We start from the raw sequence: 51,898 nt of genomic DNA on the forward strand, positions 1-51,898 counted from the left end.
GTGGAACCTAATATACTGCCCTATACGTGACACACTGTATCAGAATGAGCAATGTGACTGGTGTCACATACGGACGCAACAGATGAGCCCAACTGGAAACCAGAGATCATCTTTTTAAGTTCCTTTTAAAGCTATATCAAACTAACATCCATTATGTCATAGGTAATGCTTTCACTGCCAATGGGGGTCATGGACTTAACAGCTGTTCTGGAGCGTTGCCAGAATAGGCTATGTTATTGTTAAGGCTTTCTCGCTTAGAATAGAACTGTATATACATCATCCAATAAGAAACTTCATATTACAAGCAACTTAGAAAAATCCCAATAGTGTAAATACAGTAAGTGTGCGGCTTACACTTCATGGAAATGCTTTATGCATTTAATAGCCCTCTGTGTCTGTCCTGTTACATGCTAAGGCTGATAACCGGTTCATGCAGCTTTAGGCTACTTTCACACTTCCGTCTTTTCAGATCCGTCACAATCCGTCTATTTTTGAGAATGCAGGATCCTGCAAAAAAATTTGCAGGATCCTGTATTTTCCCATAGACTTGTATTGGCGACAGATTGTGACAGATGGCCATCCGTTTCATCCGTCGTGCACTGGATCAGTCGTAAAATAGTGGTCCGTCGTGCAGAGAAAACGTTCATTGTAATGTTTTTTGCGCACGTCGGAAAATCATTCAGCGAGGCATCCTGCGCTGCCCGTCGTTGGCTACAATGGAAGCCTATGGACGCAGGATCCGTTGCTGACCGTCACACACAGGAATCAAGTGACGGATCCAGTTTTTCCCTTCTGAGCATGCCTGGAAGGATTTTCAAGTCTGGGAAAATCTCTCTCTATCTCTCTCTCTCTCTCCCCAGAAAACGGAAGTGTGAAAGTAGCCTAACATGAACACCCAATTCTTACACTATGCCTGGTCTGAACAACGAAACCAATTGTTACCATCCACCTCTCGTGTCTCCCTTTTTCCTCATAGATTGTAAGCTTGCGAGCAGGGCCCTCACTCCTCTTGGTATCTATTTTGTCTATTTTGAACTGTGATTTCTGTTATGCTGTAATGTCTCTTGTCTGTACAAATCCCCTCTATAATTTATAAAGTGCTGCAGAATATGTTGTCGCTATTGAAATAAAATTATTATTATTATTATTATTAAGTGCTCAACCTGATGTTGCAGGCTCTTATCTTTATGGATGGAAGCACTCCGATTAGTAAAATGTAACTCTCACAGAGAAATATGTCTTCCAGAAATGAGTAATTACAGAAACTCAAACTAAGATTTTCATTAGATCAAGATTACACCCACATACCTCCCCTTGGTGAGCTCATATGGGGGCGGCTTGTGTGATGTGCTAGGTCTTTTAGCAGATTATGAGATCTCCGACTTTCAGGATATCTTCACCCCTTAAGGACCCAGGCTGGAGATATCGTTGTCATGTTTCCTATCATGAGTTTACCTTTCTACAGATAGGAAATATGGCAAGAATAGTATCATCTATCTGTCTGTTATTTAGTTGAAGGTGTTAGAATGGCTTTACCGTGATGTTATGAATTAATGTGTCATGGTTGTCTCTTCACTACAACGCCGAAAATGTATCTTCCCTAAATATCATATCGATGCAAACCCCAATATTCATCACTGACCTATGGCTCCCAAAAGTCTGAGATCAATGCTTTGAATAGTGGAAGCTCTTGCTTAGGAAGTGCACTTCTCTGCCTATGAATATGTGAATCCTAACCTTGGTGTCTTGTTCTCGGGGCAGATCTCATGTTGTAATTACCTGGTGACTGCAGAAGGTCCTGCTTCACGGGCAGATACAGTATCAGGTCTCTATTACTTCCCCAGTTATAATCAGTTTCTCTCTTCCCCAGTTATAATTAATCCCATCTGTTCAGTGTGAGGGTGATATGTCTACTCTACGCTTATGTATTTTTTTTTCCTCTATGACATACAGAATTGTAATGTATCCATAAAAATTTGATGACAAGCTGATGACATGCAATTTTTTTCTTGCACTGTACTGATATCGAAGTGAAATCTCAGCATGCTGCGATTATTTTCTCATGTCCATAACAGCTGTGAAAAAAATATGTAGATCTGTACTGCTTTATTGAATCCAATTGGTCCAAGTGCAGTCCGATTTTTTTTATTTTTTTTATTGGCTTGCATTCGTCCGATTTATACGCTAGTGTAAGTGAGCCCTTACTCAAATCAGTTGATGCAAAAATGAATACACCCCACATAAAAAAACGTCTTCCTCTAGGAGCCTGGATGCTGGATGGAGAGTGAGGCACAATTTGTTTCTTTAGAATTTTTTTGTGCATAGGCTTTAGGAGAGGCATCCTACGTGGAAGACACAATTCCACAGCCATATAGGTTCAGAAAACTGTTGTACTTAACTAATTTTGTGTTGCTGAAAACTAATATGATGCTTAAATTTGCGGATTGGCACTAATTTTCGAGATCGAGAGGAGGGTGTAATTACTTATGACACATTTTTTATGCAGGTTTGCAGAAAAATTGCGCCTTTATTATTTCATCATCATTATTGTACTGCTAGTAGCTCGTCTATTACATCATCTATTTAGTCTATTGAGCCTTCAGTATTCTATCATCTTAAGGTGACCAATCAAAAAACGCCAACTAAGCTCTGATGACGTAATCCTCATTACAGCGGCATCAGCTACTTTTATAAATGCTCTCGGTGTAAGGTATACAGTTTATACAGTTTTAGGATTTCTTCGCGTTGTTTCTTAGCATAGTGACATGTTCCTATTTGTTGCTTTCTTCAGATATGCCTTGTTGTTGCATTAACCCCTTTACCCCCAAGGGTGGTTTGCACGTTAATGACCGGGCCAATTTTTACAATTCTGACCACTGTCCCTTTATGAGGTTATAACTCTGGAACGCTTCAACGGATCCCAGTGATTCTGACATTGTTTTCTCGTGACATATTGTACTTCATGACAATGGTAAAAATTCTTTGATAGTACCTGCGTTTATTTGTGAAAAAAATGGAAATTTGGCGAAAATTATGAAAATTTTGCAATTTTCCAAATTTGAATTTTTATGCAATTAAATCACAGAGATATGTCACACAAAATACTTAATAAGTAACATTTCCCACATGTCTACTTTACATCAGCACAATTTTGGAACCAAAATTTTTTTTTGTTAAGGAGTTATAAGATTTAAAAGTTGACCAGCAATTTCTCATTTCTACAACACCATTTTTTTTTAGGGACCACATCTCATTTGAAGTCATTTTGAGGGGTCTATATGATAGAAAATACCCAAGTGTGACACCATTCTAAAAACTACACCCCTCAAGGTGCTCAAAACCATATTCAAGAAGTTTATTAACCCTTCTGGTGCTTCACAGGAATTTTTGAATGTTTAAATAAAAATGAACATTTAACTTTTTTTCACAAAAAATTTAATTCAGCTCCAATTTGTTTTATTTTACCAAGGGTAACAGGAGAAAATGGACCCCAAACATTGTTGTACAATTTGTCCTGGGTACGCCAATACCCCACATGTGGGGGTAAACCACTGTTTGGGCGCATGGCAGAGCTCGGAAGCGAAGGAGCGCCATTTGACTTTTCAATGCAAAATTGACTGGAATTGAGATGGGACGCCATGTTTCGTTTGGAGAGCCCCTGATGTGCCTAAACATTGAAACCCCCCACAAGTGACACCATTTTGGAAAGTAGACCCCCTAAGTAACTTATCTAGAGGTGTGGTGAGCACTTTGACCCACCAAGTGCTTCACAGAAGTTTATAATGTAGAACCGTAAAAATAAAAAATCATATTTTTTCACAAAAATTATCTTTTCGCCCCCAATTTTTTATTTTCCCAAGGGTAAGAGAAGAAATTCGACCACAATAGTTGTTGTACAATTTGTCCTGAGTACGCTGATAGCCCATATGTGGGGGTAAACCACTGTTTGGGCGGATGGGAGAGCTCGGAAGGGAAGGAGCGCCGTTTGACTTTTCAATGCAAAATTGACAGGAATTGAGATGGGACGCCATGTTGCGTTTGAAGAGCCACTGATGTGCCTAAACATTGAAACCCCCCACAAGTGACACCATTTTGGAAAGTAGACCCCCTAAGGAACTTATCTAGAGGTGTGGTGAGCACTTTGACCCACCAAGTGCTTCACAGAAGTTTATAATGCAGAGCCGTAAAAATAAAACAAAATTTTTTTCCCACGAAAATTATTTTTTTAGCCCCCAGTTTTGTATTTTCCCGAGGGTAACAGGAGAAATTGGACCCCAAAATGTGTTGCCCAATTTGTCCTGATAAAGCACAAATGTGGATGAAAATGCAGTCACCAACATATTAGGACAAACCCACTAAGGGTATCTCTATATCTATAGTCAAGCGGGACAACAAAAAGGACCATACTGGACAAACTGCACAATTGTAACCAAAAACAACGAGAAGAAAAAAGCAGCAAACAGTCCAAAGTAATGAAAATATATAGAAACTTTTTATTAAATGACACCAGATAAAAACATGACAGAGGGATAAAATAGTCCCCGCACTACACAAAGCATGTAAGCATTGGGCAGGTGATAGGTATCCACATAATATAGGTATACACAAAGACTACCCTAAGAGCACAGCTCATATGCAATAGAAGCCATGCAGGAGTGGCCCATTGTTACTGAATAACCAGAAAGACCATATGGTACAAATAATTATGGCCACATCCATGCATAACAAAGTATATACATACCGGGTAGAAGTGGAAAATCTTATGTATGAGCAGACACCGCACACCTGTCCCCCCCGACGCGCGTTTCGGCTTCTGCCTTTCTCAAGGGGTATGCTAGTGACAGGCTGGGTGGAGTATAAAAAGGAGGGGGCACATAATGATTGGGCAAAGTCTAAATTACCGACCAATAGTGGCGAAGAGTACCTGATGACAGTGTGGTACCTAATGGATCCGCTCCCACAGCACCTGGACGCCACGCCGCAGCAGCCACATGGGGCCCCATGTACTACCACAGCGATGGCGCCATGATGGCAGGGCAGAGCCAATACTTCCGGATCGCCAGAGCATCGCACGTCATCCGCGCATGCGCATATCGCCTCAGTCGGCCATCTTCAAGAAGTCCGGAGAAACATGCACTAGTGGCCGCATAGAAGAAAAACAAAGCGTCCGCGCCAATTTGTCCTGAGTGCGATGATACACCATATGTGGGGGGAACCACTGTTTGGGCACATGGGAGGGCTCGGAAGGGAAGGAGTGCCATTTGAATGCAGACTTAGATGGAATGGTCTGCAGGTGTCACATTGCGTTTGCAGAGCCCCTAATGTACCTAAACTGTAGAAACCCCCCACAAGTGACACCATTTTGGAAAGTAGACCCCCTTAGGAACTTATCTAGATGTGTGCTGAGTGCTTTGACCCACCAAGGGCTTCACAGAAGTTTATAATGGAGAGCCGTAAAAATAAAACAAAAATTTTTTCCCACAAAAATTATTTTTTAGCCCCCAGTTTTGTATTTTCCCGAGGGTAACATGAGAATTTCGACCCCAAAATTTGTTGTCCAATTAGTCCTGAGTGCGCTGATACCCCATATGTGGGGGGGAACCACTGTTTGGGCGCATGGGAGGGCTCGGAAGGGAAGGAGCTCCATTTGGAATGAGGACTTAGATGGAATGGTCTGCAGGTGTCACATTGCATTTGCAGAGCCCCTAATGTACCTAAACAGTAGAAACCTCCCACAATTGACACCATTTTGGAAACTAGACCCCCTAAGGAACTCATCTAGATGTGTTGTGATAGCTTTGAACCCCCAAGTGTTTCACTACAGTTTGTAACGCAGAGCCGTGAAAATTAAAAAAAAAAATCTTTCCCCCCAAAATTATTTTTTAGCCCTCAGTTTTGTATTTTCCCGAGGGTAAAAAGAGAAATTCGACCCCAAAAGTTGTTGTCCAATTTGTCCTGAGTACGCTGATACCCCGTATGTTGGGGGGAACCACCGTTTGAGCGCATGGCAGAGCTCGGAAGGGAAGGAGCGCCATTTGGAATGCAGACTTCGATGGAATGGTCTGCAGGCGTCACATTGCGTTTGCAGAACCCCTAATGTACCTAAACAGTAGAAACCCCCCACAAGTGACCCCATATTGGAAACTAGACCCCCCAGGGAACTAATCTAGATGTGTTGTGAGAACTTTGAACCCCCAAGTGTTTCACTACAGTTTATAACGCAGAGCCGTGAAAATAAAAAATCTTTTTTTTTCCACAAAAATTATTTTTTAGCCCCCAGTTTTGAATTTTCCCAAGTGTAACAGGAGAAATTGGACCCCAAAAGTTGTTGTCCTATTTGTCCTGAGTACGCTGATACCCCATATGTTGGGGTAAACCCCTGTTTGGGCACACGGGAGAGCTCGGAAGGGAAGAAGCACTGTTTTACTTTTTCAACGCAGAATTGGCTGGAATTGAGATCGGACGCCATGTCGCGTTTGGAGAGCCCCTGATGTGCCTAAACAGTGGAAACCCCACAATTATAACTGAAACCCTAATCCAAACACACCCCTAACCCTAATCCCAACAGTAAGCCTAACCACACCTCTAACCCTGACACACCCCTAACCCTAATCCCAACCCTATTCCCAACTGTAAATGTAATCTAAACCCTAACTGTAACTTTAGCCCCAAGCCGAACCCTAACTTTAGCCCCAACCCAAACTGTAGCCCTAACCCTAGCCCTAACCCTAACCCTAGCCCTAACCCTAGCCCTAACCCTAGCCCTAACCCTAGCCCTAACCCTAGCCCTAACCCTAACCCTAGCCCTAACCCTAACCCTAGCCCTAACCCTAACCCTAGCCCTAGCCCTAACCCTAGCCCTAACCCTAATGGGAAAATGGAAATAAATATATTTTTTTAATTTTTCCCTATCTAAGGGGGTGATGAAGGGGGGTTTGATTTACTTTTATAGTGGGTTTTTTAGTGGATTTTTATGATTGGCAGCCGTCACACACTGAAAGACGCTTTTTATTGCAAAAAATATTTTTTGCGTTACCACATTTTGAGAGCTATAATTTTTCCATATTTTGGTCCACAGAGTCATGTGAGGTCTTGTTTTTTGCGGGACGAGTTGACGTTTTTATTGGTAACATTTTCGGGCACGTGACATTTTTTGATCGCTTTTTATTCCGATTTTTGTGAGGTAGAATGACCAAACACCAGCTATTCATGAATTTCTTTTGGGGGAGGCGTTTATACGGTTCCGCGTTTGGTAAAATTGATAAAGCAGTTTTATTCTTCGGGTCAGTACAATTACAGCGACACCTCATTTATATCATTTTTTTTTGTGTTTTGGCGCTTTTATACGATAAAAACTATTTTATAGAAAAAATAATTATTTTTGCATCGCTTTATTCTCAGGACTATAACTTTTTTATTTTTTTGCTGATGATGCTGTGTCATGGCTCGTTTTTTGCGGGACAAGATGACGTTTTCAGCGGTACCATGGTTATTTATATCTGTCTTTTTGATCGCGTGTTATTCCACTTTTTGTTCGGCGGTATGATAATAAAGCGTTGTTTTTTGCCTCGTTTTTTTTTTTTTTCTTACGGTGTTTACTGAAGGGGTTAACTAGTGGGCCAGTTTTATAGGTCGGGCCGTTACGGACGCGGCGATACTAAATATGTATACTTTTATTGTTTTTTTTTTAAATTTAGATAAAGAAATGTATTTATGGGAATAATATATATATATATATTTTTTTCATTATTCTGGAATATTTTTTTTTATTTTTTTTTACACATTTGAAAAATTTTTTTTTTACTTTTTTACTTTGTCTCGGGGGGGACATCACAGATCGATGATCTGACAGTTTGCACAGCACTCTGTCAGATCACCGATCTGATAGGAGTGCAGGCTGCTTCACAGTGCCTGCTCTGATCAGGCTCTGTGAAGCCACCTCCCTCCCTGCAGGACCCGGATCCGCGACCATCTTGGATCCGGGGCTCGAGCAGGCAGGGAGGGAGGTAAGACCCTCGCAGCAACGCGATCACATCGCGTTGCTGCGGGGGGCTCAGGGAAGCCCGCAGGGAGCCCCCTCCCTGCGCGGTGCTTCCCTGCACCGCCGGCACATCGCAATCATCTTTGATCGCGGTGTGCCAGGGGTTAATGTGCCGGGGGCGGTCCGTGACCGCTCCTGGCACATAGTGCCGGATGTCAGCTGCGATAGGCAGCTGACACCCGGCCGCGATCGGCGGCGCTCCCCCCGTGAGCGCCGCCGATCGCGCTGGACGTACTATCCCGTCCATGGTCATGGGGGCCCACCCCACCTCGACGGGATAGTACGTCCCAGGGCAGAAAGGGGTTAACAAAGTGGATAGTTTTTGCTGCATATGCGAAGAAGTCACTTTTGCGTCACAAAGGCAAAACTTTACTACCATGATAAGGATAGCCTACAATCTGTATTTTCACTGCAGAATAGGAGATCAGGACAAGAGTTGGGCTTCCCACATATGCTGCAGTAGATGTGCTTCACATCTTACCCATACAGAAGAACTGCAGAAGCACCAGAGACATTTTCAGTTGACTCAAGTGAGGAAGAATAGGGCGCTTGGTGTCATGAAGCATCTTCCTCTCACGACCCATACTTTCTGTCAACAGCCTTAAGTGAACCATAATAATAGTAATAACCACACTTTATAACACAAAGTGAACTGAAAGATCTTGTTAGAGATTTGGATCTTCCTAATTCAGAGCTCTTAGGTTCCAGGCTACAGTCGTGGACTATCGGGTGATGTTCGGATTTCTTTGCTCAGCAACCATGATAAAGATCTTCTCAAATATGTCTTCATGAAGGGAGATCTTGTGACATGCAACTACATCAACAGTTTAATGAAAGCTCTGAAGATAAGTCATTATCCAGAGGAATTAAGGCTCTTCATCGATTCATCCAAAACAAGCCTAAAAGTCATCTTGCTGCTACATAACGGCAATGCGTCACCTTCAATTCCAGTTGGCTATACAGTCCACATGAAGGAAATCTATGACAAAATTAAATATGACCAACATTTGTGGCCAGTCTGTGGTGACTTAGATGTGGTTGTCCTCTTACTCAGTCTCGAGGGTGGATACACAAAGTACTGCTGCTTTCTATGTGAGTTGGATAGTCATACAAGACAATGGTTGTCACTGCCAGCTTGCTGTGAGCACCGCCCAGGCGAGTAATTCTGCTACATACAGGCGATCTGATCATCATCTGTATGTAGCAGAGCCAATCAGATTATGGCAGCTTCTAGTCTCCCATGGAGACTATTTAAGCATGCCAAAAGTGAAAAAAAAATTATTTAAAAAATGTAAATAAATAAACAAAATATGTAAAAGTTCAAATCACCCCCCTTTCGCCTCATTCAAAATAAAACAACAGAAAAAAAATCAAACATATACATATTTGGTGTCGCCGCGTTCAGAATTGCCTGATCTGTCAATAAAAAAAAAAAAGGATTAACCTGATCACTAAATGGCATAGCGAGAAAGAAAGTCAAAACGCCAGAATTACGTTTTTTTTGGTTGCTGCAACATTGCATTAAAATGCAATAACGGGCGATCAAAAGATCGTATCCGAACAAAAATTGTGTCAATAAAACGTCGCTACGGGTATCTGAATAAGGCGCCATTTATTTTTTTTTTTTTAACAAACTTTGGATTTTTTTTTTCACCATTTATATAAAAGAAAGAACCTATACATGTTTTGCATCAGCGAACTCGTAATGATCTAAAGAACCATAATGGCAGGTCAGTTTTAGCATTTATTGAACATGGTTAAAAAAAACCCCAAAAACTGTGGGATTGCAGTTTTTTTGCAATTTCACCGCACTTGTCATTTATTTCCCCATTTTCCAGTACATGATATGTTAAAACCAATGGTGTTGTTCAAAAGTACAACTCGTCATGCAAAAACCAAGCCCTCTCATTGCCATATTGACCAGAAAAATAAAACGGTTATGGATCTGGGAACAAGGGGAGCAAAAAACGAAAACGCAAAAACGAAAATACCTCCAGGGTTAAAGATTTTTTTTTTTTTTTACATCCGCATTCAGACTTTTTTTCCACCAAACTGCGGAGCAGCGAGCAACGAGCACAGTGAGAGATTTCACCAAGATATTGCGGCTATAGAGAAAAAATATAAAGGAAAATGGAATCCATTATTGCTCGCAGACTACTGTTGGACAATTGTAGTAGATGATGGCATTCATGGAATAGGTGCAGAAATTCTGCAGCGTCAAAAACGCAACTAAAGCTCATCATGGGAACGTAGTCTGAAAACACTGAAAGAATTACCGTAACTAGCTGCGTTTGTAAGAAAACACATCACTGCTGAAAACACGTAAGGAAAAAACACATCTTGTGAATGAGAATTAAAACATCTCATTCTTTTGCTGCTACGGCAAAATGCTGTGTTTTTTGCATAAAAAATGCTACGTGTGAGCTATACCCTAATAGCGCAGATATTTTGGACTTTGAAGACAAAGCGATTTTATGCCATCATAGAAATCACTTTACTGACATTATTATCACTGTCTCCACTGGGGCTCACAATCTAAATTCTCTATCAAAATATTTGGAGTGTGGGAAGAAAATGGAGTGCACAGAAGAAACCCACACAAGCACGGGCAGATCATGCAAACTGCTTGAACCCAATGCCACAATACTATAGTGGCAACACTGAGCTAAAATGTTAGTCATTTCAAAAAGTGTTTTAGTAGTGGATTGGACAACCCCTATAATTTATTGTCTAAGGAACAATGCAGGATGACAATGGGTGATCAAGTAATGGCAATGACTATGTATTAACTGTGCCTCTCTTTCTTGTGTCTCGGTCAATTTTCTTCTCCTATGTAACTCACCTTTAAGGCTACTTTCACACTAGCGTTAACTGCAATCCGTCACAATGCGTCGTTTTGCAGAAAAAACGCATCCTGCAAAAGTGTTTGCAGGATGCGTTTTTTCTCCATTGACTAACATTACGCGACGCATTGCGATGGATTGCCACACGTCGCAACCGTCGCGCGACGGTTGCGCCGTTTTTCGGCCGACCGTCGGCCGCAAAAAACGTTCCATGTAACATTTTTTGCAGCCGACGGACCGTCTTTTCCGAACGCGCATGCGCGGCCGGAACTCCTCCCCCACCTCCCCGCACCTCACAATGGGGCAGCGGATGCGCTGAAAAGCAGCATCCGCTGCACCCGTTGTGCGGCGGAGGCAACGCTAGCGTCGGTAACCTCGGCCCGACGCACTGCGACGGGCCGGGCCCGACGCTAGTGTGAAAGAAGCCTAAGGAATGTTTGACCAAAAACAAGAGTATCTTTTTATAGTTGCAGAGCTTTTAATTGGAGATTTTATTTGTATGTACAGAACAAGCCATTAATCCAATGTTAAATCCAATAAAAAGAATGTTATCCTGTAATAAATGTGTGCGCAGGGCAAGACGTCCTCTAAATGATAATGACAGTTATTTTCTGGTTAGGAGAAAGGCAGTCATTTTCTGGTCGCCAGCTGTTTGCTCGGGAGGAGAATGCAATCATTGTTCAGTAAAAGACACCATATTGTGCCGTCCAATATATATGCATGTGCTTTCAAGAGGATATTATTAGGCCTTTTAGTCTGTTTCCGTAACACCCACAGACCTTAATGGCCATCTTTTCATTGTCTTCTATAGGAAATGCAACCAACATGTATCAGCCAAAGCGTGGCATGGGTTCATTGTTCTCACAAGACTGCCACACACATGCATAACAAGTAATTATGGCAGGATCCACTCATATCAAGGATTTATGGCATCTCTTCTCCTGCTTCTTAATGTTTTAAATGGTTTACATCTTATTGGTCATCACATATTCTTATTACATGGTGCGTATGCATTTAATACAAATGTCATTGTCTGCACCTTATGATATTGCTTTGGAAGATGGGTTCAAAAACGGCTTTAAACCTGCACCCATAGCTTTTTAACAATGATGTTTAGTAAACTTGGATTGTCTCACACACTCCATCAAAAAGATAGACAGTAAAAACAACGTATTGACGGCACACACCAACCAGTAGAAATCGCAAAAATATATTTAATCCAAAAATGTATTGTTGCTGCTGTAAAAAAGTATGAAACAACATCAGGGCTTGACTGACCATCTGGCAATTCTGGCAAACGCTGGTTGGGGCCTCTTGGATTTGCATTACTTATAATGGGATCAAGGGCTTTAGGACACGAATATTGTTAAAAATTGTGGCAGAGCAGGGATGCAATGACATCTCTTCAACACGCCACCTGCACTGGGCTGCAAATGTCCAGGAGAAGTCAGAGGACATCGTGTTTGTGGTGGTAGAAGGGTGAGTTTCATTTTATTTTATTGCCAGGGCACAGCCATAACTCCATCACAAGATGTTGAAAAAATACCATGTGCCTGCTGGCTCCAGGCATCCTCCCTAGCTGTCAGATCCATGATGTGATTCTACTCAGTACAATAGCTACAATAATAGTATAATACAGATGTGCCAACACTCGAGAAGTGGGGGTCACAAAAACCACCCCAAAAAAAGTACACTAGTAAACTTTTGTTGGGCTAACTTGTATTATTTCTGTTTGTGTTGGTTTTTTTAAGTGTTTTTAAATCTTTACATGTGGCTTAAGACATGTTATTAATAAACTTTGTTATATTTTCGTGATCCCTGCGTAGTTGCATGTTTCTTTTCTTTTTGTTTAACTGTTTCTCTTGATAATGACCTGGCATTGTTGGACCATCCTTGCTGCAGGCTTACTCCTCTGGCCACCAGCCACTCCATGGACGCAATCCATGGGGCCCAATAGTAAATCCAGATACCTGCAGAGTGGTTATAGTGTGTAGGCCTGGGGTCGTCTGGGATCTGCTAGATGGAGTAGCTGGAGTTAAGTCTGGCCAAGGTAGCCTTTTTGGGCTGCTGACTTTTGACAATGCAATTACAATTTTGACAATTACTTTGTGGAGCACTGAAGGAGGCATTATTTCTGTCTAAGGCATTATGAATGGCTGTGGCAGTGAAGAGTTTGTATAGAGGTAAACTGGGGAGGATGATGGAAAAGCGATGAGTCAAAGATGAATCATGAATGAAAAAAGTATTGATAGTCTGAGGAGAGAGGAAATAGAAAAGAATTTATCTACAACGAGAGAGACGTCATGGGTGACTCATGGCATTTATCCGTACTGTAGACACATATATGGATATCTACCAATATATGATCACTGTATGGGGGCAATATTGGTCTTCAAACACTGGTTTTGCTATTGATTAGTATGGGGGTATTATTTGATCATTATGTGGTCATGGTGTGGCGGTATTTGTCCTTTGTATTGCGGTATTCTTTTTAATATTTGTCTTGTTATCCTGGATTTTGTTCAATAACAGTATGGGGATTACACTTGTATAGTGGCATTATTTGGTCACTGTAGTAATTCGGTGACTTGCTGATCATATTCTGTAAATGTGATATACACCCCGGTCAGCTCAAACTCACAATGATTTGCAATTGGGCCTGTGTGCTTCAACATGCCAGAGTTGAATTTCATTTCCAATCTGACATCATTAACAGACTTGTGACAGAGGTATTCTGGAGGGATGGGTAGTGGGTGGCAGGCGATTATGTGCCTCCTCTTTACATTTACCTGGACTTCTAACCACAGTTCTGTTTTAATTCCTGCACCAGGACCTGTGTTTCGGTTTCCAGACTAAAGGGGGGACAAGGCCAGCTGGGCAAGTGACGGGTCCTGAGCAAGCGGGGGGCCTACCCACCGTTGGGGACACCGGTATGCTAAGGGGCACGTGAGTCAAGGGGCCAAGTGACAGCACAGGCGCTGCCACTGGGCCCCACAAGTGTGCTTTAAACTGTTTGACATACTCACCTCTCTATTCCTCCTCTCTATTCCTCCGCAGCTCTGGTCTCTTCTGCATCTTCTGACTCTTTGACGTCTCTGGGCAGAGGACGCAATGACATCATTACAGCGCGTCCTCTGCACTGAGCTATGCAGAGGGTCAGAAGTCGCTGAGGAGACCAGAGCTGCAGCCAGCAAGGAACGAGGAGAGGTGAGCATGTGATTGTTTATTTTTTATGCATGGGGCATTATATGGGGCCTAATATGTATGGCGCATTATGGTGCCCATTCTATATGGAGCCCATTCTGTATGGAGCATTAAATGGGGCTCATTCTGTATGGAGCATTATATGGGGCCCATTCTGTATGGAGCATTATATGGGGCCCATTCTGTATGGAGCATTATATGAGGCCCATTCTGTATGGAGCATTATATGGGGCCCATTCTATACGGAACATTAAATGGGGCCCATTCTGTATGGAGCATTTTAGGAAACCCATTCTGTATGGAGCATTTTAGGAGACCCATTCTGTATGGAGCATTTTAGGAGACCCATTCTGTATAGAGCATCATTTTGGGTCCATTCTGTTAGGAGCATTATATGGGGTCCATTCTGTATGGAGCATTATATGGGGTTTATTCTGTATGGAGCATTATATGGGTCCCATTCTGTGTGGCGCATTATATGAGACCCATTATGTATGGAGCACTATATGGGGCCCATTCTGTATGGAGCATTATATGAGACCCATTCTGTATGGAGCATTATATGAGACCCATTCTGTATGAAGCATTATATGAGACCCATTCTGTATGAAGCATTATATTGGGTCCATTCTGTATGGAGCATTATATGGAGCCCATTCTGTATGGGGCATTGTATGGGGCTATTCTGTATGGAGCATTATATGGGGACCATTATTCTGTATGAAGCATTATATTGGGTCCATTCTGTATGGAGCATTATATGGAGCCCATTCTGTATGGGGCATTGTATGGGGCTATTCTGTATGGAGCATTATATGGGGACCATTATTCTGTATGGAGCATTATATGGGGCCCACTATTCTGTATGGAGCAATATATGGGTCTTATTATGCTCTATGTAGCAATATATGGGGCTCATTATACTGTATGGAGCAATATATGGTGCTCATTATTCTGTATGGAGTAATATATGGGGTACATTATACTGTATGGAGCATTATATGGGGTTCATTATACTGTATGGAGCAATATATGGGGCTCATTATACTGTATGGAGCACTATGTGGTGCCCATAATACTGTAAGAAGTAAGAGAAATCTTTGGTATTGTACTATAGCTATATTTCTTTGCAATATCTGTGCATCATGAATTGTGATATGCGCTTATAGGGAACAATGAGACTCTTTCGCCAGGGGCCCACGAAAACCTGGAGCCGCCCTGGATAGAAGTGCACTAATTTACTTTTTTGGACAGAACATGATCTCCCGCCACTAACCTGGCCTCAAGAGGAGTGCTGATTTATGTCTGGCATTGGGGTAAGCTGAATGCCTCAGTCTACACAACAACAATATGATTTTACACCTATTAAATGAAATATACCTTATATGCACATAAAGTCTTTAATATGTTTTCAAATACTGTGAAAGGTCCTGTGAAACAACAAACAGCAGAGATATAATAATTGTACCTTTAGTTTATTCTGCTATTGTTGGCATATTTTGTTTTCTATTGTGTGTATTCCTTACTTGACTGCTTTGAATAAAATGAATTGCAGGACCTGTAAGGTTCAAGAAACACATATACCAGGAGGAGCTTTCTTAGATTAACTCATCTACTCAGTGCCTAAAGGAAATCTCTCACCAGGTTTTTGACACCTAATCAGAGAGCAGCATAAGACAAGGACAGAGTGATCTGTCACTTAAGGTACCGTCACACTGAACGATATCGTTAGCGATCTGTGACGTTGCAGCGTCCTGGCTAGCGATATCGTTGAGTTTGACAGGTAGCAGCGATCTGGATCCTGCTGTGCCATCGTTGGTCGGCGCAGAAAGTCCAGAACTTTATTTCGTCGCTGGATCTCCCGCAGACATCGCTGAATCGGCGTGTGTGACGCCGATTCAGCGATATCTTCACTGGTAACCAGGGTAAACATCGGGTTACTAAGTGCAGGGCCGCGCTTAGTAACCCAATGTTTACCCTGGTTACCAGCGTAAACGTAAAAAAACAAACAAACACTACATACTTACATTCCGGTGTCTGTGGCGTCCCCCCCCGGCGTTCTGCTTCCCTGCACTCCTCCTGCATCCTGTGTCAGCGCCGGCCAGCCGTAAAGCAATTACAGCGGTGACGTCATCGCTCTGCTTTTATGGCCAGCACTTACACAGTGCAGGGAAGCAGAAAGCCGGGGGGGGGGGGGGCGTGGGGGGGGAGGGTAAGGACGCGACAGGAATGTAAGTATGTAGTGTTTGGTTTTTTTACATTTACACTGGTAGCCAGGGTAAACATCGGGTTACTAAGCGCGGCCCTGCGCTTAGTAACCCGATGTTTACCCTGGTTACCCGGGGACTTCGGATCGTTGGTCGCTGCAGAGACTGCTCTCCAGCGACCAAACAGCGACGCTGCAGCGATCGGCATCGTTGTCGGTATCGCTGCAGCGTCGCTAAGTGTGACGGTACCTTTACTGCTTAGCCTAGTTTTAATAGGCTCACTGTTTTATCAGCAGGTGATTATCACTAAAGGACTAGTAATCCTGTTGCCATATAGTACTCCATATTCATGAGCACTGTATAACCCCGCCCACACCACTGATTGGCTGCTTTCTGTGTACACTGTGAATAGGCAGAAAGCTGCCAATCAGTGATGTGGGTGGCATTATAGTTATACAGATCAGATTCAGAGAACACAGAGTAAAACATTGCTGGAACCATTGTGCTGCTCTCAAATAGAGTAGCAAAACTGTAAAAAAAAAATACATGGACTTCACATCCAAAAATCATACAAGTGTACCTAGGGCTAGATTCCCTTTAAGCAATTTCCCTCACCTAATTTTATATATAAATTATTTTACATATATATACTGTATGTATATATATATATATATATATATATATTTTTTTTTTATTATTATTATTTTTTTTTTTTTTGTTATTTGATTTTTTTCCACCTTCTATGTTATATTTTAGTGTTAAAGGCAAATAAGACAAAGACAAATAACATCAACCTTTACGATTTTTTTTTTTTTTAATCTGTGGTCCTAGAATAAATCACATAAAATATTAAAACAAAACCTGAAATCTATACCAGTACAAATGCATATGTTTTCCTCCTTCTAATACTTCCAACCCCATAAAAAAATCCCCTACCCTCCCTTTCCCTTGTTAGAAAAAAAAAATACTGCAATAAGCACCAGTTCATTGTGGGCTGTTGGCGAGCGTTAATGAGGATGTAACAATATCTAGACAGGTTCGGTGACGAGGGTACAATATATGTGCCCACCTTACTGTAATAATTAGGACGCATTTGCTGCAACTTGTGCAAATATGGCAGTTTTACGTTGGTCATTTCATTACCCTTCACAGTCAAACCATTAATTGTCCTGCAAATGATCATTTCTTCTTTGGCCAAATAACGAGTCCGACAAGAGTCTCCTATCACTGGTGATGAAGTGTTGGTTCTAGGAGGTTGCACAATGTTCTTTCTCTTGGCTCCCTGGTGCTCTCTTCATAAAACCTTCTTCCGTTAGGAGCGTGTTCATCTCGTTCTGCCGGTGCTCCTTATCACGGTACGAGTCCCCGTGCCTCTGGCTTCTGCGGCTACAACCCTTCCCGATGAGGAAGAAAACTTCAGCTACATTTAGGATAATGCAGATACCTGAAGCCGAGAGCATGAAGACAGTAAAGATTGTTTTCTCTGTGGGACGAGATACAAAACAGTCCACGGTGTTAGGGCAGGGGTATGCGGTACATTTGACAAGTCGTATCATGGCATAACCAGGGTAGATGAGGTAGAATATGTACATGAAGGCCGCTTCAAAGACGATTCTGAAGACCACACTCAGTGTATATGTCCACCACAGGGTCCCGGAGATTTTGACCTTCTGCTTTTTCACTTCTTCCAGTTCTTTAGGATCGTTGTGGCCAGACAGACGTAAAATCTTCTTCTCCTGGTGCTGCACGTAAGCCACATGCATAGCCACAAGAAGGGCAGGCGTGGAAACGATAATGAGCTGAAGGGCCCACAGCCGAATGTGAGAGATAGGGAAGAAGTGATCGTAGCAAACACTGTTACATCCAGGCTGTTCTGTATTACAGGTAAATGAGGACTTTTCGTCTCCCCAGACACTCTCGGCGGCTACGACAAGCACCATTATACGGAAGATGAAAACCACAGAGAGCCATATGCGCCCAATCCCGGTGGAATGGCGGCTCACACCACTCAAAATGGCATATAATCCTGCCCAGTTCATTGCGTATTAGCTCTGAGGATAAAACAGATAAGAGCATGAATATATTTGGAAACCGCCATCCAAGGTTTTTGTGTCAGAGAACATAATCAATGTGGACTATGCCAATACATGTAGTACTAGGGAATACATTGGTTTTACATTGTGTTTTGCTGATGCCTACAAGACTCCATCGGGGGTTCCATCTCAATCCCAAAAAAACACATTTCAAAAAGTAACTCCTGACAAAGCCATTGACTGCAATGATACAAACGGAATACAAAGCTTGCCCCTTTGGACTCCGTTAGGTCTACTTGCCAGCACACCTCACTATTGTGTCCTGTATACTTTGTACTCAGTTTGCCTTGGTGTATTCAATGAATTTCTTTTAGGGATCCTGTCTGAATCCCATTTTGGGGGGATTATGACAGACTCCCTGATGAAGTCTTGAACATGAAGTTTTACTAAATGCAGTGTGAAACCTCAATGAGAATTTGCATGACGGTTTTGGACCTAGCAAACGAACACATTAAATGAGATTTATCAAATCTGTGCAAATGAAAATTGGGACATAGAAATCACCTTCAAGGTCTTATTATACAGTGGTTATTAAAGGGGTTGTCCATTACTAGGACAGCCCCTTCAACTAAATGTTCAGCTCCGATAAAATAATAAAACCTATACTCATCTCCCATACCGGCGTCATTCCCACAGTTGGCACTCGCGGTCCCAAAGCTGTGTTGCGGTGGAATGACACATGATGCCCGGCGCCCAATCAGCACTGGTGTCACTGTCTCCTCCTTCGGACAAAATGAACATGAATAGGCAGTCCGGGCTGCAGCTGATCCCTGACTTCCTTTTCATGCTCAGTTTGTCCGAAGGCAGAGACAGTGACACCAGTGCTGATTGGGCGCTGAACATCACGTGTCACATTCACAACTCCTCATCACAGCCCCGGGGAGAGCGAGTGCCAACACCGCTGGGACAGAGCCGGCACGGGAGGGGAGTATAGGCTTTATTATTTTATCAGGGCTGAACATTTGGTTTAAGAAGGGTCTGTTCTAGTAGTGGAGAACCTATTTAAGGCAAAGGCTACATGGCGACATGTGTCGCACGACACTGAAAGTGCATTGACACATTACATCATTGGATGGAATAATTTCTGATGGTGTTGCATTGCGACCTGCTACCTCCAGAGACTGTGATACAAAGTCGCATAATGAAAAAAAACGGAACAGCATCAAATACTACCTTAAAAAATGTGCAAAGCTTCCCAAACCACTGTTCAAGGTGGTTCTAAATATAAAGATGAAAAAAGGAAAACAGCACTTCTCAAAAGAAAAAAAGTGGACTTCAATGCCCAAACGGCGTTGCAACGTTTCGGATGTAATATCCTTTCTGAAGCTTGAGAAAGGATATTACATCCGAAACATTGAAACGCCGTTTGGTCATTAAAGTCCACTTTTTTTCATTTGAGTAGTGCTGTTTTCCTTTTTTCATCTATATATATATATATATATATATATATATATATATATATACAGTTAGGTCCATATATATTTGGACAGAGACAACATTTTTCTAATTTTGGTTATAGACATTACCACAATGAATTTTAAACAAAACAATTCAGATGCAGTTGAAGTTCAGACTTTCAGCTTTCATTTGAGTGTATCTACATTAAAATTGGATGAAGGGTTTAGGAGTTTCACCTCCTTAACATGTGCCACCCCTGTTTTTAAAGGGACCAAAAGTAATTGGACAGATTCAATCATTTTAAATAAAATGTTCATTTTTAGTACTTGATTGAAAACCCTTTGTTGGCAATGACTGCCTGAAGTCTTGAACTCATGGACATCACCAGACGCTGTGTTTCCTCCTTTTTGATGCTCTGCCCGGCCTACACTACAGTGGTTTTCAGTTGCTGTTTGTTTGTGGGCCTTTCTGTCTGAAGTTTAGTCTTTAACAAGTGAAATGCTGCTTAATTGGGTTGAGATCAGGTGACTGACTTGGCCATTCAAAAATATTCCACTTCTTTGCTTTAATAAACTCCTGGGTTGCTTTGGCTTTATGTTTTGGGTCATTGTCCATCTGTAGTATGAAACGACGACCAATCAGTTTGGCTGCATTTGGCTGGATCTGAGCACATAGTATGTCTCTGAATACCTCAGAATTCATTCTGCTGCTTCTGTCCTGTGTCACATCATCAATAAACACTAGTGCCCCAGTGCCACTGGCAGCCATGCATGCCCAAGCCATCACACTGCCTCCGCCGTGTGTTACAGATGATGTTGTATGCTTTGGATCATGAGCTGTACCACACCTTCGCCATACTTTTCTCTTTCCATCATTCTGATAGAAGTTGATCTTGGTTTCATCTGTCCAAAGAATGTTCTTCCAGAACTGTGCTGGCTTTTTTAGATGTTTTTTAGCAAAGTCCAGTCTAGCCTTTCTATTCTTGATGCTTATGAGTGGCTTGGACCGTGCAGTGAACCCTCTGTATTTACTTTCATGCAGTTTTCTCTTTATGGTAGATTTGGATATTGATACACCGACCTCCTGGAGAGTGTTGGTCACTTGGTTGGCTGTTGTGAAGGGGTTTCTCTTCACCATGGAGATTATTCTGCCATCATCCACCACTGTTGTCTTCCGTGGGCGCCCAGGTCTTTTTGCATTGATGAGTTCACCAGTGCTTTCTTTCTGTCTCAGGATGTACCAAATTGTAGATTTTGCCACTCCTAATATTGTAGCAATTTCTTGGATGGGTTTTTTCTGTTTTTGCAGCTTGAGGATGGCATGTTTCACCTATACTGAGAGCTCCTTTGACCTCATGTTTACTTCACAACAAAACCTTCTAAATGCAAGCACCACACCTCAAAACAACTCCAGGCCTTTTATCTGCTTAATTGAGAATGACATAACAAAGGGATTGCCCACACCTGTCCATGAAATAGCCTTGGAGTCAATTGTCCAATTACTTTTGGTCCCTTTAAAAACAGGGTGGCACATGTTAAGGAGCTGAAACTCCTAAACCCTGCATCCAATTGTAATGTGGATACCCTTAAATGAAAGCTGAAAGTCTGAACTTCAACTGCATCTGAATTGTTTTGTTTAAAATTCATTGTGGTAATGTCTATAACCAAAATTAGAAAAATGTTGTCTCTGTCCAAATATATATGGACCTAACTGTATATATATATATATATATATATATATATTTTTTTTTTTTTCTTATTTGATTTTTTTCCACCTTCTATGTTATATTTTAGTGTAAAAGGCAAAGACAAATAACACCAAACTTTATGATTTTTTTTTATTTTAATCTGTGGTCCTAGAATAAATCACATAAAATATTAAAACAAAACCTGAAATCTATACCAGTACAAATGCATATGTTTTCCTCCTTCTAATACTTCCAACCCCATAAAAAAAATCCCCTACCCTCCCTTTCCCTTGTTAGAAAAAAAAAAATACTGCAATAAGCACCAGTTCATTGTGGGCTGTTGGCGAGCGTTAATGAGGATGTAACAATATCTAGACAGGTTCGGTGACAAGGGTACAATATATGTGCCCACCTTACTGTAATAATTAGGACGCATTTGCTGCAACTTGTGCAAATATTGCAGTTTTACGTTGGTCATTTCATTACCCTTCACAGTCAAACCATTAATTGTCCTGCAAATGATCATTTCTTCTTTGGCCAAGTAACGAGTCCGACAAGAGTCTCCTATCACTGGTGATGAAGTGTTGGTTCTAGGAGGTTGCACAATGTTCTTTCTCTTGGCTCCCTGGTGCTCTCTTCATAAAACCCTCTTCCGTTAGGAGCGTGTTCATCTCGTTCTGCCGGTGCTCCTTATCACGGTATGAGTCCCCGTGCCTCTGGCTTCTGCGGCTACAACCCTTCCCGATGAGGAAGAAAACTTCAGCTACATTTAGGATAATGCAGATACCTGAAGCCGAGAGCATGAAGACAGTAAAGATTGTTTTCTCTGTGGGACGAGATACAAAACAGTCCACGGTGTTAGGGCAGGGGTATGCGGTACATTTGACAAGTCGTATCATGGCATAACCAGGGTAGATGAGGTAGAATATGTACATGAAGGCCGCTTCAAAGACGATTCTGAAGAGCACACTCAGTGTATATGTCCACCACAGGGTCCCGGAGATTTTGACCTTCTGCTTTTTCACTTCTTCCAGTTCTTTAGGATCGTTGTGGCCAGACAGACGTAAAATCTTCTTCTCCTGGTGCTGCACGTGAGCCACATGCATAGCCACAAGAAGGGCAGGCGTGGAAACGATAATGAGCTGAAGGGCCCACAGCCGAATGTGAGAGATAGGGAAGAAGTGATCGTAGCAAACACTGTTACATCCAGGCTGTTGTGTATTGCAGGTAAATGAGGACTTTTCGTCTCCCCAGACACTCTCGGCGGCTACGACAAGCACCATTATACGGAAGATGAAAACCACAGAGAGCCATATGCGCCCAATCCCGGTGGAATGGCGGTTCACACCACTCAAAATGGCATAGAATCCTGCCCAGTTCATTGCGTATTAGCTCTGAGGATAAAACAGATAAGAGCATGAATATATTTGGAAACCGCCATCCAAGATTTTTGTGTCAGAGAACATAATCAATGTGGACTATGCCAATACATGTAGTACTGTTAGGGAATACGTTGGTTTTACATTGTGTTTTGCTGATTCCTACAAGACTCCATCAGGGGTTCCATCTCAATCCCTAAAAACCACATTTCAAGAAGTAACTCCTGACAAAGCCATTGACTGCAATGATACAAACGGAATACAAAGTTTGCCCCTTTGGACTCCGTTAGGTCTACTTGCCAGCGCACCTCGCTATTGTGTCCTGTATACTTAGTACTCAGTTTGCCTTGGTGTATTCAATGAATTTCTTTTAGGGATCCTGTCTAAATCCCAATTTGGGGGGATTATGACAGACCCCCTGATGAAGTCTTTAACATGAAGTTCTACTCAATGCAGTGTGAAACCTCAATGAGAATTTGCATGACGGTTTTGGATCCAGCAAACGCACACATTAAACGAGATTTATCAAATCTGTGCAAATGAAAATTGGGACATAGAAATCACCTTCCAGCTCTCATTATACAGTGGTTATTAAAGGGGTTGTCCATTACTAGGACAGCCCCTTCTTAAACTTAAAGGGCCACTGTCACCCCCCTTCAGCCGTTATAAACTAAAATAGCCACCTTGTGCAGCAGTAATGCTGCATTCTAACAAGGTGGCTCTTTTAGTTTTTGTTTCTGTTATTGCCCCAATAAATGTATTTATAATTCTGCTGAAATACCTGTTTTTGTACCTGGAGGCGGGACTGAAGCCTCCTCTTAGAAGCGCCCAACTGCCGTCACTCATCTGTTGGGTTGATTTTCGCCGCCCCCTCAGCGCTATTATTGTGTGAAATCCGGCGCCTGCGCTCTGCTCTTCTGCCTTGCGCAGGCGCATAGATCATTATCCGTCCGAGCGCTGGTGCCGGGTTCCATTCTGCGCCTGTGCGGTCAGTGCGGCCAGCCTGTTACTGAATCCCCGCCCCGCACTGTGTTATGCAGTATGCACAGTGTGGGGCTGGGATTCCTGGGCATACGCACTGCGCTTGTCAGACGCTCCACAGGTCCCCCGCCAGAATTATAAATACATTTATTGTGGGAATAACAGAAACAAAAACTAAAAGAGCCTTACTGCTGCACAAGGTGGCTCTTTTAGTTTATAACGGCTGGAGGGGGGTGACAGTGGCCCTTTAATGTTCAATAATAAAGCCTATACTCATCTCCCATACCAGCGTCATTCCCACAATGTTGGCACTCGCGGTCCCAGAGCTGTATTGCGGTGGAATGACACATGATGCCCGATGCCCAATCAGCACTGGTGTCACTGTCTCCGCCTTTAACCCCTTAGCGACCGCCGATACGCCTTTTAACGGCGGCCGCTAAGGGTACTTAAACCACAGCGCCGTTAATTAACGGCGCTGTGGAAAAAGTCCATAGCGCCCCCCAGAGGCCGATTTTCTCCGGGGTCTCGGCTGCCGGGGGTAGCCGAGACCCCAGAGAACATGATTCGGGGGTTTCTTAACCCACCCCGCATTTGCGATCGCCGGTAATTAACCGTTTACCGGCGATCGCAAAAAAAAAAGCGATCTCTTTTTAATTTCTCTGTCCTCCGATGTGATCGCACATCGGAGGACAGAGAAAAGGGGTCCCAGGTGGCCCCCCAATACTCACCTAGCTCCCCCGATGCTCCTCGTGTCTCCCGGTGGGCGCCGCCATCTTCAAAATGGCGGGCGCATGCGCAGTGCGCCCGCCGGCCGGCACCGGGAGAATCTTTGGGGTCTCGGCTGCCGGTGGTAGCCGAGACCCCAAAGAGCATGATCGGGGTCGGTATTACCGACCCCTGTTTTGCGATCGCCGGTAATTAACTGTTTACCGGCGACCGCAAAAAAAAAAAAAAGTAAAGTGTAATTCTCTGTCCTCTGATGTGATCGCACATCAGAGGACAGAGAAATAGGGGGATTCGGGGACCCTAGCATACTCACCTAGGTCCCTGGATCCTCTTGCTGCTCCTCCTGGCCGCCGGCAGCAGAACATGGCGGACGCATGCCCAGTGCGCCCGCCATCTGTCTCCATCTGCCGGCCGGCAGGAGAACAGCAGTTGGGGCTAAAATTAGGGTTAGGGGTAGGGTTAGGGTTAGGGGTAGGGTTAGGGGTAGGGTTAGGGGTAGGGTTAGGGTTAGGGTTAGGGGTAGGGTTAGGTTAGGGGTAGGGGTAGGGGTAGGGGTAGGGTTAGGGGTAGGGTTAGGGGTAGGGTTAGGGTTAGGGGTAGGGTTAGGGGTAGGGTTAGGGTTAGGTTAGGGGTAGGGGTAGGGTTAGGTTAGGGGTAGGGTTAGGGGTAGGGGTAGGGTTAGGTTAGGGGTAGGGTTAGGTTAGGGGTAGGGCTAGGGTTAGGGCTAGGGTTGGGGCTAAATTTAGGGTTAGGGTTGGGGCTAAATTTAGGGTTAGGGTTGGGGCTAAATTTAGGGTTAGGGTTGGGGCTAAATTTAGGGTTAGGGTTGGGGCTAAACTTAGGGTTAGGCTTCTTTCACACTTACGTCGGTACGGGGCCGTCGCAATGCGTCGGCCCGACATACCGACGCACGTTGTGAAAATTGTGCACAACGTGGGCAGCAGCTGTAGTTTTTCAACGCATCCGCTGCCCAATCTATGTCCTGGGGAGGAGGGGGCGGAGTTACGGCCACGCATGCGCGGTCAGAAATGGCGGATGCGACGTACAAAAAAACGTTTCATTGAACTTTTTTTGTGCCGACGCTCCGCCAAAACACAACTGATCCAGTGCACGACGGACGCGACGTGTGGCCATCCGTCACGATCCGTCGGCAATACAAGTCTATGGGCAAAAAACGCATCCTGCGGGCACATTTGCAGGATCCGTTTCTTGTCCAAAACGACGGATTGCGACGGAATGCCAAACGACGCAAGTGTGAAAGTAGCCCTAGGGCTAGGGTTAGGGTTGGGGCTAAAGTTAGGGCTAGGGTTGGGGCTAAAGTTAGGGTTAGAGCTGGGATTAGGGTTAGGGTTTGGATTAGGGTTCGTATTAGGGTTAGGGTTTGGATTAGGGTTGGCATTAGGGTTACGCTTGGGATTAGGGTTAGGTTTGGGATTAGGGTTAAGGTTAGGGTTGTGATTAGGGGTGTATTGGGATTAGGGTTAGGTTTGAGGTTAGGGTTGAGATTAGGATTAGGGGTGTGTTGGATTTAGGGTTTTGATTAGGGTTATGGTTAGGGTTGACATTAGGGTTGTTTTGGGGTAAGGGTTGTGATTATGGTTAGGGTTAGTGATTAGGATTATGGATGAGGTTGGGATTAGGGTTAGGGGTGTGTTGGGGTTAGGGTTGGAGCTAGAATTGGGGGGTTTCCACTGTTTAGGTACATCAGGGGGTCTCCAAATACGACAGCCAATTTTGCGCTCAAAAAGTCAAATGGTGCTCCCTCCCTTCTGAGCTCTTCCGTGCGCCCAAACAGTGGGTTACCCCCACATATGGGGCATCAGCATACTCGGGATAAATTGGACAACAACTTCTGGGGTCCAATTTCTCTTGTTACCCTTGTGAAAATAAAAACTTGGGGGCTACAAAATCTTTTTTGTGAAAAAAATAATATTTTTTATTTTCACGACTCTGCATTCTAAACTTCTGTGAAGCACTTGGGCATTCAAAGTTCTCACCACACATCTAGATAAGTTCCTTGGGGGGTCTAGTTTCCAAAATGGGGTCACTTGTGGGGGGTTACTACAGTTTAGGTACATCAGGGGCTCTGCAATCGCAACATAATGCCCACAGACCATTCTATCAAAGTCTGCATTCCAAAAAGGCGCTCCTTCCCTTCCGAGCTCTGCCGTGCGCCCAAACAGTGGTTTACCCCCACATATGGCGCATCAGCGTACTCGGGATAAATTGGACAACAACTATTGCAGTCCAATTTCTCCTGTTACCCTTGTGAAAATAAAAACTTGGGGGCTACAATATCTTTTTTGTGGAAAAAAATAATATTTTTTATTTTCACGACTCTGCATTCTAAACTTCTGTGAAGCACTTGGGCATTCAAAGTTCTCACCACACATCTAGATAAGTTCCTTGGGGGGTCTAGTTTCCAAAATGGGGTCACTTGTGGAGGGTTTCTACTGGTTAGGTACATCAGGGGCTCTGCAAACGCAACATAATACCCGCAGACCATTCTATCAAAGTCTGCATTCCAAAACGGCGCTCCTTCCTTCCGAGCTCTGCCGTGCGCCCAAACAGTGGTTTACCCCCACATATGGGGTACCAGCATACTCAGGACAAATTGGACAACAACTTTTGGGGTCCAATTTCTCTTGTTACCCTTGTGAAAATAAAAATTTGGTGGCTAAAAAATCTTTTTTGTGGAAAAAAAAAATATTTTTTATTTTCACGGCTCTGCATTATAAACTTCTGTGAAGCACTTGGGCATTCAAGGTTCTCACCACACATCTAGATAAGTTCCATGGGGGGTCTAGTTTCCAAAATGGGGTCACTTGTGGGGGATTTCTACTGTTTAGGCACATCAGGGGCTCTCCAAACGCGACATGGCGTCCGATCTCAATTCCAGCCAATTCTACATTGAAAAAGTAAAACGGCACTCTTTCTCTTCCAAGCTCTGCGGTGCGCCCAAACAGTGGTTTACCCCCACATATTGGGTATCGACGTACTCAGGAGAAATTGCACAACAACTTTAGTGGTCTAATTTCTCCTGTTACCCTTGTGAAAATAAAAATTTGTGGGCAAAAAGATCATTTTTGTGTAAACAAAAGCGATTTTTTATTTTCACGGCTCTACGTTATAAACTTCTGTGAAGCACTTGGGGGTTCAAAGTACTCACCACACATCTAGATAAGTTCCTTAAGGGGTCTAGTTTCCAAAATGGTGTCACTTGTGGGGAGTTTCCACTGTTTAGGTACATCAGGGGCTCTCTAAATGTGACATGGTGTCCGATCTCAATTCCAGCCAATTCTGCATTGAAAAAGTCAAACGGCGCTCCTTCACTTCTAAGTTCTGCGGTGCGCCCTAACAGTGGTTTACCCCCACATATGGGGTATTGGCGTATTCAGGAGAAATTGCATAACAAAATTTATGGTTACATTTCTGTTTTTACACTTGAGAAAATAAAAAAAATGGTTCTGAATTAAGATGTTTGCAAAAAAAAGTTAAATGTTCATTTTTTCCTTCCACATTGTTTCAGTTCCTGTGAAGCACATAAAGGGTTAATAAACTTCTTGAATGTGGTTTTGAGAACCTTGAGGGGTGTAGTTTTTAGAATGGTGTCACACTTCGTTATTTTCTATCATATAGACCCCTCAAAATGACTTCAAATGTGATGTGGTCCCTAAAAAAAAATGGTGTTGTAAAAATGAGAAATTGCTGGTCAACTTTTAACCCTTATAACTCCCTAACAAAAAAAAATTTTGTTTCCAAAATTGTGCTGATGTAAAGTAGACATGTGGGAAATGTTATTTATTAACTATTTTTCATGACATATCTCTCTGATTTAAGGGCATAAAAATACAAAGTTTGAAAATTGCAAAATTTTAAAAATTTTCGCCATATTTCTGTTTTTTTCATAAATAATCGCAAGTAATATCGAAGAAATGTTACCACTAACATGAAGTACAATATGTCACGAAAAAACAATCTCAGAATCAGCAGGATCCATTGAAGCGTTCCAGAGTTATAACCTCATAAAGTGACAGTGGTCAGAATTGCAAAAATTGGCCTGGTCATTAAGTACCAAATTGGCTCTGTCACTAAGGGGTTAAATAAACAGAACATGAAGAGGCAGTCCGGGCTGCAGCTGATCCCTGACTTCCTTTTCATGCTTAGTTTGTCCAAAGGGAGACCAGATGCCAGTGCTGATTGGGCGCTGAACATCACCTGTCACAGTCACAACTCCTCATCACAGCCCCGGGGAGAGCGAGTGATAACACCGCTGGGACAGAGGCGGCACGGGAGGGGAGTATAGACTTTATTATTTTATCAGGGCCGAACATTTGGTTTAAGAAGGGTTTGTCCTAGTAGTGGAGAACCTATTTAAGGCAAAGGCTACATGGCGACACGTGTCGTACGACACTGAAAGTGCATTGACACATTACATCATTGGATGGAATAATTTCTGATGGTGTTGCATTGCGACCTGCTACCTCCAGAGACTGTGATACAAAGTCACATAATGTTTCCAAATGTGTTGGATTTTCCGTTGCTGGCTGCAAGCCACAATTTTTACAGTAAAATCACAGCAAGTTTCACAAATGTTTTTGTCATGTGACTTTTGTTATCGATCTCCAATTTGATAAATCTCCGTTCTCCTTCCTGAACGGATGTAAATCCTCTGCTTGCCACTAGGGGGCTAGAAGCTGAGCTGCAGGCTGTCACTCACAGCCACCACTGACAGAGAGCCGGATATTGATCCAGGGCATTTGTGTGGCCAGCTTGGGTGGCAGATATCTAGAGATCTGTAGGGATCTTTATTGTCCAGGTTGTACATTGCATGAGGGTTGCAGTCACTTGTATTCATGTTGGAAAATATTGAAAAACATTTGTTAATGGTGGTTAAAGTATTGTTTTCATTATTGATCTTTACGAGCACACGGTTTCCCTGCCTCCCGTCTTCCTGCTTGTCCGCAGGTTGACGACGTGGTTGGGGGGAAAGGAGGAAGCAGCGCACTCCTTAATGACTGGCGGTTCACACAAGATGAGTTTTTCACTGCTGCAAAGAGGAGCGCAGGGACACTGGATCGGGCAAGCTTTATAAGGCCGGTTTCACATGTCAGTGGCTCCGGTACGTGAGGTGACAGTTTCCTCACGTACCGGAGACACTGACTCACGTAGACACATTGAAATCAATGTGTCTCTGCACATGTCAGCGTGTTTTCACGGATCGTGTCAGTGTTCGTGGGAGCGCACGGACTACACGGACCCATTAAAGTCAATGGGTCCGTGTAAAACACGTACCGCACACGGACGCTGTCCGTGTGCAATCCGTGTGCCGTGCAGGAGACAGCGCTAGAGTAAGCGCTGTCCCCCCCACGTGGTGCTGAAGCCGCCATTCATATCTTCTTTCCCTAGCAGCGTTCACTGGAGAGAAGATATGAAAAATCCTTTTTTTTTTGTTTTTCGGGTTTAAAATAAATATCCCTGTCCCCAACCCCCTCCCACCCCCTGTGCGCCCACCCGCTGTTAATAAAATACTCACCCGCTCGCTCGCAGCGTCCTCTCCGCGCAGCACCTTCTCCTGTATGAGCGGTCACGTGGTGCCGCCGAATACAGTCATGAATATGCAGCTCCACCTCCCATAGGGGTGGAGCCGCATATTCATGACTGTAATGGGCGGCCCCACGTGACTGCTCATACAGGAGAAGGTGCGGCGAGGACAGGACGCTGTGAGGGAGTGGGTGAGTATTTTATTAACAGCGGGCGGGCGCACAGGCGGTGGGAGGGGGGTAGGGACAGGGATCTTTATTTTAAACACGAAAAAACAAAAAAGGATTTTTCATATCTTTTCTCCAGCGAACGCTGCTGGAGAGAAGATATGAATGGCGGCTTCAGCACCAGATGCAGGGGACAGTGCCACACGGATGGCCTACGTGAGCTCACGGACACACAGACACGGATAATTCCGGTACCGATTTTTCCGGTACCGGAATTATCTGGACGTGTGAGACTGCCTAACAAAAAGCTCACATGCGTGCACACCTTGTCTAGGAAACTGGCCACTGCTGATGTAGGGTATGGAGGTGGCCGGTAAGCTAGGCAAAAAGCAGGAAACAACAAAATTAACCCCTTCATGACTTTGCAATTCTCCGTTTTTACGCTTTTTTTTTTTTATTCCATGAGGCATAACTTTTTTATTTTTTCCATCTCCATAGCCATATGAGGGATTGTTTTTTGAGGGATGAGTTGTACTTTTGAACGACACCATTGGTTTTATCATGTGATGCACTGAAAAGGATAAATTGAAACTGCAAAAGAAAAGTGCAATTCCAAAATGTTTTTTTTTTTTTTTTTTATTTATTTGCCATGTTCACTATATGGTAAAACTGATGAGATTCTCCAGGTCAGTACGAGTACGCAGATATCAAGCATGTATAGGTTTTCTTTATTTAAGTGCTGAAAACAAATTTGGAAATTTATGAGAGAAATTTTTTTTGCTTATGTCTCCATTAGTGATGAGCGAATATACTTGTTACTCGAGATTTCTCGAGCATGCTCGGGGGTCCTCCGAGTATTTTTTTAGTGCTCGGAAATTTAGTTTTTAAAGCCGCAGCTGAATGATTTACATCTGTTAGCCACCATAAGTACATGTGGGGGTTGCCTGGTTGCTAGGGAATCCCCACATATACTTATGCTGGCTAACAGATGTAAATCATTCAGCTGCGGCTTTAAAAACTAAATTTCCGAGCACTAAAAAAATACTCGGATGACCCCCGAGCATGCTCGAGAAATCTCGAGTAACGAGTATATTCGCTCATCACTAGTCGCCATTTTCCGAGATCCGTAGCGTTTTCATATATATATAGTAATCCTGGAGTTTTGATTTGATTTTTTCTCATTATGCCATTTACTGATTGGAATAATTTATTTTATATTTTAATAGATCTTATGTTTATGAACACAGCAATATCAAATCTGAGTATTTTTTAAATCGTTTTATTTGTAATGGAGGCAATTTGAAGTTTTGTGTATTTTTTATATTTTTAAAACCTTTTATTCACTTTTGACATAATTTAATAGTCCTTTAAGGAGAATTGAAGCGTCAAATGTCCGATCGCTTGAGCCATACGTATAAATAGCAATGCATCAAGTGGTCCGCGGGCGGACCACTTAGGACTTCTGCTCCTAGGTTTCAGCAATCAGTTGGGGTTTTAAGGTACCGTCACATTAAGCGACGCTGCAGCGATATAGACAACGATGCCGATCGCTGCAGCCTCGCTGTTTAGTCGTTGTGTGGTCGCTGGAGAGCTGTCACACAGACAGCTCTCCAGCGACCAACGATGCCGAAGTCCCCAGGTAACCAGGGTAAACATCGGGTTACTAAGCGCAGGGCCGCGCTTAGTAACCCGATGTTTACCCTGGTTACCATTGTAAATGTTAAAAAAAAAACACTACATACTTACATTCCGGTGTCTGTCGTGTCCCCCGGCGTCAGCTTCCCTGCACTGTGTAAGCGCCGGCCGTAAAGCAGAGCGGTGACGTCACCGCTGTGCTCTGCTTTACGGCCGGCCGGCGCTGACACAGTGCAGGGAAGCTGACGCCGGAGGACGCGACAGACACCGGAATGTAAGTATGTAGTGTTTTTTTTGTTTGTTTTTTTTACATTTACAATTGTAACCAGGGTAAATATCGGGTTACTAAGCGCGGCCCTGCGCTTAGTAACCCGATGTTTACCCTGGTTAAAAGTGAACACATCGCTGGATCGGCGTAACAAACGCCGATTCAGCAATGTCAGCGGGTGATCCAGCGACCAAATAACGTTCTGGCCTTCTAGCTCCGACCAGCGATGTCAGAGCAGGATCCTGATCGCTGCTGCGTGTCAAACACAACGATATCGCTATCCAGGACGCTGCAACGTCACGGATCGCTATCGTTATCGTTCTAAAGTTGCTCAGTGTGAAGGTACCTTTAGGATTCGGCCCACCACTGATCAACAATATGGAACAGGGGATATAAAACATGATTTGAAAGTTTATTTATCCTTTAAGGAAAATGGCACCAATTATGCGCCATAAGGAAGAGTAATAACTAATTCTGTCCAACGCTTCATGTAGTCGTGCGCTCACTGGCAGAGAATGCTAAACTAGGAATAGATAGCAGCTTGTGTGGCATGATGTTGCTTTCATATGATTCAAGTCTTGTGACTTTCTTTTTCTTCCTATAGAAGTAATCTGAAAATTAACACTTGTGTTGTCAGACAGGCACCCACCATAAAAGTCAAAAGTGACATTGTTTCTATATCTAAGATCAGCAGTGCAACTTTTCCATTGACTTGGCAGTAATAGAATGTTATAAGTAGAGGATTGTAGTGACCTAACAGTAAGGGTACCGTCACACATAACGATATCGTTAACGATATCGTTGCTTTTTGTGACGTAGCAACGATATCGTTAAGGAAATCGTTATGTGGGACAGCGACTAACGATCAGGCCCATGCTGGGAGATCGTTGGTCGCTGAGGAAAGTCCAGGACTTTATTTCGTCGCTGGACTTCCCGCTGACATCGCTGGATCAGCGTGTGTGACACCGATCCAGCGATGTCTTCACTGGTAACCAGGGTAAACATCGGGTTACTAAGCGCAGGGCCGCGCTTAGTAACCCGATGTTTACCCTGGTTACCAGTGTAAACATTAAAAAAACAAACACTACATACTTACCTTCAGCTGTCTGTCCCCGGCGCTGTGCTTCTCTGCACTCCTCCTGCATCCTGTGTCAGCGCCAGCCAGCCGGAAAGCACAGCGGTGACGTCACTGCTCTGCTTTCCGGCTGACCGGCGCTGACAGTGCAGAGGAAAGCACAGCGCCGGAGGACAGACACGGAATGTAAGTATGTAGTGTTTGTTTTTTTAACGTTTACGCTGGTAACCAGGGTAAACATCGGGTTACTAAGCTCGGTCCTGCGCTTAGTAACCCGATGTTTACCCTGGTTACCGGGGACCTCGGGATCGTTGGTCGCTGGAGAGCTGTCTGTGTGACAGCTCTCCAGCGACCAAACAGCGACGCTGCAGCGATCGACATCGTTGTCGGTATCGCTGCAGCGTCGCTTAGTGTGACGGTACCTTAACATAAGCTGTTATCTACTTCAAAGCCTATTGTTTTACTGTTTGCAACTAAAGTCTTTTTTTCTTTTTTTCTTGGAATAAAGGTACCTTCACACATAACGATATCGTTAACGATATCGTTGCTTTTTGTGACGTAGCAACGATATCGTTAAGGAAATCGTTATGTGTGACAGCGACCAACGATCAGGCCCCTGCTGGGAGATCGTTGGTCGCTGAACAAAGTCCAGAACTTTATTTCGTCGCTGGATCTCCTGTGGACATCGCTGGATCGGCGTGTGTGACACCGATCCAGCGATGTCTTCACTGGTAACCAGGGTAAACATCGGGTTACTAAGCGCGGCCCTGCGCTTAGTAACCCGATGTTTACCCTGGTTACCGGCATCGTTGGTCGCTGGAGAGCTGTCTGTGTGACAGCTCTCCAGCGACCAAACAGCGACGCTGCAGCGATCCGGATCGTTGTCGGTATCGCTGCAGCGTCGCTTAATTTGAAGGTACCTTAACACTGACATTTTATTTCCAGTCTGGCATCTGGCACATTTCTCTTAAGTATGGTATAGAGATGATCCAATCTTCTGAAATTCAAATTCGGCAACTATTTAAAAAAAAATAGTTGCCGAATTTGTGGCAACTAAGCCACAAATAAGCTTTCACTTACAGTATAGACACCTCTCTATTACTAAGCCATGGGCTTGATGTCACCGGACAATACAAAGGTGACATCAACCCCACAAATATGAACCCCACTTGCCACCACTACAGGGCAAGTGGTAAGAGCCGAGTAAATCACCAGAATTGACGCATCTAATAGATGCGCCTTTTTCTGGGCAGCTGCGGGCTGCTATTTATAAGCTGAAGGGGGCAATATCCATGACCCCCTTACCAGACTAAGAATACCAGCCCGAACTGTCTGCTTTAGTTTGGCTGGTTGTCAAAAATGGGGAGGACCCCACGCTGTTTTTTTTTAATTGTTTATTTAAACAATTTAAAAAATACGGCATGGGGACCCCTCTATTCTTGATAACCAGCCATGATAAAGCTGATAGCTGAGGGTTGTAGCCTGCAGCTGTCAGTTTTGCCTGGCTGGTTATAAAAAAATACAGGGAACCCATGCCATTTTTAAAATGTATTTATTTATAGCATAAGCGCTGGCTGATGAATATTCCCATCAACCGCCACCTGCTCTTGCTGTTCTTAGCGGCAGCAGGCATCAGCTGAAGGGAGTAGTAGTCCCATCAGTTGACGCCTGTGACCAGAGGTAAACTTTTTACTTTTGGTCACCATTGCAGGCTCACGCTGTCATCTGACATGGGAGCCGCGTCTGTCTGATCAGCGGTAATTATCTTTCTTCCATTCAGAGGCAGTGTTTGCCACACTGTCATGCACATGACAGCAAGGCAAACACTGGATGTTCGGGCCCCCCATTCATGTGAATGGGATCTCGGGTTCGGGTACTGTTCTGGTACCCGAATCAAACTTTTTTTGCTTGTTCAGCCGAAACCTCTGGGCCCGAGCATCCAGAGGTCCGACCATCACAATATATTATGTGATTGCAGTGCTATGCTATGTGATCATTGTGCTATACTATGCTATGTGATGGTTATGCTGCACTATGTGCTATACTATACCGTGTGATGGCTATGCTATATTACACTATGTGATGTGATGTGCTACACTATGTGATATGCTATATCCTGTACTATTTGATGGATGTGTTATACTATACACTGTTATGGGTGTCCTACACTATACTATGTGATGACTGTGCTGTCTTCAGGGATGTGCTGTGCTATACTATACTATATGATGGCTGTTCTACTCTATGTGATGTGCTATACTGTGTGCTGTGCTATTATGTACTATGTGATGGCAGTGCTATCCAATACTATGTTATGGGCTACACTATGTGATGTGCTATACTATATTTTGTGATGGCTCTCTATTGCTGATGCAATTATGTTCATTGTGTAAAATAGTGGTGGGCATTTTTTCATGATTCATGCAAATTGAACTGGAAATTATTCTAATTTGTCTGGTCCAGTGAATTTAGCAAAATTTGACATAAATTTGATTCTCCTCAAATCAATTAGCTCATCTCTATTACAGACCATTTAATTAAAGGGGTTTTCCCATGAACAAAAGTTCATTTTAATCAATAGATCTTGGAATAACAATAATTTCCACAAGTGGATGTGATTAAATAAAATGCTCCTGTGCTGAGATAATCTTATAAATGTGCCCCTGCCGTGTACTGTGTAATGTCTGTGTCTGACCATACAGGAACATGGACTGATCATACCACAGCTCCGGGCGGGCGGGGGTTGGTGGGGAAGCAAAAGAGTACACAGACAGGACAGCATGGGGTCATAGCTGCTGGGCAAGGGGGAGGGGAGAATGGGGCAGAGAAAAAGAGTATACAGACTTTACAGCACAGGATCACAGCTGATTCTTTTTGTGAGTAAAACATATCCCTGCCTGTTTTTAATCAATATTTTATCTCCAAGAAAGAATCAGCTGCGACCCCATGCTGTCCTGTCTGTATACTCTCTTTTGCTTCCTTCCCTGCCCAGGAGTTATGGTATGATCAGACCATGCTCCTGTACGGTCAGACACGGCCATTACACAGTACACAGCAGGGGTACATTTATAAGATTATCTCAGCACAGGAGCTTTTTATTGAAACACATCCAATTGTGGAAATTATTATTATTCCAACATCTATTGATTAAAATATACTGTTGTTCGTGGCAAAACCCTTTTAGATTTATAACAAGACACTATAACAGTATTGATTTTCTATAGAATTGGAACATATGTTTGAATATTTCACTAAAAAACCTAACAAGCAGTTAACCCTAATATGCCTCCTTCACTCATATGTCCCATATCCCTCTCGGTCCCTATGCATGGCTGTGACAAGGAAAGAAATTGTGCTATTTGTTAGGCAGGGAAAGCAAATCACTGGTTACCACATTGTAGCTTCAAAGTCACATGCAAGCACAGTGACAACTATAGGACAAAAGTTCAAGGGAAAAAAAAAGAGGTCCAGTTTCCAGATCCAATTGCAGATACAATCGTGATAATCCACTAAAATGATATGCACATGGCAAAAATAAAATAAATATAGGAGGAGACCTCCGTGAAGCCTACACGTTTTGCACTCCACATGTCCTTAATTAATTCTAACATATACCAAAATTAAAAACGTTTGGTGTTCGAAATGCTTCGGTTTCACGGAGGTCTCTCCCTATATTCATTTTATTTTTGCAATGTGTATTTTTTTTAATGGAGTAACTATAAAATCATAACTTTCTCTGCAAGTGGATCTAGTAGCTGGACTTCTTTTTTCCTTGAATTTGCATCTACAAACGCTGTGGTTGCGTGGCCTCCTGCTTCCTCACTATTTGGAACAGAAAGGGTGAGCTGGTGTTTTTTTTACATAGACAACTATAGGACCTCTAAATTGTGAAGAGACCCACAATCAATCCCCTAATTTGATATAAGGAGAAAGTCATAATGTGGTTAGCTGAAGTCACACCGCAACCGTCCGGTTCGGAACCCACTTACTGTAGACTGTAAATTTCATCAATATGAGTCAGTGACATAGAAGGAAAAATAGAGACTCGCGCTTCTCGTACTGTGGTATGTGGTGTATAGCAGAGGTCCCCAACTCCAGTCCTCAAGGCCCACCAACAGGTCATGTTTTCAGGATTTCCTTAGTCTTGCCCAGGTAATAATTGCATCATCTGTGCAATGCAAAGGAAATCCTGACAACATGACCTGTTGGTGGGCCTTGAGGACTGGAGTTGGGGACCTCTGGTGTATAGGACCAAGTAAACATAAACTTAGTCCTACCCTCAACCGGTATCCAAAACTGTGATTAGTCAGAATATATTCTTGTTTTCTACTTATTTCTTTTACATTTCATCTGGGACTTGGTTACTAAAGAGATGAATTTCACAATCCTCACAATTACATCATGTGAACTGACCTATGGTATTAAAATGGTGCTGTACGTTGTCACTAATTAAGGAAACTGTGCACCGCCTGGTGTACTCCTCAACACGCTGACATCAACAAGAAGTATTAATTATTAAATAGAGTGGGCATGTTACTTTGTATCATTGAATTATCATACCACAGCCATTATTAGCTCTCTGAACTGTATAAGATATATGTACACTAAAAGAAAACCCTAAAACCCACAATTAAAATACAATAAAATGCTTAACGTAAATTATTAAGCCATTTACTTATATCTAGAAATTGGAAAAATAAATTAAGAAAAATTATACTTGTTATAACACTTATAAATTAAATAGCACTATCTCCTTATACCAAAACAAATAGTAGAACAGATTGTATAACATACCTTGTACTGATCCCAGCTTCTATATTGCCCAAAAATGGCCACAAAAAAACACTCCGACCATGCTAGAGAGAGCTGAGCAAACCTCCGAAACTCTGCATCCACTCGCAAGCATTGGGATGAATCATCTATGACCAGCGAAGAAGTATTCTATAGAGCTCTCTCTGACTATATAAGCGCTCAGTGCCCCCTCACATGAACGCATTGTTGACCAGTTCAAGACATTCGACTTAAAATAAGTTCATTTTTCAATGAACTTCCACTCCCCACAACGGCTGTTCCCTCCACTCCCTAGCTGTCCATGTATTCAGTAAAGAATGAAGAAGGGCAGGTTTTAGTGGCTTCGGTGTAAAGTGTCAGCTATAGGAAGAAAGGTAAAATATATAGAAAAGAAAGCCTCCATATATTCTCTTATATTCCCAGTACCTGCTATTAGGACCTGTAATTACCAGGAGACAGGCAGGATTCTGAAGTTATTAAACTTTGTGCTGTTAGATCTAAACTCGTCCCCATCACTGACTTCAGAGTCTGTGATTACCAAGGAAGGTAGAAGTGCTCACAATATAGGCTGAGACATGGATGGAGCCAGGAAAGCACGAAACCTCTAAAAATATAGTAATATACAACCAGATTCTGAAACTGTCTAACAAATGGCGGAACCTACTGTTATATCAGACAATTTATCCCGTTAGTAGCACTTACCAATGAACTGATCAGGAAGCTACTTGGTTACAGGTTCTCATTGGATTTACCTTCTTCTTGTAGACTGCGTATTTCAATCTCTTTCTCTGTGGGTTACTTTGGACACTTTCCCTAATTTCGTCCTTTGATTTTTCTGTTAAATTGTCCCTTTTTCTTCTTTATTCTTGTTACCTTTTACTTGACAGTTGAGTCATCCTTTTATCCCCCTCCACTCACTATTTTTTATTCTGTTTCTTTTATCCCTACCTTTGTGTTATGCACCGGTGTCTATTAGTCTAGCCTAATTTTGTCTGTCCCCGCTATTCTTTCGCCCCTGTGTAAGAGTCTCTCACTGCCTGTAACATTTTCTCTTCTTCTCCATTATTTCGCTCCCCCTGTCACACTGCCTTTCTGCTGGGACTCCACACAATGCCTCCTTTCTCACTTTTGGTAACATGCTACCATTCATTCTTCTCAGACTTCCACCCACCGGATAGTCACAATGCGTCTTTTTCCCCAACAGGACAAGAGAATCATAAGCAAATTAGCACCCCCTCCATCCTCCTGATTGTTCTGTCAGCCCTCCATGCCATTCACTGGCTTATGATATCGTTTGAGCTCAGCCCTTCTAATTTTTCCCCTTTTTCCATCTCCATCTGACCGGGGTGATGGTCACTTGGCTGGACTTGCTGAAGCGGATGTGAAGTGAAGGAATTAATGACATGTGCCTATGATGCTGGATAAGGACAACTTCATTTTAACAATGGCATACATGTTATTTTCACTGCAGTGAGCCCTTCATCTCCACAAAATATATTAATGCCCACAAAGCTAATTTTCCTTACCTGATATCGAGTATTTAAATGTCAGGCACCAGGATACAATGGTAGGTCAGACACAGCTGGGTTGTTGGCACACGATGCAAAATGTAGGCAGCACAATGGCACAAATCAGATGTTTTCTCTTGTACTGACATTGCATTTCTGCCCTGGACCTTTATACCCTTGGCTGATAATTAAGCTATTCACATGCCTGATAACCAAATCTCCCCTATGTTTACTTACTAAGAAAATAGGGGCGTGACTTTTATGTGTCACTCATGACTATCACAGACAGATAAACTTCAGCAAAGTTTATCCACTTCCCCCAATAACCCCCCAGGTGATATCTCTTGGAGCTGGCATTCCTTGAGGGCCTTTTATCATGGAAAAATTATTCCCAATCATTGTCCAGTGTAAACAAGTGCATCGATTGCACGATCAGCCAGAATTTGTTTGTCAATCTCTCATAAAGGTCTAAAAATGAGTTTATCAGTAGTGATGAGCGAACGTGCTGAGATAAGGTATTATCCGAGCATGTTCGTGTGCTAACAGAGTGTCTTTCACATGCTCGAATAATATGTTCAAGTCCCCACGGCTGCATGTCTCGCGGTTGCTCGACAGCCACAACACATGTAGGGATTGCCAAAGAGCTACGAGACGTGCAGCCGAGGGGACTCAAACATATAATTCAAGCACGCTGAAGTCACTCAGTAGTTAGCACAGAGCACGGTCAGATAACACCTTATCCCAGCACGATTACTTATCACTATTTATCAGCATTTTATCCTCTTGTGTGAACAGGCATTTTCTCTTCGCCACGACAGCACCCACTGAGAGAGGGGATCCGCCCCTAGGAACAGGAAACCCTACGGAGAGATAAAAGGGGTGGTCCTCCTCGCTCCCACAGTTTTGGTTTCCTGTTCCTATGGGAAGATCCACGGAGAAGAGGATTCCCAGCCTGGACGCCGCTTGCGCAGTTTACCTGTGAGGACGGCAAGGGCTCCAGGACTGGATGCAGCGTCGGGGGTGCTGATTCAGTTTTCCCCCCTCTGCTGGCAGACGTCGCGAGACCGAGTCGTGGGGGCCGGTTCGCGGCAGATGTCCGGCGGTCTGCGGGGCAAGCACCAGGTGGTAGCGTCGCGCCGTCCTCGGCGGACGCCTGTGCGGTGTGGAGCCCAGTGCATTCCCCCGGAAGTGCTGGTAAGCTTCCGGGGTGCGGAGGAGTGAGACGACGCCGGCGCTGAAGCCGGTAACAGCGCCGGAGTATCCAATATGGCCGCGACCCGGAAGTGGTTAGCACTTCCGGGTTCAACAGGAAGAACATGGCGGCCCCCATGTGAAAAGGACGCCGGCGCTGCATCCCGGCGTCCAGAATGGATTCTGCAAGAGAGCCTGCGGTACCTTCTCTAGAGGTTACCACCGTCACCCCTCGCAGCCATGCCAGCAGCAGCAGCCGCTCTAGGCAGAGCGGATCGTCCAAAAGGAAGCCACCTGCATCTGTGTCTCCTCCTCAGCCGGTACCTGATCGGTCAGCTTCTGGGTGAGTGTGCATCTACCCCACTAGTCTGATTATTGTCCCTCTCCCTTTATAATAGGCAAACAGGAAGGAAAAAGCGAAACACAAGCAGTGTGCGTTATGTATCCAGCCCCTTCCGGATAGTTACACTAAAAGGCTATGTGATTCATGTATAAAATCAACGTTACGTGAGGAAACCTCAATTAAATCAGAGGATATAAGGGCCATGATTAGGGAAGAATTACGAGCCCTACAAAGCGTTGACAGAGAGCCACGTATTAAGGAGAAAAGAGGATGCGTTTCACCTGTATCCGATCAGCCGTCTGAGTTAGAGGAAGCAAACTCAGATAGATCGCAGCAGGAGATATCCTCAGATGAGGATCAGGATACGTGCTTCCCCACAGATAGCATTGACAATCTGGTGAGATCAGTTTGCAATACCATGGGCATAGAAGATCTTAAAGTCCCTAAAACACAGCAAGACATTGTTTGCTGGCCTATCCGAAAAGAAGAGACCCTCTTTTCCGGTAATAACGGCAGTAAAAAGTTTGATCAAAAAAGAGTGGGAAAGCCAGGGGCAGAGGGGGTTACCACCATCCTCAAAGAGACGCTACCCCTTTAATGATGAAGAATTCACAACATGGTCAAAAGCCCCAAAAGTAGATGCAGCTGTGGCGTCTACATCAAAGAAATCCTTACTGCCTGTAGAGGATTCAGGCTCGTTACAAGATCCTCTAGATCGCAAAGCCGATTCGCTCCTTAAAAGAGCATGGGAGACTTCTGCAGGGGCTTTTAAACCGGCAATCTCAGCCACATGCACCGCAAGATCCATGCTTGTTTGGCTGAGTGACTTGGAAGAAGGGCTGAAAGGGGGTCTCTCTCGAGAGAGAGAAATTATTGTCCTCTATACCCCTAATTAGAGGTGCCACAGCCTTTCTAGCGGACTCATCTGCCGACTCTATACGCCTGGCAGCCAAGTCGGCAGGATTAACCAATGCAGCACGTAGGGCCCTATGGCTTAAGGGCTGGAAAGGTGACCCTCAGACCAAGTCTAAGTTATGCAGCCTCCCATGTCAGGGTGAGTACCTGTTTGGTACCAAACTGGATGAGATCTTAACTAAAGCAGGGGAAAGGAAGAAAGACTTTCCAAATAGTAATAATTACGTTCCATTTTATAGGAGAGCGTTCCGAAAGCCCGCATTTAATAAAAGGAAGGAGTTTAAGAACCAGGATCGCTGGGCCACAAGAGACACAAAACAAAAGGGTGCGTTCTTTGGGAAGCGCCCTTTCAAGTTTGAAGAAAAACCCCGTTAGGACAGATCTACCTGTGGGAGGCAGATTGTCCTCCTTCGCTAATGAATGGCGGGCCATAACAACAAATATTTGGACAAATAACCTTATTGCCTCTGGGTTACAATTAAAATTTTCCCGAGTCCCTCCGGACTCATTTCTATTGACTTCATTAAAGTCTCAGTTACAACAAGAGGCATTGGAGCAGGAGGTAATAAATCTCCTAGCTAAGGGAGTCTTGGTGGAGGTTCCATTCCTACAGGAGGGAAAGGGATTCTATTCCCCGTTATTTTTGATTCCAAAACCAGATGGAACATTCAGAACTATTATTAATCTTAAAAAATTAAACATCTACCTAGAAAATCAAACCTTTAAGATGGAATCTATCCGGTCCACCATTAAACTCCTGTTTCCCTATTGCTTTATGACAGTTCTCGACCTTAAAGATGCGTATTACCATCTACCTATTTATGCAGAGCATCAACAATATCTACGGGTAGCGATTGTATTGAATGGGTGTGTCCGACACTTTCAGTATACTGCAATGCCTTTTGGGCTATCTACAGCCCCAAGAGTATTCACTAAACTAATGGCGGAGGTAATGTCATATCTAAGACTAGAAGACACTCTCGTAATTCCCTACTTAGATGACATCTTAGTAGTAGGAAATTCTCCTTCGCAATGTCAACAACGGTTGTGTGATATGATAGCATCTCTGCAAAGATTGGGTTGGATAATAAACTGGGAAAAATCTAGACTTATCCCAACAACTCGGCAAATTTTCCTGGGGATTATATTAGATTCTACAAGCCAGAAATGTTTCCTTCTGGAAAATAAACAGATAACGGTTAGGAATAAAGTTCAGTCGGTAATAGATAAACCCCTAATTTCTTTGAGAGAAGGCATGTCCCTTCTTGGCTCCTTCACGTCATGTATTCCAGCGGTTCCATGGGCCCAATTTCACTCGAGGCATTTACAGTATGCAATTTTACATGAAGAAGAAAAATCTCATGGTCATTTAAATATTAAAATTTCCCTTTCTAATAAAGTAATCCAATCTCTGATATGGTGGCTAGATCCAAAAAACCTGGTCAGTGGAGTCCCCTGGGTAGTTAAACCCTCAAATATAATATATACTGATGCCAGTCCTACTGGCTGGGGCGCACATTTAAAAGACCATTTAGTCCAAGGATTATGGTCAGTCACGGAGTCAGACGACTCTTCTAATATAAGAGAGCTAAAAGCTATCTATCATGCTCTATGTGAATTCCTTCCCCAGCTACACGGGACACATACCAGAATTCTGTCCGACAACATGACATCAGTCGCCTATATCAATCATCAAGGAGGAACAAGATCAGGAACGCTCATGTCTATAACCGAAGACATTCTAACCATAGCCGAAGAACATCTTCTGTCCCTGTCAGTGCTGCATGTCAGAGGAGTGGACAACTCAAGAGCAGACTTCCTCAGTCGTCATACCCTCCACCAAGGAGAGTGGGTCCTAAATCATCAAATTTTCAAAATGATAGCTATGAAATGGGGTACACCCGAGATAGATCTCTTCGCCACAAGACAAAACCGACAACTAAAAAGATTCGCTTCAATGTTCCGGGCCGACAATCCCGACATTCTCGATGCCCTTCAGACTCCTTGGACATTTCACAAAGCATACGCTTTTCCTCCTCTGATTCTTCTACCAACAGTAATCAGGAAGATAAGGGAGGACCGGGCAAATATAATCCTGATTGCCCCATTTTGGCCAAAAAGACCATGGTTTTCCCTGCTCAGAGCCATGTCCATCTCGGATCCGTGGATCCTCCCGGAGGATCAGGATCTTCTTTCCCAGGGGCCCTTCAACCACCCTCATGTGAAGGGACTAAGGTTGACAGCCTGGAATTTGAGAGGCAGCTGTTAAAACTAAGAGGCTTCTCTGATAGTGTAATTAATACCTTGTTAACAAGTAGAAAAAGATCCACTACTGACATATATGTGAGAGTGTGGAAGAAATTTCTAAATCTCTATCCATCGGCGTTATCTAGTGAAATTCCCGTCTCCACTATTCTAGAATTTCTTCAAAAAGGACGTGACCTAGGCCTTTCAGTTAATACTCTGAAAGTACAAGTTTCTGCTCTAGGGGCCTTGTATAGTCACAATGTTGCGGGTAATAGATGGATAGCTAGATTTATTTCAGCTTGCCAGAGATCAGAGCCAGTTCAGATTCCGCAGATGCCTCCTTGGGATATTAATTTGGTCCTGGAAGCCTTAACAGGTCATCCATTTGAGCCTCTAGACTTAGCTCACATTAAATATATTTCACTTAAGACCGTTCTTCTTGTCGCGTTAGTATCGGCAAGAAGAGTAGGTGACATACAGGCGCTATCAGTAGATCCTCCCTTTATGTCAATATTTCCTGATAGAATTGTCCTGAAAACAGACCCTTCCTACCTACCTAAAATGTGTACAAAATTCCATAGATCTCAAGAGATCCTTCTTCCTTCTTTCTATAATAATCCTACAGACCAGGAGGAAGAGAAGTACCATACTTTAGATGTGAGAAGGGCTACAATAACTTATCTGGATAGGACTAGCGCCTGGAGGAAGAGCAGGGCTCTCTTTGTTTCCTTCCAGGGTCAAAGGAAAGGATCTGGTGTTACAAAAGGCACACTATCCCGATGGATTCGGGAGGCGATATACCTGGCCTATTCATCTAAAGGGGAGAATCCACCTGAGACTGTGAAGGCACATTCCACCCGGGCGATAGCATCATCCTGGGCTGAACGAGCGGAGGTTCCTATAGAACTCATATGTAAGGCTGCAACCTGGTCTTCTCCTTCTACCTTCTATATTCACTATAGATTAGATCTATCTGCCTCCACTGACTTGTGTTTCGGTAGATCAGTCCTTAATACGATAATCCCCCCCAAATAACTATCTCTGAAAGTCTCTCAGTGGGTGCTGTCGTGGCGAAGAGAAAACACCGGATTACGTACCGGTAATGCTCTTTTATAGAGCCACGACAGCACCCCTTCACTTCCCTTCCATTTACATATATTAGTGTACATATGAGCACTGTTAAGGGTGGTGGATTCTTGTACTTATACATAGTTAAATTATAATGAATGATGATAAAGAATTGTCTACTAAAACTGGTGGGCGGTTCCTCGCAATCTCTGTAACCCAAACTGTGGGAGCGAGGGGGACCGCCCCTTTTATCTCTCCGTAGGGTTTCCTGTTCCTAGGGGCGGATCCCCTCTCTCAGTGGGTGCTGTCGTGGCTCTATAAAAGAGCATTACCGGTACGTAATCCGGTGTTTTCTAGTTGTGGGCAAACGGGACATGAGGGCAGACGAGTGACTGTCAAAGCAGCTAAAATGACAAAATAGCTGATCATTGTTACATAGACATGCATGTATTACGTGTGTTATATTTAAATGCATGTATCTTGCCTCTTTCCTGACAATATTCATCCTTTAAAGACACGCACAAAAATGTGATTATTATTATTATTATTATCATTATTGACGGCCCCCCGAGGAAGCCAACTACGCGAAACGCGCGTCGGGGTTTGTATACTCAGCCTGTCGAGGTCTCTCCCTCCCACATGGGTAAGCACATGCTATGTTTCAGCCATTGAGCAATTCTATACCTCTTTTGTACTAAGACCAGCAGTTGCCGATATGAGCCCCCTTTTGATAGATAGACTGACCAAGATTGGGGGGAGCTCTCTTTATACAACTCTTACTTGCTCTAGGCTTTAACAAATATGGAGACACCCTGAGTGGCTGTTTTGTTATATTTTATCGTGTTCTCTTCCCGTTTCATCTTTCGTCATGCATTTTGTACAATATTTTGGCAGTTAGTCGTTATTTATTGTAAGTGACCTTTGCACAATAAAGACTTTTTGATACTATATTCAAAGTATTTGGGCTCTACTTATTACTTAATTTGTACCCATGAGAGTATATACTCCTGGTTCTCTGTAGGTTATATATTATTAGTATTGCTCTACAGCTCTTTGGTGAACAAACTATCTTCAGTTGCAGCCAAATATTCACATTTTGACTTATCAGCCCAGAGCACCTGCTGCCATTTTTCTGCTCCCCAGCTCTGTGCATAGTTGGGTTACTTGGCTTGTTTCCATGTTGAAGGTATTGTATTTGACTACAATTCTTCTCTGAACAGTAGATGGGTGTAGCTGGTTCCACTGGTTGCTGTCAGTTCTGAGCTGGTGTCTAAGGGGTAAGATTTCTCCTTGTTGAGAGTGACATACCCGCTCTGGCTAGTCCAGTGCCTCTCACCTAGCCAAATCAGTTCTCATACTTCGCACTGACGAGGGTCAACAGCCTGTGTCTGCGAATTGAGATACTGATTTGGCTTTTATCCTAAGTCATATTGCAAGACTCGTTAAAGGGTTGATTATGACTTGTAGGATCGCTACTTCCAATAGGTGGCGCTATAGAGTGCAAGTCCTCTTTTTCTCTGAAGAGGCAATTTGCATTCTGAGCTGATGGCACTGCTGGACATCTGACTTCACACCATGATGTGTCTTTCATCTGCTGCACTAAGTTTCCTTGACCAACATTACCCATTTCTTGGTGTCCTCAATGCTGAGAAATACAGGCAGTTATTTATCCATAATGCAGTACCATCAGGGAGGCGTCTGATTGGCTACACATTTATTGTGTATTAGGAAAACAACCCCAAACATACAGCCAAGAACAAGTAGTCCTGGAAGTAATGATGTGGCCCTACAGAGCCCTGATCTTAACATCATCAAGTCTGTCTGTGACTAAATGAAAATCAAAGATTTGCACAAGCGATATCCACAGATCTGTGGTTAGTTTTCCAAGATGATAGGAAGGACCTTCATTCAAAAACTGTGTACAAGTGTATCCAAAAGAGTGGCTGTTGTATTGAAGTAAGATATACATAAGTATATTTACATAGAGAGTACAGTTTTAAAAACAATACTGCACCTCCTGTATGTTAAATCTATACAAATAGAGATTCTCTATTCTCCTGATAGAGTCCAACATATCAGGAGAATGGAGGTTCTCTTCTTCCCCATTTACCACATGTCGTATGCCACATACTATACCACATCTAATATATAATTGCCTAGAATACTACTTCCTGCAATTTGTGCCAACTTCCTGTCCGGAGCTAATGTCCGGAGCTAATGTCCGGAGCTAATGTCCGGAGATAAGTGACGTCAACAGTGTCCAGTATCTGATTGGTTGCCGCCTGCTGCGAGCGACCAATCAGAAACGTGCCGTACTGTGACACACTCCGCCCGCCATTTTGGTGTGATTTTTGAATTTTTACCTCACAGCAAGTTTCTACTGCGTGGAGGCGGGCCCAGTGACGTTGCTCTTCAAGCTCCTGCCGAATTTCGTCAAAAAAATGATAATACCATTTACCAAAACTATATATATTTAGTTGTGAAGTGGTTCAGTGACATTTTCACACCAATTTTGAACTTTTGTTTGGTGTTTTCTCCATATACTGCCTATTATTTTTGTTCTTTCTTACTATTATTTATTAATTGTATTATTCTTACATTTGAATAAATAAAGTATATATGGATTCTAGACTCCCGATTCTTTAGAATCGGGCTGCCATCTAGTATCATATAAACCAACATCTTCACTAAATAATAAAGTACTAGTGCAATAGACAGACCCAACAAATGCTGCCAGTCTCAATATAACTTCTAGAAATATATAAAAGAGGTCTTACCAATGTGCACTAATATGGCCGGCTTATAATAGTTCAAAAATAATGCACATTTTGCATGCCCGCATCCACAGAATGAAATCATTGTATTGTTTGTAACATAATTACTGGTTTATTTGGAATTTTAACCATGCACAAATTGTGGTCATTGTCACACCATCCACTAATACTATTTAATGTTATAGTACAAACAATTCCACAAGTGTAACAGATTTGCAGTCTACAAGTAAAGGTACCTTCACACTGAGCAACTTACCAACGAGAACGACAGCGATCCGTGACGTTGCAGCGTCCTAGATAGCGATCTCGTTGTGTTTGACACGCAGCAGCGATCAGGATCCCGCTCTAACATCGCTGGTCGTAGCTGAAAGTCCGGAACTTTATTTGGTCGTCAGGTCGGCGTGATTCGTCATGTTTGACAGCAAAAGCAACGATGCCTGCAATGTTTTTTCATGGAGCTAAAACCAGCGAGAACGATAAGTTCGTCGCTGGATCGCTCCTGCATCGTTCTGCTGTTGCCGGTGTTTGATGTCTCCTAGCGACCTAAACAGCGACGCTGCAGCGATCGGCTCGTTGTCTATATAGCTGCAGCGTCGCTTAATGTGATGGTACCTTAAAGGGACACTGTCACCTGAATTTGGAGGGAACAATCTTTAGCCATGGAGGCGGGGTTTTTGGGTGTTTGATTCACCCTTTCCTTACCCGCTGGCTACATGCTGGCTGCAATATTGGATTGAAGTTCATTCTCTGTCCTCCATAGTACATGCCTGCACAAGGTGCAATCTTGCCTTGCGCAGGCGTCTACTATGGAGGACAGAGAATGAACTTCAATCCAATATTGCAGCCAGCATGCAGCCAGCGGGTAAGGAAAGGGTGAATCAAACACCCAAAAACCCCGCCTCCATGGCTAAAGATTGTTCCCTCCAAATTCAGGTGACAGTGTCCCTTTAAGTTTAGGATGAAGACACAAAAGACCACAGCGAGGTCAAAAATACTCTGTTGTAAAAAAAATCACAGTAATAAGCAAGTGCTAGTCAAAAGATGGAAAAAACAGGGTATTTAGTTGATACGTTTTTTTGCAAAAAAATGTATACTAAGCTGCTCCACCAATCATCAAGGTATACCCATATAGAGCAGTCCTACCTAATGTATATAATCCTTATCTGACAAAGTATTTTTGACCTCACTGTACTCTTTTGTGTCTTCAAGTTTCTTGGTGGTGTGTGAACAGGTTCCTACAGACTTGTTCATTGTGCAAGTAGCCCATGTGTTTCTGGTTCTGTAATTGTTCTCTTGTTTCTACAAGACTAGGGAGTCCACCACTCCTTATGGGTCATTTGCATCAAAGCTGTTCCATCCAGCATGTCCACATGAAAATTCCCTCTCTGAACCCTGCTTATACAGGTACTATTTAGATGATCAGGTTTTTAAATATATCAGATAGGGATTATATACATTAGGTAGGACTGTTCTATATGGGTATACCTTGACGATTGGTGGAGCAGCTTAGTATACATTTTTTTTGCTAAAAAACTTATCAACTAAATACCCAGTTTTTTCCATCTTTTCACTAGCACTTGCTTATTACTGTGATTTTTTTATACAACAGAGTGTTTTTGACCTCACTGTGCTCTTTTGTGTCTTCAAGTTTCTTGGTGGTGTGTGAACAGGTTCCTACAGACTTGTTCATTGTGCAAATAAGTTTAGGATGTCACAACTATCTAGATTACCTGGACTAGGCTACATTTTGGTGAGTCCTTGCCTTTTTTGTGCCTATAAATCTTGTTATACCTATGTTACTTACAGCTGACACCCTGCTGCAACTGCCAGAATCGGTCCTGACAGGTTAATCATTTAGATGCTGGGGTCACCTCGGGTACTGTACAGTACCTCTAGGGGTGGGAGCAATGACAAAATGCAAAAGTGACCAAAACAATAGCCAAAAAGGATGAGAACAGAGAAATGGTCTGTGGTCACCCCCTGCAGAACCACTCCTTTTATAGGGGTTGTCTTGCTAATTGCCTATCATTTCTATCTGTTATCTATTCCATTTGCAGAACAGCAGGAGAAATTGATTCTCAATCAGTGTTGCTTCATAACTGAACAGGTTGATTTCACAGAAGCGTGATTAACTTTGAGTTACATTTATGTAACTGATGCCTGTGCCCATAGAAGAGCAGAAGACTGCGGAGGAAAGAAGATAACATTAGTGCACGCACGCGTGAGATTTCCTCTCAAGTGGCTGACGTCACAGGGACACTGATGGGAGGCGAGATGTTACACCACGCTATACTTACTTGTCCGGCCGGCGCACTCCCGATGCTCCTCCTCGCTCCTCTCTCTCTGAATTCCCTGGCGTTCGTCCCTTCGGCGGCCCGCGCATGCGCAGATGCGCTCCTCTCACCGCCGGGACTTCTGGGAGGTCGTGACCCGCTGGCTCCACCCCCAATATGGCGGCGCCCATCGGGTATTTCTCCCCTGCATCGCACCGGGTATGACGCCTTTGCGTGTATTGCATTTGCTGGTCTGCTGCCAGCATTCCCTTAGGTTGCCTGGCTCTGATCCCTGCTATCTTTGCTGAGTCTCTTTTCTTCTCTGTTTGCCGTGTCCTGCCAGTCCTGTGTTCCTGCCGTGTCCTGCCAGTCCTGTGATCCTGCCGTGTCCTGCCAGTCCTGTGATCCTGCCGTGTCCTGCCAGTCCTGTGATCCTGCCGTGTCCTGCCAGTCCTGTGATCCTGCCTTGTCCTGTCAGTCCTGTGATCCTGCCGTGTCCTGCCAGTCCTGTGTTCCTGCCGTGTCCTCACAGTCCTGCGTTCCTGCCGTGTCCTCCCAGTCCTGTGCTCCTGCCGTGTCCTGCCAGTCCTGTGTTCCAGTTGTGTCCTGCCAGCCTTGTGTTCCTGCATCCCGGCCGTGTCCTGCCAGTCCTGCGTTCCTGCCTCCATCGTTCCTGCCGAATCCAGTCGGCTCTGCGTTCCTTTCATACCTAGCCATTCCTTTGGTCCTGCCGTATCCTGCCAGTCCAGAGTCTCCCTTGTCTCCTTCTGTCAAGTACTAGCATCCTACCGGTTAGTGCCCACTCCTTGCTTTCTCCATCTGTCCACAGTACCTCCGCCATTCTAGCTTCTTCTGTTCTCCCTCTGCGCTATCTCAGTCGTCCCTTTGGCTCCGGCTGTCGCGGCTTCACCCTCCTTGGGCCTGTCCCTAACACTCCCTGTACAGGGGGTGGTGCCATCTGGTTCACTCGCCCTCGGGGCTCTGAAGTCGTGACCCAGAGGGTCCACTTCCTAGTCCTAATACGAGATATATGGAGATGAAGTGCGGATGCAAAGTTATCTTCTGGGCAATGCCTGGAAGAGGTCATTGACATAAACGGCTAAAATCAATAAATTACTTAAATGGATTTATTAACAACAAGGCATCTGATCTGAGGCAGTCTATAACCTGTATGCCCATATCAATAGTTTAGATAAGTCAAATGTGGTAACAGATTCCCTTTAATATGGCATTTCTTCATAGTGCTGGGTTCAGCGGCTTTATCAGCACTACATTCAACTCGTGCAATCAGTGGTTTTATATCCAATAGAAAATTGGACATTATCCCGTTATATTTGCAACAATATATACATGTAAATCCATGTATTTTTCTTGTACATTGAATATTATGTCTTTAGTGCGATTTACATTTTAGTATTACGTGTCTATTTTCATTTCTGCAAGTAGCATTTGTATTTCATTTCATATTTATTTTTGTGTTTGTTACATTTTTATTACTTCTCCCATGGGGGCCCCGTGGCAGTATTTTATAATATATTAA

General features: G+C 43.5%; 2 protein-coding genes across 4 annotated transcripts; both read right to left on the reverse strand.

Annotated features, from left to right (window-relative positions):
- Positions 1-17,048: 17,048 nt before the first annotated feature.
- Positions 17,049-39,683, reverse strand: LOC138662124 (gap junction beta-1 protein-like). The gene is made up of 2 exons (XM_069747281.1): positions 39,566-39,683; positions 17,049-18,346 (listed from the first exon to the last, which is right to left on the reverse strand). Exon 2 carries the CDS (start codon positions 18,332-18,334, stop codon positions 17,543-17,545), a length of 792 nt encoding a protein of 263 aa, XP_069603382.1. The 5' UTR covers positions 18,335-18,346; positions 39,566-39,683; the 3' UTR covers positions 17,049-17,542.
- On the reverse strand, positions 21,610-39,700 carry LOC138662123 (gap junction beta-1 protein-like). 3 transcript variants are annotated; one of them, XM_069747278.1, is made up of 2 exons: positions 39,566-39,700; positions 21,610-22,867 (listed from the first exon to the last, which is right to left on the reverse strand). In XM_069747278.1, exon 2 carries the CDS (start codon positions 22,853-22,855, stop codon positions 22,064-22,066), a length of 792 nt encoding a protein of 263 aa, XP_069603379.1. In that variant the 5' UTR covers positions 22,856-22,867; positions 39,566-39,700; the 3' UTR covers positions 21,610-22,063. The 3 variants fall into 3 exon arrangements, with proteins under 3 accessions (XP_069603379.1, XP_069603381.1, XP_069603380.1); XM_069747280.1 differs by lacking the exon at positions 39,566-39,700 and adding an exon at positions 38,742-39,554; XM_069747279.1 differs by lacking the exon at positions 39,566-39,700 and adding an exon at positions 38,043-38,676.
- Positions 39,701-51,898: the final 12,198 nt, after the last annotated feature.

Source organism: Ranitomeya imitator, chromosome 2 (genome assembly GCF_032444005.1).
Source record: "Ranitomeya imitator isolate aRanImi1 chromosome 2, aRanImi1.pri, whole genome shotgun sequence".
Classification (NCBI taxonomy): Eukaryota; Metazoa; Chordata; class Amphibia; order Anura; family Dendrobatidae; genus Ranitomeya; species Ranitomeya imitator.

What these genes read in the sequence shown, in the direction of transcription:
- LOC138662124 (XM_069747281.1), bottom strand. Translation starts at nt 18,334, where the DNA reads ATGAACTGGGCAGGATTATATGCCATTTTGAGTGGTGTGAGCCGCCAT.
- LOC138662123 (XM_069747278.1), bottom strand. Translation starts at nt 22,855, where the DNA reads ATGAACTGGGCAGGATTCTATGCCATTTTGAGTGGTGTGAACCGCCAT.